Raw genomic sequence first — 72,089 nt, 5'->3', positions numbered from 1 at the left:
TATTTTCATATGGTGATGTATGAATGTCTGCATCTTGCTCAGCTTTGAAAACAGATGGGGGATTCAGATGGTATACAGTCACTACAGAACAAAGTTGGAGGATCATGCTGACAAACTGCTGAAGATATTCAAGGCTCAAAAATCTGGTACTCATTTTGGCAAGATAGGTATCAGGAAGAGAAATTTGGGTTTTCCTAAGCAAAATTCTCATTACTTAGGGCTGGATTATGTCCTTGAGGAACCTCTGAACTAAAATTAAGGGCAGAGTTTAATGGAAGTTTTATATGAATGTGAATCATCTAAGTTATATGTGAAAAATAACAAAAATAAAATACTTTCATGTATTCAGCAGGACATAAAAAGAAGCAAGTAGCAGAGATTTGGAGAGCCTTCAATGATTAAAAAAAAATCAAGATCTCTTTCCCTAAAGCCTTTTCATGTTCAAATCATATTGACTAAATCACTATACTTTTTGAATACCTGCTCTGTATTAATGGAGAATTAGTATCTGGAAATAGGAGCAGAGCAATGGCAAATGAATCCTGAGAATGCTCTACTTTCATATTCAATTGTAGCTATTTTAGATACTGGTTCTACTCCCCTGAAAATTGGGACAATATTCTTGAGTTGGAAGTGGCTAGAAAACACTGAGTATTTTCAGAGGTTTAGCTATCACAAAGTTGTCATGTTCTGCACTTTACCTGACAATTTATCACTCAAGGCAATAAAGGATAGTCTAACTTTTTTTTCAGTTTTGCTTATCTGATTTTTAGAAAGAAAAACAATACTCAAGAAAAGCATAAAAAGGTAAACAGAAAAGGAAAAAAAAAACCCAAATAATTCAATAATGTTAAATTTTTTAAGTCTTTCCCAGGAAGGTGATAATTATAACTTCTAAAAACTTTATCACTGTTAGGGCAGTTAGAAGGGGTATAAATAGGGGTGTGGGTACAAGTTGAATGGGATGATATAAAAAAAATCCATGAATGAGAAAGAGGATTGTACTGGGAGAAAAGGGAAGGGAGAGGCAGAGTGGAGTAAATTATTTCACATGAAGAAGCACAAAAGATCTGTTATGATGGAAGGAAGATAAAGGGATAAAGATAGCATGAATCTTATTCTCATTGGATTTGGCTCAAAGAAAGAATAACCTTACTCAGGAAAGTAAGAGAGGAGAGAGAGAGACAAGGAAAAAGGAGGGGGCAGATTAAGGAAGGTGGTGGTCAGAAACAAGATACCAGTGGGGGTGGAGAGACAGGGTGAAAGAAAAGAAAGAGAAATTTAAACAGAATTAAAATAAAATGGAGGGAAATACACAATTGGTAAATACTACAGTGAATGGGAATGAGAGGAATTCACTATGTAAAAGAAGCAAATAGGAGAGTGGGTTAAAAATCAGAATCCCAAATGTGTTATTATAAGAAATACATTTGAAGTACAGTGACACAGAACAAAGGTAAAGGAATAGAACAAAATCTGTTAGGCTTCAGATGAAATTTTTAAAAAAGTAAGGATAGCAATCATGATCTCAAAACAGAAGCAAAAATAGATGTAATTTAAAGAGCTAAAGAGGGAAACAATCTCTTGCAAAATAAAAGGTGGTATAGAGAATCTAAAATTTTAAAGATAAGTTACAGGAAGAAATGGCAAAAGCATACTAATGAGAGATTTCAACTTTCCCCTCTCAGAACTAGATAAATCAAATCATAAAAATAAACAAGAAAGAAATTAAGGGGGTAAATAGGATTTTAGAAAAGTTCTATACGACACACCTCTATAAAAAACAATGAGAATAGAGAGGAATATTCATTTTTCTCATTGGTACATGGCATCTACATAAAAACTGACCATGGGCTAATGCATAAAAACCTCATGATCAAATGCAGAAAGGCAGAAATATCAAATGCATCCTTTTCAGATTGTGTGCAACAAAAATGTTTAATAATGTATCATGGAAAGATAGATGAAAAATTAATTGGGAACAAAATAATCTAATTTTAAAGGAGGAATGGGTCAAAGAACAAATCATAAAAACACTCAAAAATTTCATTAAAGAGAATGGCAACAATGAGACAACACACTAAAATTTATGGGACACAAAGCAATACTTGGGATAAATTTTATATCTCTAAATGCTTACGTAAATAAAAAAGGGAAGGAACAAGTCAATAAATCGGGCATGCAACTAAATAAAATTAGAAAAAAAAACTAATTAAAAATCCCCAAACATTAAATTGCAAATCCTAAAAATCAAAAGAGAAATTAATTAAATCAAAAGAAAACCACTGAACTAACAAAAGTAAAACTTGAAGCTGGTTTTATGAAAAAAAAATACAATAGACAACTTTTGGTTACTTTGATTTAAAAAAGAAAACTAAATTATCAGTATCAAAAATGATTGTGAAAAATTATTTTTACATGGAACTGGGAAAAACATAATTCATTTTAAAATAATTATATAATGCAATATAAAAAAACTTCAAAATCAGATCTAAACAATTGGAAAATATTAACATTGTTCATGGGTAGACTGAGCAAATACAATAAAAATAACAATTTTACTTAAATTAACTTACTAGTGACTACTATTTAAAACCACAAAAAACTATTTTATAGAGCAAGAAAAATATGAAATTCATCTACAAAAACAAAAGGTCAAGAATATCAAGGAATTCCATTAATGAAAACAAATATGAAGGAAGATGACCTCACCATGGCATTCTGAACTTATTATAAAGTGGTAATCATCAAAACTATCTGATACTGGCTAAGAAATAGAATGGCAAGAAACAAAAAAGTCACAAGAAGCAGGTTTTGGGGAAACAGAAAAACAAACAAACAAAAAGTCACAAGAAATAGAATGGCACATTAGTGGAATAGATTAAGTTCACATGGCTCAATATTAAAGCACCTAAAAAGGGTGATACCATAGCAAATTAAGGGAGCAAGGAATACTTTACCTATCAAATCTATGGAGAATGGAAGAATTTATGATCAACTAAGACACAGGGAGCGTTGCAAGATGTAAAATGGACAATGTAAAATATAAAATTGATTCTACTGAATTTAAAAGATTTTGCACAAACAAAACAAAAGCAGCAGATTAGAAGGAAAGCAAAATGCTAGGAAACTATTTTTACAGCAAGATATCTCTGGTAATGATCTCAATTCTCAAATATATAGAGAACTGATTCAAATTTACAAGTATAAAAGCCATTTATCATAAATAATAATATATGAACAGGCAGTTTCAGATGAAGAAATTAAAACTATTTTATAGTCTATGAAAAATGTTCTGAATCACTATTAGAAAAATACAAATTAAAACAACTCTGAGGGACCACCTCATATCTATCAGATTAACTAACATAAGAAAAAGGAAAATAAATATTAGAGGAGATGTAGAAATTTTGGGGTACTGATACACTATAAGTGGAATTATGAAATGATGCAAACCATTAGGGAGAACATATTTCCAAAGACTGTACCTACCCTTTGATGCAGCAATATGACTACTAGGACTGTATACCACTGAGATTTTTAAGGGAGAAAGGAACAAGGAAGAACCTATTTGTACCAAAATATTTATAGAAAGCTCTTTTTGTGGTGGCAAAGGATTGGAAATTAAGGGGTGCCCATCAAATGGAAAATGGCTGAACAAGTTATGGCACATGATTGTAATGGAAGATTACTGTACTGTAAGGAATGATAAGCAGGCTGATTTTAGAAAAAACCTAGAAAATCTTATATGAATTGATGCAAAGTGAAATGAGTAGAATTAATTGAACATTGTGAACACTAATATCGATACTGTGTGACAATCAGCTGTAAATGATTTAGCTATTCTCATCAATTCAATGAACTGACATTTCCAAAAGGCTCATAATGACTCCAGAAAAAGAACTGATGATGTCTGAATGCATTTCACTTTTTGTAATTTTTTTCATGAATTTTTTTCTTTAGGTCTATCTTCTTTCACAACATGACTAATACGGTACTATGTTTTGCTGTGTAACACATATCCAAATTGCTTGCCATTTCTGGGAGGAAAGACACAAAGGAGATAGAAATAAAATTTAGAACTTAAAAAAATTTTAGATGAATGTTAAAAATTATCTTTATGTGTAATTGAAGAAAAATAAAATGTATACATATTCTTAAAATCTATATATCTATATATTCAGATAGCATATTTTTACCATTTCCTGATGAAGGCAGCAACAAGATACTTTCCCCTTGATTCTTAAATTTTGGTATTCAACAATTTTATCTTCCAAACTTTGGGAATTTTTCATACCCTTGATCAAGAAATGCTTGTGCTCATTTTACTGGCTAATCCTTAAGGCAAGAAAAGAAGTGAAAATATTGGCTGTTGGCAGACCACCTCTGAATATAATGTGTGAATTTGGACAAGTCTCCTGAAATGAGGCTTGATCTATGTAAGATATTCTTAGTCTCTTTGTGCTATGAACTAATTTTTTAGCCTGATGAAATGTAGAGCATCCTTCTCAGAATGTCTTTTCAAATACTAAATTTCATAGCTTGCAATTTAGGAGTTAATCCTGGACTCCACACTCTCTCTAAACTCCCAATCTCTTGCCAAGGTCTGTCAATTTTACCTTTGGGACCTCTCTCCATTATGTCTTCTTGTCTCCTCTGACACTATCACCACTATAGGCTCTTCTCACCTCACATATGGACAATTGCAACTGTCTCTCCCTTTCTAATGCATCCTCTATCAATCATTACAGTCATTCTCTAAAGTTCAGGTCAGATCATGTCCTCATTTGATATACTCTAGTGGCTCCCTATTGCCTCCAAGATCAAATTCAAAATCCCATTTAACATTCAAAGGCCCTTCATAGCCTAGCCCTCTCTCAGTCTTTTTACACTTTATTCCATGACATAAACTCAGAAGCCAGTGACCCTATCTCAGCCTGGGACATTTATTTTTTTCTGTCTGTGTCTCCTATGCCTGGAATTCTCCTTGCTCTGCTCTGACAACAAACTTCCCTAGTTTCAGTCCCAAATAAAACCCCATCTTTCCCAAATCCTTTTAATTCTAATATCTTCCTCCTGTTAATTAATTTAAATTTAACTCGGCAAACCAATGTTGATCTTCCTAATATTGCTCTCTGAATTTACCTAGTCTGGACTTTGTCCCTGGAGTCCTCACCTGAAAACTTTCCATTTTAGTAGAACATGTCAAATCTCACCACTCCACTGACAAAACATTAGTGATTTCACAGACACTTCTATGACATTAGGAAGCATCAACAACCATTTTATAAGATTTCGATTACGCCTGACTTCATAATCCCATTAGGGGTTTTCTTAACAAAGTTCTAGAGAAGTTTGCCTTTTCCTTTTCCAGCTCATTTGACATGAGGGAACTGAGGCAAATAGGGTTAAGTCACTTGCCCAGAATCACACAGCTAGTACCTGAGATTAGAGTTGAACTCAGGAAGATGAGTCTTCCTGACTCCAACTCCAGTATTCTATCTACCTAATATGCCCAACTAAACACCGAAGAATTAAATTGTCCTGATTTCCTCTGACCATATGGTTTTAGGTTTGTTTTTCTTCAAAACTTAGGGTGGTTTCATATATATACGTATATATATATATATACATATATATATACATATATATATATATATATGTATATATATATATATATGTATATACACATATCTATATACTGGACAGTTTTGTGGCATAATGGATAGAATGTTAGACTTTGAATCATTAAGTTCCAAATTTAAATCTTGACTCAAAAACTTAATAGCTGTGTCCATGGAGAAGCTTTTTTTTAGCCTTTTTCCTCAGCTGAAAGTTGGGGATAATAGCATTTATCTTACAGGTTGATGAGGATCAAATGAGGTAATATTGTAAAGCACTTTGCAAACCTTAAATTGCTATATAAAATGCTAGCTATTTTTATTATATATAGTATAAGGTTGTTTCCAAGGTCTGTTTTGCATTCCCAAGTTGTTAAAATAATTTTCTTTTTATGCTGAAAATAACCAGAGGTCTATGAACAAATTTCTACTTGGCAGCCATAAATAACAAGAGTTAAGCATTTTCCTTGAATGAATGCAGAGCTCTTGTAAACATTTCCTCATATTCTTTCAGTTGCTTTAGATGTCAACCTTTTTGGGTCAATGAAATTCTAAATTTAGAGTTTAACCCCCTAGACAACATAAAAAAAAAATGTCCTTAGTAAAGTCTCTTTAATGTTGGTTTAGATGTGCAAGGGAAATAACTTGTGTTATCCATCGTTTTTAAAAATTTCTAGTGCTCAGCCTCCATGAAATGGATTGCTTATGGAGATATAATGTCTGCTCTGTTCCTTTTTAAGTCTGTGAAAAATGTCATCCTGGTTAATAGGGTGATTAAAACTCTTTATGCTTCAGGAGATAAATGTGATTATGTTTGTCATATACTACCCAAGATAAAGACAGCAAGGAAGGCAAACTTGAAATTCCATAACATTTCTCCTCTTCCCATATCTAGGACCATTCAGAGCTCAATACACAGATGGTACTCCACATAAAGAATAAGATTATCTGTTAAACATTTTTCCCTTCCATTAACCAATTTAACAATATGCTTTCTGATATAAAACGAACAAATGACAAAATCTTCTTGACATCTAAATTCTGCTTATAGAAAAAACCACTATTTTATTAAGATGGTAGGATTTTCACCTGTAATTTTTTTTTAGCCTTTAAAAAAAGGCTAAAAATTCAGTCACTAAAGGGAAATAATTCTAATTATGCATACATACCTTCCCATTATCTCATCTCATTAGGCCTCTTGATTCATGACCATTCTTAAGGAATGTTCATAATCTCAAACTGTTTTTAACACTTTTTATATATCTGTTCCCTTCTCTTGAAAATTTTGTTAATATCAATTAGATCATATGGGTGATATTTGACAAAAATGAAATTCTGACAAAAATCTCAATAAAAAAATCTCCTAATTAATAAAAATTATTCTGCATGTATCCTCAGCTGTTGTTTCCCTCTAAAAGAGTATGGTAAAATCACATAGTACAAAAAGGTTATTGATAATCATATATATAAATATAAATATATATATATATATATATATATATATATATATATATATATATATATATATATATATATATATATATATATATATATATATAAACTCTAACACAGGTATGGATAAAAGAAGCATGTGATAGTAAGACAAAAAGCTGGCCCCAGAAAGCAGGACCTGATTCCAAGTCTCATCTTTAACGTACGCTGGCAACGTAAATCTAGGAAATCATTATACCTCATTAAACTCTCAGTTCACTATCAATCTGCAGCTCTGCTGGGTTTCAACTCCCTAGAATGAGATGCTGAATACCCTCCCCCACCAGTGTCTCCTTTCCCATTGCCCTTTCCAGATTTCTTTTGAATGTTGCTTTCTCCCATTAGATTGTAAACTCATTGAGGACAGACTCTTTCTTTTTCTTATTTGCTTAACAAATATTCATTCAATTCAAAATGTTTATTTAAATAAAAAAAACATTTACTAAGCACCTACCATTTGTGAGGCACTGTGCCAAGAGCTACTGATACAGAAAAAGGCAAAAGACACTCTTTACTATACTACTATAATGAGGAAACAACATGCAAACAAAAGTAGTCAAAACAAGCTATATACAGAACAAATAGAAAATAATTAAAGATAGGAAGGCATAGGGATGAAGAGAGTTTAGAGAAAAGTTCCTTTGGGAGGTGGATTTTATTTAGGACTTAAAGGAAGCCAGGGAGGTCAGTAATTGGAGCTAAAAAGAGGGAACAAGTATTCAAAGCATGGGGGACTATCCAAAAAGAACACCCCAAACTGAGAGACAAAGTATTCTGTTCATAGAACAGGGAGGAGGAAAGTATCACTGGCTTCAGGTGTAAGAAGATTAGAAAGGTAGGAAGGGGCTAGGCTATGAAGAGCTTTGAATGCCAAATGGGGCATTTTGTATTTGATTCTGGAGGCAATAGAGAGCCACTAGAGTTCACTGATTGGGGGCAAGGGTCATATGACCTCACCTGTGCTTCAGGGAAATCAGCTTTAGTGGCTAATGGAGGATGGACTGGAGTGGGAAGAAACTTGGGGCAGGTAGACCCACCAGAAAGCTATTGCAATAATTCAGGTGTGAGGTAAGGAGGGCCTGAACTACAGTAGTGACAGTGTCAGAGGAGAGAGAAGGTATAATGAAGAGATGTCACAAAGGCCTTGGCAAGAGATTTGGGAGTTGAGAGATAGCATGGAGTCCAGGATGATTCCAAGGTTATAAGCCTGGAAGGATTGCCCTGGAAGGAGTGATGGGGGCAGGACAGGAAATGTTAAGGGGAAAGAACATGAGTTCCACTTTGGACACACTAGGTTTAGGAGGACTACTGGATTCCAGATATCTAAAAGGTAATTAAGGATTCAAGATTGGGAAAAGAAAAGTAGATCAGGGAATTTTCAGTACAAATAAAATAATGTTGCCTCCATACAGCTCACAGCACAACCAAATGTATTCAAAGCATATTAAAATGTAATTAGAAACATTAGAAACAAAATTAAAATATAACAAAACATAAGATAAAGTTGTGTTTTTCTTAGCCAAAATCCTACAAGGATCCTTATATATAGTTCAGTAATCTGTATCTTGAGTTTGACACTACTGTCTTATACCAATGAAATCACATTACCAATTTTTTTTAAACTGGCATTGATTGGTTTAATATTAAGAGCACATTATTTGAAGCATATTTTATTTCCTTTTTTTCTGGATATTTTTGAGTTAACAAGCTCCATACCATCTGTAGATTCCATCATCTTCGATCTACCTTACATTCATTTTTAATGTCTTCAATAAAAGCATTTATGAAGTTCATTATGCAGAAGTATCCACGATATATGCAACATCTACTCTGCCATTTATTTTGCCAATTAACACAAAAAGCATTTTCTGCACTGGTTGTCATCAACATTAAGAGGGAATATATATCACACAACTTGTAGCATACTGAAGGAGATACTACAATGGGGTTTACGAAGGATAAAGGATACAAATTATAAAGGATACTTCCTGTACTCAGAAGCTTACAGTACAGATGTTTATTTCAAACCACAGTCATTTAAATAACTAATCAATTATGAATTACAGCTCTATTTTCTTAGAAAACCTTGACTTCTTTCCCTTCTCCCAAATCCCTTCTGTGGATCTGCATCTGCATGCAAAGAAAAACAAGAAACTTGAATTCTAGCTATAGGTGGTTACAGGTACTTCCAGTATTGCTTACTCCATTTTGTCATATAGACCTAGGTGCACACTAATCCATCTATCAGGATATGTAACCCTGATGCATATTTTTTTTATTATTATAGCTTTTTATTTACAAGATATATGCATGGGTAATTTTACAACACTGACAACTGCCAAGCCATTTGTTCCAATTTTTCCTCTCCTTCCTCCCACCCCCTCCCCCGATGGCATTTTGACCAATACATGTTAAATATGTTAAAGTATAAATATATGTATACATGTCCAAACTGTTGTTTTGCTGTACAAAAAGAATCGGACTTTGAAATAGTGTACAATTAGCCTGTGAAGGAAATAAAAAATGCAGGCGAACAAAAATAGGGGGGTTGGGAATTCTATGTAGTGGTTCACACTCTTTTCCCTGAGTTCTTTCACTGGGTGGAGCTGGTTCGATTCATTACTGCTCTATTGGAACTAATTTGGTTCATCTCATTGTTGGAGAGGGCCACGTCCACCAGAACTGATCATCATATAGTATTGTTGAAGTATATAATAATTTCCTGGTCCTGCTCATTTCACTCAGCATCAGTTGATGTAAGTCTCTCTAGGCCTTTTTGAAATCATCCTGTTGGTCATTTCTTACAGAACAATAATATTTCATAATATTCATATACCACAATTTCTTTAGCCATTCTCCAATTGATGGGCATCCACTCAGTTTCCAGTTTCTGGCCACCACAAACATTCTTGCACATATAGGTCCCTTTCCCTTCTTTAAGATCTCTTTCGGATATAAGCCCAGTTGTAACACTGCTGGATCAAAGGGTATGCACAGTTTGATAACTTTTTAAGCATAGTTCCAAATCATTCTCCAGAATGGCTGGATGTATTCACAATTCCACCAACAATGTATCAGTGTTCCTGTTTTCCTACATCCCCTCCAACATTCTGCATTATCTTTCCCTGTCAGAATTCTAGCTAATTTGACAAGTGTGTAGTGGTATCTCAGTTATCTTAATTTGCATTTTTCTGATTAATAATGACTTGGAGCATCTTTTCATATGGCTAGAAATAGTTTCAATTTTGTCGTCTGAGAATTGTCTGTTTATATTCTTTGACCATTTATCAATTGGAGAATGGCTTGATTTCTTATAGAGTCAATTCTCTATATATTTTGGAAATGAGGCCTTTATCAGAACCTTTGCCTGTAAAAATGTTTTCCCAGTTTATTGTTTCCCTTCTAATCTTATCTGCATTAGTTTTGTTTGTACATAAACTTTTCAATTTGATATAATCAAAATTTTTTATTTTGTGATCAATAATGATCTCTAGTTCTTCTTTGGTCATAAATTCCTTCCTCTTCCACAGGTCTGAGAGGTAAACTATGCTATATTGCTCTAATTTATTTATAATCTCATTCTTTATGCCTAGATCATGAATCCATTTTGACCTTATCTTGGTGTATGGTGTTATAGTGTGGGTTAATGCCTAGTTTATGCCATACTAATTTCCAATTTTCCCAGCAATTTTTGTCAAACATTGAGTTCTTATCCCAAAAGTTGGGGTCTTTGGGTTTGTCAAACACTAGATTATTATAGTTATTGACTGTTTTGTCCTTTGGACCTAACCTATTCCACTAATCAACTAGTCTATTTCTTAGCCAATACCAAATGGTTTTGGTAACCACTGCTTTATAATATAATTTTAGATCTGGTACAGCTAGGCCACCTTCATTTGATTTTTTTTTCATTAATTCCCTTGAAATTTTTGATCTTTTGTTTCTCCATATGAACTTTGTTGTTTTTTCTAGGTGATTAAAATAGTTTTTTGAGAGTCTGATTGGTATAGCACTAAATAAATAGATTAGTTTAAGTAGAATTGTCATTTTAATTATATTTGCTCTCCTTATCCAAGAGCATTTAATATTTTTCCAATTGGTTAGATCAGATTTAATTTGTGTGGCAAGTGTTTTGTAGTTTTGCTCAGTTTCTGATTTTCCCCTGGCAGATAGATTCCTAAATATTTTATGCTATCACTAGTTACTTTAAATGGAATTTCTCTTTGTAACTCTGTTGGATTTTGTAGGTGATATATAAGAATGCTGATGGCTTATGTGGGTTTATTTTGTATCTGATGCATATTTTAAAAAATGATCACTTCAAATAATTTTCTGATCTTTGTATTTGTCTTCTCCAAACTTTTCTCATATATGTTATTTAGTTTAAAATGAAAGATTGAGATGAACCTTGAGACTATATATGTAGTATTATAAATTTTACTCTCAATTTCTTTTTAGTCTTAGATTTTTGTAATAAGTTGCATAAGAAACCCAGACACTGATTACGACCTGTTTAATCACAATTCAGCAATTTAAGTGTGGCATCATGGTTTAGAGAAAAATGCTAAATTATGCACTTGACATTTAATTTTTTATTTTTTATTAGAACTAAAAGGTTTCATATTAACAAATAAATTTCAAATGTACTTTATTAGACCTGATGGCTGACTAATTAAAGCTTAAACAATCATAAAGAAACTTGAAATTTGCATTTTCAACCAGATGTTATTTCTCTGAAAAATTTACATATTAAAAATATTTTTCTTGTTCTTTTAAAAACTTTTAGGTCTGATAAATATAGTGATTGCAATTAGACACTGTTCTCTATTAGTTTCTATAAGACACCACAGAGCAACACAGAATGTTTTCTTAATGATGAATTACTTAGAAATTTACTCACAGAAAATTCATTAGAATTATTAGACTAAATATTGAATGTTAGACTCAATACCATGCAAGTTTGGGTTAAAAATATTTGTTAGATGTGTGGATTTAATATTATGCTATTTTCACTTTGATGATTGAGGTAAAATTATAATTTAACACATAAGTGTTTAGGAATCTAGTATCAAATTATCTCCTAAATGTACACTTCATATTAGTGACAGCATGACAAAGACAACAAATTACTCTCAAATTATATTAATCTGTTGGTTTTTTATTTTCTTCAAAGCATAAATACATGTAGAAATATATTGAGTGGCTTTTAAGTAGGGCACTGAATGAATGAATGAAGGGCACAAAGCAAAGGAAAAATCATTTCAAACAAATGATCTAATATTATGATGTGCACTAGGAGGTGAATATTTGGACAGCTTAATTGGCTCATATTGTTCCAGGTACAGCCAGATAATCACACAACAACGTGGGAGCTTCCTGGAATGAACTAATTTAATTTCAAAGAATAAGTCACTATTATTTCATTACTATCTATGGCCATGCCAGTCAATGAGCAGTTATTAAGCACTTACTACATGTCAGGCATTACATATCGGTTCTGAAGATACAAAGAAAGACAAAAAATAGTCCCTGCTCTCAAGTAACTTATTTATAGTCTTAACATTTTTTTTAAATGAACCACCTTTAAGTTTTAGCTTGGTCTGCCAATCTGGTAGTGAGAAGTAACAAAGGTTTTAAAAGATTTTTGTCAGCATATTTATCACACAATTTGGCTTTTCAAGTGAGAGACTTGTTTTTAAAGTTTACAGAAATATATCTAATTTTCTATACCAGTATATCTTCCACAAAGGAAAGTTATTTACTCATAACTAATGTTCTCTGAAACAACTCTCAAATCTTGGAAAACATGTAATTCTATTTGATTCCAAGATAAAGCAAATGCAGAATGACTTTGAGTTTTTATAGACTACAGTGAAAATGCTGAAAGCCACAGAGTCCATGTTCCATCAATGATTTGTTCACTTTTCTGAGTAGAAATCAATTTGAACTCTTTTTCCTTTAAAGAGGATGGCTATTTTGGCATGTCCAAGCTACTTCGCTGTAACAATCTCTTTGGAGTTCTTTCATGCTCATCTCATTTGGATTTCAGTGCTTCCTCCCACTCAACAGATGACCCAGGGTTCTTGGGAATCACTGGAAATATTGATTGCATTTTACTCTGAAAGTCTTTCATCTAAAAGGAGAAAAAAAAAAAAAAATCAGTCATCAAATGTTAAAAGAAGCGGTAAATATCCAAAGCTATTACAGACTGACACCTTTGCTGACTAGATAAAATTGCAATGCTCACGGATAAAGACCAAAGAGTAACACTTGAATATAAATAAAATCTAGGATCAAATTTGGGTTCTTTTGAAAGAAAAACAAAATACCTACTTTCCACATTCCAAGTAAGTATTAAACTATGAATCTTAAAAAAAAGAATCTACAAATTTCTCATGTTTATAACTGGTAAAATGTCTCCAATTACTATAAACAAACCAAAAAAGCTATTTGAAACGAAGTCTGATGAATAAGGTAAATGAATAACTAATTAATAAATTTTTGTTAACATACCCCCAAATGTTTTTTGGAAAGAAATATTTTGTGTGGTTTAAAAACTTATTTGAAAGGTTTGAAACAAGTTTCAAGAAGTTTCAAACCTCTAAGAGGAGGTTCCAGAAATACTTTAGCAATGGAAGAATCATTAAGAGAAACTTAAATCTTCTAAGGTAATTAGAATAATGAATGAGAAGAATAATGGCAAGTCTCAGAATCTTTGATATTTTTTCCAGCCCCCAATCCTATCCCTCTTTTGAAACTCTTTATTTCTGAGGAAGATACATCACCTTTCTTCTAGACTCCCAGATTTTCAAGGCTGGCATTATCTTTATTGCTCATTCTACAACCCCAAATATCCAGTTAGTTGACAATAATTGTAGTTTTTAATTCCACAATATCTTGATTTGACTCCTCTCTAGTCACAGGGTAACCTTTCTTGGTCAGTCCCGAATCATCTCTCATTTACACTACTGCAATAATTCGGTAAATCTTTTCCTTCTCCAGTCCATCACAGTTACCAAACTACAGATATAAACATATCACTCCCATCTTACTCTCATTATAACTGACTCAAATAGGAAAAAAACATACACATTCAATATAGACAGAGAGATCAATCTTTTACCCTGCAGAAAAGCATGAAGGGAAGGGAAGAAGGGGGAAGTATGACAGAAGGGAGGGTACATTGGGGGACAGGGCTGGTCAGAAGCAAAACACTTTTGAAGATGGATAGGTTGAAAAGAGAGAGAATAGAATAAACGAGGGAGGGGGAATATAGTTAACAATAGTAATTGTGAAAAGAATTTTCAAGTTAAGTTTTTCTGATGAATTCCTTTTTTCTCAAATGTACAAGGAACTGAGTCAAATTTATAAAAAATAAGAGCCATTCCCAAAATTGATAAGTGATCAAAAGATATGAATTATGCCCAAAAGGTGATAAAATTATGCATATCATTTGACTTAACAATACCACTACTAAGGCATAAATCCCAAGAGATTTAATTAAAAAAAAAAAAAAAAAAGGAAAAGGACCGGTATGTATAATAATATTTATAGCAGCTCTTTTCTCAGGGCAAAGAACTAGAAACTGAGGGACTCATCAATTGGGGAATGGTTGAATAAATTGTGATATGTGATTATGATGGAATACTATTGTTGTATGAAAAAATGATGAGCAGGATACTCTCAGAAAAAAGTCAGAAAATCCTCCATGAGCTCATGCAAAATGAAATATACTATGTACAAAGTAATAGCAATGCTGTTGGACAATCAGCTGTGAAAAAGACTTTGCTATTCTCAGCAAAAAATGAAGGACTTACGATGAAAAATGCTATCCATACCCAAAGAAAGAACTCATAGTGTGTGAATACATATTGAAGAATACTTTTTTTAAACTTTATTTTTCTGAAGGCTTTTTTTGGAGGGAGGGAGTGAAAATGTATGTTTTCTTTCACAACAAGACTATCAGGAAATGTTTTGCATAACTTCACATGTGGCTGCTCAGTGTGGGATGCAATGTAGAGGGAGGAAGAGAAATAATCTGGAACTCAAAGTTTTAAAAACAAATGTAAAAAAAAGTTTTACATGTGACTGGAAAAATTACATGCATGTATATAATACACACATATACTTACCTATAAACATATATGTGTGTATAAACAAACAAAAGAATAAATAAGATAAATAAATAAGCAAGTTAAGTAAGCAAGCATGTTTCTCTCTTGCTCAATAAGCTAAAAAAACAATTTTCTGGGGGGGCAGAGCCAAGATGGCGGAGAAGACATATACTTCATTCTGAGCTCCCCTAATATCCTCACTACTGATTACCAAATTCAGCCTCTGAAATAGTGCTTGACTGGTAGAATCCAAAATATTGGAGGAGGCGAGGTATGCTGAGTGGACCCAGGGGCAAGGGGCAGTCTCTGAGGGTGGAGAATTTGCCGGGAGGACTCTACCACAGGTTGGTGGCTCTTCTTTGATTGCAAAGCAATAGATCAACAGAGAAGTTACACAAACACCAAAGGTAAAGTGTACCCCAAAATGCCAGGGTTTCACAGGATCTACCCACAGCCACCCAGCACTGGGAGTGACTCAGCAGGACCACAGAGCAGCCACATTCTGCAGCACTGGGATTTTGCCCAGGGCAGTGACATTTCCACATCAGCATAGCCACTCTTTACAGCCCATTTGCAAGACTGCTACTGTCCATCTATCCCTATTCTATGGAGGAAGCTGGGAACCTCCTTGCCCTGAAGGCTTTTAAAAAATGAGTAAAAAAGCAAAGCGAGCTCTAACTATAGACAGCTTCTATACAGAAAGAGAGCAAATTTCTTTTTTTTTTTTTTTTTAATTTTTATTTTATTTTAAAATTATAACATTTTTTTGACAGTACATATGCATGGGTAATTTTTTACAACATTATCCCTTGCACTTACTTCTATTCAGATTTTTTCCCTTCCTCCCCCAACCCCCTCCCCCAGATGGCAAGCAGTCTTATATATGTTAAATATATTACAGTATATTCTAGATACAATATATGTGTGTAGAACCGAATTTTTTGTTGCACAGGAAGAATTGGATTCAGAAGGTAAAAATAACAGTTTACACTCATTTCCCAGTGTTCCTTTTCTGGATGTAGCTGATTCTGTCCCATCATTAATCAATTGGAATTGGATTAGCTCTTCTCTATGTTGAAGAAATCCACTTCCATCAGCATACATCCTCGTACAGTATCATTGTTGAAGTGTATAATGATCTTCTGGTTCTGCTCGTTTCACTCAGCATCAGTTGATGTAAGTCTCTCCAAGCCTCTCTGTATTTCTCCTGTTGGTCATTTCTTATAGAACAATAATATTCCATAACATTCATATACCATAGTTTACCCAACCATTCTCCAATTGATGGACATCCATTCATCTTCCAGCTTCTAGCCACTATGAAAAGGGCTGCCACAAACATTTTGGCACATACAGGTCCCTTTCCCTTCTTTAGTAGTTCCCTGGGGTATAAGCCCAGTAGTAGTATGGCTGGGTCAAAGGGTATGCACATTTTGATAACTTTTTGGGCATAATTCCAGATTGCTCTCCAGAATGGTTGGATTCTTTCACAACTCCACCAACAATGCATCAGTGTCCCAGTTTTCCCACAGTTTTCCCAACATTCATCATTATTTGTTCCTGTCATCTTAGCCAATCTGACAGGTGTGTAATGATACCTCAGAGTTGTCTTAATTTGCATTTCTCTGATCAATAGTGATTTGGAACACTCTTTCATATGAGTGGAAATAGTTTTAATTTCATCATCTGAGAATTGTCTGTTCATATCCTTTGACCATTTATCAATTGGAGAATGGCTTGATTTCTTATAAATTAAAGTCAATTCAAAAGAGAGCAAATTTCCAACCCTAAGGAGACTAATAGCAGACAATCTCGAGACAAAATCCCAAAGGAGGATATAATCTAGTCCCCATCTGTTGTAAGATTTTAAAGTTCAAATTAGCTATCACAAATGACGTGTTTCAGAAGCCAACTATAAAAGAACTTTAATAATATCTATAATTTAATAATGTCTAAAGGCAGCAAAGAATAGACCTTTTGCAATAACAAAACCAGCATATAAGGATAATAACTAAATACACTACAATTATTTCTTTTTTTTCCCCCTGAGGCTGGGGTTAAGTGACTTGCCCAGGGTCACACAGCTAGGAAACGTTAAGTGTCTGAGACCAGATTTCACTACAATTATTAATACAATAATCAGAATAGATAAAAAAGAGAGAGAAAACATCACGAATTCAGGGGATTGACACCTCTGACTCACTGTGGCTGGGGAGTCCCATGTTCAGCCTATGAGTCCTGAACTGGGAACAATTCCAGGCAGAGTGTCTTCTCCATGACTGAGACTCCAATGAGCCATTTCAGAGCAGTGGCTTTTATGGGGTGACAGACAAAGAAGGCTTTGGGCAAAGAATTTGGGCTATCAATGGGCTAGGAGCTTTGGGTGTCAGCCCATCTTCTTGGCTTTTGGCCATGGGAATACAGATGTGTTAGCTCATCAAGGAGATAAACATGAGGGACTGCAAGGTTGTAATTAATAATTTGACATACATGGGAGATTAACCATTTCTCCCAAGTATTGTCCTTGACTTTCAGGAGGGGCTAGTTCCTTCAACATAAGATAAGCAGCCAACGCAAACATAATACATTCCTTGAGAAGTCAACTAAAGGACAAAGTGAACTTACTCAGGAATAGGGATCACCATCATACAAGGCTCTCCTAGAAGAAATTATAAAAGATCTTAAAAGAGAGCTAGAAGAAAAATGAGGAAAGGAAAGAGAAGCTCTGCAAGAGAATATGGAAAAGGCATATAACTCACTAAAAGAAAAATTTGATAAAGTAGAAAAAGAAAACTTCCTGAAGTGTGAATTGGAAAAGGTAAAGAATTCCCAGGAAAGTAGGATTTGTGAATTGGAAAAAGAAAATAACTCTGTTAAAAAAAAAATTAGTGAAATGGAAAAAAATTTCATAGAGCAAAACAACTCATTTAAAAACTCAACTGGACATATACAAAAAGAAGTAAAAAAAAGTTAATGAAGAAAATAACTCAAAAATCAGAACTGAACAAATGGAAATGAATGATTCATTGAAGCATCAAGAATCAGTCAAGCAAAACAAAAAAAAAAATGAAAAACTAGAAAAAAATTAAATATTTACTTGGAAAAACAACAGACCTAGAAAATAGATCTAGGAGAGATAATCTAAGGATTATTGGGCTTCCTGAAAACTGTGATGAAAAAAAGAGCCTAGACACTATTTTTCAGGAAATCATCAGAGAACTGCCCAGATGTCATAGAATCAGAAGGTAACATGTCATTGAAAGAATTCATTGAACACCTTCTGAAAGAGACCCGAATATAAAAAATCCAAGAAATATTGTGGATAATTTCAGAACTAATCAGACTAAGGAAAAAAATAATACAAGCAGCCAGAAAATAACAATTCAAATACCGAGGAGCCACAATAAGGGTTACTCAAGATCTAGCTGCTTCCACATTAAAAGAGAGAAGGGCCTAGAATCTGATATTCCAAAAGGCAAAAGAACTTGGAATGCAGCCAAGAATAAAGTACCCAGCTAAGCTGAGCATTTTCTTCCAGGGAAGATGATAGACATTTAATGAAACAGGTGAATTCCGTTTATCCCTAATGAAAAAAACCAGAGCTAAACAAAAAATCTGACCTCCAAATATGACTCAAGAAGCATAAAAAGATAAAAAAAACTCTTAAGAATTGTATTTCTGTTACAGGCATATATAAAGAGCATGTGTATAATTTGACCTTACTGTTATAATATTTTTAAAAGGGAATTAGAAGTAGAAAGGGGATTGTATCAGAAAAAGGGAAAAGTAGGGTAAAAAGAGGGAAATTACATCTCATGAAGAAGCAAAGGAAACCTATCATATCTGAGGGAATTAAGGGAAGGGGGGAGGAACACTGTGTGAATCCTACACTCATCAGATTTGGCTCAAAGAGAAAATATTAGACATATCTGGTTTATAGAGAAACTTCTCTCACCTCATTAAAAAGTGGGAGAGGAAAAGAGAAAAGGAAAAGAGTAGGCTAAATAGAAGGAAGTACAGAAATAATAAAGAAAAGGTATAAGAAAGGGGGAGGGACTCAAAGGGGGTGGGAAGGATTCTAAAAAGGGAGAGCTGTGTGAGGCAAGTGGTGCCCCAAAGTTTAATACTGGGGAAGGGGGTAAGAAGGGAAAGAAAAAGAAAAGTATAATCTGGGGATAATAAGATGGAAGGAAATACAGAATTAGTAGTGTTAACCACAAATGTGAATGAGATGGAACTCTCCCATAAAGTGGAGGCCGATAGCAGACTGGATCGGAAGCCAGAAGGAATAGAATTAAAATAATTCCAACAACTTACTTAAACAATTTTTTGACACAGGAAGCTAGTAAATAAGTGGAGAAAAGTACAACACTAACTATAGTAATTTTATACAAAAATTTAACAGATTTAAATCAAATGCATTAACTAGAAAAGACCAAAAGATCATTAAAAAGTTTTTGATTAGAAAAGACTTAACAAATGAGAAAAGTAGCAACCAAGGACAACATGGATTTACTGGATTTTATTAGATCCAAAACACTGGACTTTATTAGAAGAAAAATATATTTGTAAAACTTTATGAGGAAGGATAGAGGAAAAGATTATAGTGTCACCATGTAAGCCTAACAGGAAATCAACATTTCTATATATCATATAAAGTATAATTTCAAACTTTGCTATATTCAGCAATCTTCACCTAAAAACTAACAAAAATAATATACAGTCCTCATTTTATGGAACAGATTTAAAATATCAAAATTGATTACAAAGCAAACCCTATATTTCCATTAACTGCCATTATGAAATATTGAAGATACATTCTCTTGAGAAAAAAGATAATTTAAAAGTCTAAATAAAATGAAATAATTCTTGTAAAAAACTTTGTAAATCTTAATTACATAAATGTTATTGTTATTATTATTAAATTGAAAACTTTTGGTAAGAAAGTGATTAAAATAGTTGTCAATTCTATAGTATGTGAATATTATTGTTTTACCATTATTTTTTATGAATGAGGTATCCTCTCAATTTTTAACTATCTCAAATTTTTTTTCACATCCCTAAGAATATTGCCATCTTATTAAAAAATAAAATTTACCATCTTATTTACCATCTCTACATACATGATCTCCTCTAATTTACTTTTTTTTGTTCAAGTATTTACAATGTTCAGGAATGCTGAGCAGAATTAATAAGAGTGGATTTAATAAATTATATATTTATAAAATTCTCTATGAAAGTTCCTTTAGAAATGTAATTATCAACCTTAAATTTCTGATAAACAATAATAATATCTTTATGTCACAATAAAATCTTATCGAAATGCCATTGCCAATAGAAGGGAATAAATAACTTTTTTTGAAAAGTAACAATGCCATAAATATTAACTATTTATATTTATCATAAATTAATCTTTTTGTGGAGGAGCTGGATCTATACATTCACTGAAGTAAGGAAATATCAGTGATGAAATTTTTTTTCTACCAATGCCAAAGTTCTGCAGTTTTTAGTCTTAGAAAGACAGATTATACAAGGTCACATGGCTAGAGAATGGGCAAGGTAGGACTTGAGCTCAGTCTTTTCTTATTCCAAAGTCAGCTCTCTCTCTCTACACTCTGTTATCCTGTCTCTCCAACAGTTTTGTCCATAGGGCATTATTTGACCAAGAGTATATTACTTAAGCTGTTTGAACTGTAGCCTTCATTTAATATAATCACATTTCAAAGCACCAATTTTCAATGAAATCTTTTAAATTACAGAAAAACATTTGTTGTTCAGTCATTTAACTCATGTCTGCCTCTCTATGAGTCCTTTAGGATTTTCTTGGCAAGGATATTAGAGTAGTTTGCCATTTCCTTTTCCAGTTCTGAGGAAACTGAGATAAACCATTTTAAATGAAAACCAGTCACACACCGGTTAGGGTTTGAGGCCAGATTTGTACTCAGGAAAATGAGTCTTCTTGATTTCAGGTCTAGTACCCTATTCACTGTGCCAACTAAAGGCCACAGAAAATATATTCATTTGAAAACTCTGAATGGATGCCATTTTGTTTCAAAATGCTGAGTAACAAAACCAAAATATACATGTAAATTGAATCTTAACTTCACTATTTTCAACAACATCATCCTGATTACACAGGTTTGTACTTAAGTGTTATTTTCAATTCCTCATTTGAACTTGTTCCACATTTTCAATCAGTTTTCAAATCTTGATCTGGCTCCAGAATACTCTCTCACCTTCCCTCTACCTTCAAAACACTTCAAATGCCACCTTCTACATGAGACCTTTCCTAAGGATGTCCCATCCCACCCCACCAGTATCCTTCTAATACCTTCCATTTATTTTGTATACATATATTATATATACTTATATATGTGCGGATTGTCTCCCCCAGTAAAAGGGATAATCAATTTCATATTTTCCTTTGCATTTCTGAATGGCTAGTATTTAGCAGAATCTTTAAAAATGCTTATTGATTTTGAAACCTAAAAATACCAAATTTGGCCAAAGTAAACTCATTTTGATAATTTCATGAAAAAATGTTAGGCAGATAAAAGACTTCATTTTCATTCAGTCAACAATAAACTGCAAAAAAATAGTGCTATAATATAACACTAGAGTACTTGGTGTTCTGTTCCTAAACAATGTCACAATTTGACATGTCATTGTATCATAAGGAAGTTACTTCAATTAGCCTATCTTCTCCTTACAATATTTCCTTAATCATGGTACAACAGAATATTTTTCTATCTTCACAATGAAATATTGTGATAAGCTCCTCCATTCAGCATGGCAAGGTAAATGCTAATTTCCAGGGATTGACTACTGACAAATGTCAGCTTGATATAGTTTAACTGAGAACTGCTGTTTAGTTCACAATGCAGATGCCAGAGCCTTTCATTTCTGAATAGGAGTTAACATCTACAGTACTCCTGAGGCGAGAGCTACTTGAACATATTAATTTATTTACATTATTATATTAGCATATATAGTAATATAGGACATATAATCCCAGCTTTCCATTTTTCCAAGTACCTTAAGCAGCCTCCTTTTTATCTAATGTTATCCTATTGAGAATCTTTATTCCCTTCCAAATCCCTACCATCTCATATGCAGAAAGCTTAGAATCTATATTCAAGTCAATTGATTTAGAAATAAAAGTTAATGTGTAATGTTCTGAGAAATACAATCTTTGAAAGTAATCATTCAAACAGCCAATTTTTATTATAGTGAATAACATTACAGCACAATTCAAAAGCAATCTTCTATTAACAATGAAGTAAAGTGAGCAACAGGAGTTGATTCTACAGTTCTTACTTAAGTGTCAAGGCAAGGGAATTTTGCTTGTCCCAGGGTGTTGCTAAGACCCTACCCAATAAGATCAATTTGTAATATGTTTTGATTTAACAACCCAATATGCTCAGTATCCAGAGGCAAGAAGTTTCTAAAGTGATTTCACTAAGTTGAGTTTTATTTTTAGCAACTGTAAAATTTAGTGACACTGTCTTTTGCTGCCAAATAAATTATAGTAACTGTTCCACCTCTGTCAAGAGTCTTTCTAAAAGCCAATCATATACTTTATTGCATTAAATAATATCTAATAGCTAAAGATCACTGTTATTTTCCTATCCTAACCTGATGATTCCACCTCATCTGGCAAAATCAAGAGCACCTAAAAGCAGCTTCCATTTCATAATGTCTTTTTAATGTGCACTGCTGACAGTATGTCACGGGGAGAAAAAAAAAAAGCTTTAGATTGCTCCATTAGGGAAAGTAGTTGTTAAGTCTTGTTTGGAATAAAATGACAAAAAATAGATTTCTTGATCAAGTGAATCCTAGAGTTAACGTTTTCAAACACACGTACCTTCCAATATTCTTGCATTACTAAGTCAACCTAGATTTCTAGAAGACTTAGTTTCCTATATTTAGTTCATGTGTCAATAAAAAAGCTTATATTAATTTCCATATAATAATTAAAGTCTCTAAAAAGAAATATTAACTGGTAGCAAAATATGGTACACTTATCTTGTCCTTCAACATTTTTATACCCCACATAATTTTTGCTCAGTTCTGGAGTATTTATTTTTGTGTAAGTGAACAGGTACACTGTTACTCTTATTCCAGTCTTCTTTCTCATTATTAATGTCACTGAGAATTCTGGAGATATGATAAAAAGCAAGCAAAGCTGAGAATAGACATACTCTAAAAAATTCATTAAATGTTCATTTTGGACAGGTATAAATTTTTATATACAGTAGGGGCAGTGTTACCTTTACTCATAATTAAAGACTATGCTTTTCAAATGCTCTTCAAATGAAAAGAGGCCAGTGGTGCCTTCTGTTAAAATAGAGAATGATTTTAAATAAGCATAAAAATAAATCCTTTGAAAATTTTCAGAATTTCAAATTTGGATTAAGATCACTTATTACAAAAAAAAAAAAAAAAAAAAAAAAATGAGCCAAACCCCACCAACAGCAACCACATAAATCCTGAAGGTTAAGTAAATAATAGTATAATTAGCATCTAACATTATTATATCATATATGAAAATGCTCCTCTTAAAATCTTACTTTAATGGTTCACTTTGACATGGAACATCTCAAAAGTTGGCTCATTAGAACACATGCCATTTAATAAGGGAGTCTATTAAAGTACTATGCATGTTATCTAAAGACAGACTAAATTCTGAAAGTCTCATTAGAAGGTGGGATGCTAGGAGATGAATTTTTTTTAGTTATAAACATAAAGTTACAAATACAAGCATATTCAAATTAGTTTTAAAAAGGTGGTTTGGGAGAGAGAACATTAGCGGATGAGAGGGATGGGTCAAAAAAGGCTTCATGTAGAAGAGGCTATTTGAGATTCATCTTAAAGGAAGAGAAGGACTCTGAGGTAGAGAGGAGGAGGAGGAGGAGGAAGTGAAAAGGGGATGGATATTGTGTAAAGGACAAAAAGAAGGCACATTTGTCTGGACTACAGATTGAAGGTTATGGAATAATGTTCAAAGAGGAAAAAGAGATTGAGGGATAAAGATGATTATACCAGGCTGTATAGGGCTTTAAAAGATAAGACATTATTGTAAAAGCATGAGAAGTCACTCAAGTTGGTGGATGAAATTTTTCCAGACCTTCTACTCAATGTTTAAAACTGACATCTTTTGAACAAAATCTGCCCCTCTTCTCAAAATCACAGTAATCCAAACTTCTAATTTCTCCTCCTCAATCTCTAACATTCAATCAATTGTCAAATCCCAAAGACTCAACCTCCACCATATCCCTTTCATACAATGTTATTCTCTTTAGTCACATTATTGCCACTTAATTTAGAACTTTGCCTGGACTATTTTGGAAGTTTCAGAATCATTGAACTTTAGAGTTAGAAGGGATCTCAGATGCTACCTACTTTAACCCATATCCCAAAAGGAATCTCCACCATTCAAATCCTAAAAAAAAAAAAAAAAAAATTTTAAAATCTTACATCCTGGTAGAAACAAATTAGATCTGTAAATTGAAGTATCCAGAGAATAGTAGGCCCCCAGATTATCTGCCTGTTTACAGCCATCATTGAAGGGAGCAATCTTTGTAGAGGAAGGACCTCCTCATCCCAACAATACCTATCAACAATTTGAGGATTACTGAACAACAACTAAATCAGTGAGCCTGGAGACCAATAGTACCCACTGGACTACAAGCCTTGCTTCCAGCTTGGCCTCTGCAATCATGGTCTAGGGAAGACACTCCTGATTAGATGTGACCTCCCTAACTTGTTCTGCAGGTACTGCAGCCTCAACCTCCTTAGGAGTTGCAACTAACAAATTCTTGAAAAAGAATTTCTTGCAAATACAAGTCTTTGGTAATGTGAAACATCAGAAACCAATGTGATTTTATTAATGAAAATTATTTGCCATGGGACCCAAAGGACTATGGAGCTTTTCTATATTACATGAAGCTAAAAATATCCAATATAGATAGTCTTCTCCATTTGTAAGCTCCTTGAGAGCAGGGGTTGTCTTTTTTTATTTGCATACTCAGCACTTTGCAAATAGTAAGTGCTTTTCCATTCATTTATATCCAACAACTACTTATCCAGTCTCTAATTAAAGATCTCCAAAGAGATGTGTTTAAAATGATTGTACACGTATAACCTAAATCAGATTGCTTGCTGTTTTGGAGGAGAGGAGAAAATTTGGAAATTAAAATCTTGCAGAAGTAAATGTTGAAAGTTCTCTTTACATGTAATTGGAATAATAAAATACTACTGAAAAGTAAATAATAAAGATCTCCAAAGACCAGTAGCTCCAGAGGCAGCCCATTCCATTTTGGTCAGCTTTAGTTCCCTTGACATTCTCCTTCCTTCCTCAATAAATTCAATTCCTAACTCAGTCTTTCTCTATACTCCAACCCCTGCTCTTATACTTGGAGGCTTCATCATACCTACTGATAATCTCTTAAATCCCCTAACTTCCCAAGCTCTTCTCACCAGCCATGATCTTCACTTTAGATGTAGAGTCAGATATATTTAATTCAGATATAAAGATGATTATCCCTTAATCTAACCATCATCCCCAAGTGTTCTACTTCCATATTCATGAATTCTAAAATTCTTCTATCTTCCATCTTTCTCAATGATTAAACCTGTTCTCCACCCTCCCTATAAATCCTTTGGTCACTTGTTCAAGCCTAGACTGCTGTCACTATCTACAACCTCTGTTCCTATTCACATGGCACTAAATAGAACTGGGGGAGAGGGAGAAATCACAAAACTATGCTAAGTCCACTACAAATTTATGTTATCTAATCTCACTAACCTTAATTTCAGCAAAATAATTCTTCTACTGCTCCATAATTGATGATAATAATAGTATTTATATAGTATCATATGGTTTATAAAGTACTTTATGAATAGTTATTACATTCTCCATACCAGCATGTCCAAACTTTTTCATTTCTCTTTAAAATTCCCACAGTACTTTACCTGACTCTTCAGGTGAATGCTTCATCAGACCTAATTTCACACTTTAGCCAAAAAACTGAAGTCATTCACCAAGCTCCTTCTTCTCCCTTCCTGCTCATTTGGACTTTGCTCCCACCCCCCTCCATCTCCTCCTTCCCTAAGGTCTCTTACCTTTGATTCCCACTCCATTTTCTGCAAAAGAAGACCTCCACTATTGTCATTGTCTAACTTTCAATATGTAATAGCTTCTTCCTCTGGACCTAACATGTTTCTACCATCATTAAAATACTTTAATTTGTCCCACCTATTCCACTTTTTATCCCCTCTCTCTCTTTTCCTTCATGGCTAAACTCCTTGAAAAACCCTCCACATTCCTTTCAATTTTTTTTTAAAACTTCAATTTGATTTCCAACTTCATCATGTAACTGAAAATAACTTTCCAAAGTTACAAATGAACTCTTAATTGCCAATTCTAATGGGCTTTTCTTAATTGAAATCATTTTTGACTCCCTTTTAAGCATCTGACATCATGGATCACTTTTTCCTGGATACTCTCTGCTCTCTAGCTTTGCACGACATTTTTTTTTTTTTTTTTTTTTTTTGGTCTGACCACTTCTTGGTCTCCTTTGATGGATCTTCATCCATATCATGCCCACTAATCACAGCCTCAGACATTTAAAATGGGCAAGTCACTTAACTCCAACTGCTTTGGGGAGCAAAAGGAAGGGGAATGGTATCCTATAAGGATCTTATATACAAACCACATTTTATTATTTTTCCCTCCAATCCTTCCATCTGCCCAACTTCTCTATTATAGGGGAGCATACTACCATCACTCTAATAATCCAGGTTCACAATCCAGGCTTACTTCTCTTATTCTCTCTTCCTTTCCTCCCCATCCCCTATCACCACCCCTAGCCAAATGAAAGAGCTCTCTCTCCTCAAATTTCTTCTAGTACTTTCTCTGGACCTTTTTATCCTTCTTACAAAATAACTTGTATACAATTCTTACTAAATTGTGTAAGATATGGATTACAAGAAAATTCTAAAAGTCTCACAATGGAAAATGAATGCTATGCACATCCAGAGAAAGAACATGGCGTCTAAATGCATATTGAAGTGTACTATTTCCATAGTTTTTTCTTTCTTGTGATTTTTTTTCCTTTTGTTCCGATTTTTCTTTCACAACATGAGTAGGGTGGAAATATGTTTAACATGACTGTATATGTATAACCTTTATCAAATTGCTTGCTATCTTGGGGAGGGGAGGAATGATGTAAGGAATGGAAGAAGAAAAAATCTGGAATTCAAAATCTTACAAAAATAAATCTTGAAAACCATCTTCACATGTAATTGGAAAAATAAAATATTATTAGGCGCAAAAATTTTTTTAAAGGTGTGAATTGTGTTGTTTTTCATCTTTGTATCTGCAATGCTATAGACACAACAAACAATAAATGTTGAACTGAATTTCCTCAATTCCATTTCAACTCAATGTCATTTAAAAAAGTATTTTTCCCCATAGGAAAACCCCAAAATTAAAGAGTTCAATTATGGAATCATTATCAAGCACATTAATTTAATTCTAGCACAATGTTTTAGCACAAAGTAGACACTTGATACATATTAACTGACTCGGGTGGTTGAGTCAAATGGGCTGGCAAACTATACCCTCTAGTACAGCACTCTTCTCAAAAGAGATAAGATTCATTTAATAGTAATCATTACTTAAAATCATCCTGAAAATTTACTTCATTTGGTTGTCTTCACTTTTTATTTCTTCATCTTATTCTTGAGTCCTTGAATTTTTTTTCTCCTAATGTTCAATCTTAACTCTAGACTACTGTGGCTTTTTTCATTGAATAGTCATATTCTTTCAAGATAAATGTGGTATATAAGATTCAAGGGCATGAAGACTCTTAGCTGGATCATTTCTTCCTACAGTGGCTTTCTGAAACACCTGAAGTAGGTGCCTTTTCTGTTTGTTTTTTTTTTTCCTCATAGTAAACACTGAGTCAAATTTTTTAAAAGCCTAAATAAGAAAGAATCTCCCTAGATAAATTAGATATATATTTACACATTAAGTTTCTATACAAAAAGAAGTTGTAAAAAACAAAAAAGCCAATATTATCTGAAGTGGACTTGGATCTACTGAAAAAGGCAAAGAAATTCTAAATGTTATAAATTAGATGATTCATATTCCCTCCCTTATAGCAATTAACAATTCAAAATTCAGTACAAGATTAGAGTTAATGGTATGAATGTCACTCCATATTTGTGGTTATAATGAAACCCATTTTAGGGAAGAAGAAGCAGGAGCTGGTATACTAAGGTGAGATTTTCTGATCTTGGGACAAGAGAGCTATGGCATCAAAATCAATTCTGTCCAAAGAAATATGCTGGTTTGACTAGCAAATTATGAAATGAGATTAGTTTGGATGAGGGAAAAAAATAGGAAGGTAAGACCCAACGCCTTATATGACTTAAGAGATCTGGGTTAAAGGGTGAATCTTTAAGTGGAGCAAAATACAAATTCGTCAACTAACATTTTCATTCAAGAGTATTTTATTTTTCCAAATTTTCTTTTCTCCCTCCTTTCCCTTTCTCCTTCTTCCCCAAATTAGCAAACAATCCAATATAAGTTATAAATAATATTTTATTCTTAATAACTTGCAAATTATTTTTTATTTTATTTTATTTTGCTGAGGCAATTGGGGTTAAGTGACTTGCTCAAGGTCACACAGCTAGGAAGTGTTAAGTGTCTGAGACCAGAGAGAGCTCAGGTCCTCTTGAATTCAGAGCTGGCACTCTATCCACTATGCAACCTAGTTGCCCCAAGAACTTGCAAATTACTTTTTATTACTTTGTTTAAAAAACAAACAAACAAACAAAAACACCTCCTTTTTAATAAAGAAAAAAATAAAGTAAAAGTTTTGGTAAAGATTTTTGCCCCCATTCCAAAATGTTAAAAAGTATTTTATCCTTTAAAAAGTTTCTTAACGAAATCAGAATGTGAAGTCTTTGATTAGCAAAAAAAAAATTTAAAGCAGTCAATTAATATTTAAGCTAAACTTGAAGGAAAAAAAAAACTTTCATGAAACCCCCCAAAATTTCTACTGGAAAAATTTTTTTTCTAGTCTTCATTACAGGTTGAAAATCATAAAATATGGCACAGTGGATAGAGGACTGGATGTGGAGTCCGGAGGACCTAAGTTCAAATCCAGCATTAGACAGACACAACACTTCCCTAGCTGTGTGATTCTGGGTAAGTCACTGAACCCCAATTGCATCAAAAAAGAAAGAAAAGAACAGAAGGAAGAAAGGAAGACAGGAAGAGAGAAAGAGAGAAAGAAAGAAAAGAGAAAATCATAAAATATAAATTGTAGCTTTCAGTTATGTTTGTAGGTTTTATTTCTTTCACTCACAGTTACAAAAAGAGCTGATAATGCATAATATCACATATTATCACATCATAAGTTCTATCACAAACCCCAAGGTCCTGAAATTATTCCCCTTGCCTACAAATTAATTTGAACTACAAGTTTATAGTTAAAGCTTTAAAAAAAGGATCTCATCATACATAGCAATAAGAAGACTATATGATGATCAATTCTGATGGACGTGGCTCTCTTCAACAATGAGATGATTCAAACCAGTTCCAATTATTCAGTGATGAAGAGAGCCATCTACATGCATAAAGAGGACTGTGGGAACTAAGTATGGACCACAGCATAGTATTTTCACTTTCTGTTGATGTTTGCTTGCATGTTGTATTTTCTCAGGTTTTTTTCCCCCTTTGTGATCCAATTTCTCTTGTGCAGCAAGATAACTCTAAAAATATGTATACATATACTGGATTTAACATATATTTTAACATATATAACATATATTGGACTACCTGCCATCTGGGGGGGGAAGTAGAGGGAAGGGGGGAAAAATTTGGAACAGAAAGTTTTGCAAGGGTCAATGTTGAAAAATTACCCATGCAAAATTATGGTATATAAATGTTATGGAATATTATTGTTCTGTAAGAAATGACCAGCAGGATGGAGACTTACATGAACTGATGCTGAGTGAAATGAGCAGAATCAGGAGATCATTATACACTTCAACAATGATACTGTATGAGGATGTATTCTGATGGAAGTGGATATCTTCAATATAGAGAAGATCTAATTCAGTTCCAGTTGATCAATGATGGACAGAATCAGCTACACCCAGAGAAGGAACACTGGGAAATGAGTGTAAACTGTTTGCATTTTTGTTTTTCTTCCCAGGTTATTTTTACCTTCTGAATCCAATTCTTCCTGTGCAATAAGAAATTCCGTTCTGCACCTATATATTGTATCTAGGATATACTATAACACATTTAACATGTATGGGACTGCCTGCCATCTAGGGGAGGGGGTGGAGGGAAGGAGGGGAAAATTTGGAACAGAAGTGAGTGCAAGGGATAATGTTGTAAAAATTTGCCTATGCATATATACTGTCAAAAAATATTATAATTATAAAATTAATTTAAAAAAAGAAAAATCACCCATACATATGCTTTATAAATAAAAAGCTTTAATAAAATAAAATTTTAAAAAAAGATTTAAATTTCTTCTTGAAAAAGAGAGAGCTGGATGCTGAATATCTTCTAAGGACACAGCTCCAAGGAGTCCCACATACCTACTTCAGCAAAAACATGAAATTCACATCAAATCAAAATATCTGATAAGAAACTAGAGTGACTTCAATCACCTCAGATTGTTATCAGCCAGAATGTTGCAAGCACAGAAAAGGGTCTCTAGCAAAGCCAGCACTGGTGCAGGCAAACAAGTTCAGCCTCTCAACATGAACAGTATAGAAAAGACCATAAAGACACACGCAACTTACAAGGCCCTGTATGCCCAGAAGCATCAAAAATTAAGGGCCCTCCAAGAAAGTGCTAGGGAGCTTAGGAAGCCCCAAGTATTAGAAGCTGCCAGAACTGTCTGACTTTGACGAGGACAGACAAAGCATCTTGGGCTCTGAGATGCCAGAAAGCATTCTGAACCTCAAAGATTTGGCTGGGGTGGGGGGGAGGGGAGGAAGAAGGGAAAAGGAAGGAAATAAGCATTTATAAGTGCTTGCCTACTTTGTACCTGGCACTGGGCTAAGTACTTTACAATTATTATTTTATTTTCCCCTTTACAATTATTATTTCATTTGATCCTCACAATAATTCTCCAAATAGGTACTATTATTAACCCCATTTTACAGATGAGGAAACTAAGGCAAACAAGGTTAACTGATTTATCCAGGATCTAACAGCTAGAAAGTGTCTAAGGCTAAATTTAAACTCACGTCTTCCTGACTCTACAGCCTGCACTCTATCCTTTGTACCACCTACCCTTGAAAAGCAGAAGTCAGTTCAAGAACTCTGAGGAATCCAGGGCAAGAACAAGCAGGGCTGACTACTGCCATCCAAAAACCCAATGTAATACGGCATCTGGCTAGCCCATTTAAGAACTAACACTAGAGAGATGGGTAAATCAAAGACTACAGACTAGTATAAAATATTATTGGAAATCTAGAGATTCCCCCAAAGAAGGAATAATTAATTACAAATTAAAGCACAGACATAAAGGGGGCAACTAGGTGGCACAGTGGGACTTGAAGTCAGAAGGACTTGAATTAAAACCTGCCTGACTTACTATGTGACCTTAGGTAAGTCATAAGTCATAATTTCCTTGTGTCTCAGTTTCCTCAAATGTGAAAAAAAAAGGAATAGCACTTATTTCATAGGATTATTATGAGAATAAAATGAGTCAACTTATGTAAAGTACCTTACAAACTTAAAGTGCTTTAAAGTGAAACAGGAAGTTAAAAAAGGAAAGAATTAGAAGACTAACAAGATTACAAAAAAGCAGTAAACCATACCCAAGTTATAGTCAGGCTGAAAATTGAAACAGACCAAATAGAAATCAATGATGCTATGAAATATCAAGAAATACTGGAATTGAAAAATCAAAAGGTTGAAAAAATAGAAGAAAATATGAGATATTTGTGATATATATCTCATATTTTTTTCTGTTTTTTATATCACAAACAACATGGAAAATGGGCAGAGACAATTTAAGAATCACTGGGCTCTCTAAAAAAAGTATTAAAAAAAAATTCTAGACACATTTCAAGAAATCATAAATGAATACTAACTACCTAGATCGGTTAGAACCAGACATAGGAAGAATTCACTATTCACCTTCTGAAAGAAAAGCTGAAAGGAAAAGTCCCTAGAATATCACAACCAAAATCCAGAGTTCCTAAATTAAAGGAAAAAATATTTCCAAACATCCAAAAAGAAGCAGTTCATATATCAAGGAACTACAGTTAAGAGCCAAAAGATCTGGAAGATTCTACTACAAGTGGGAGGAATACAATATTTCAAGAGGTAAATTAAAAGAAAAGAGGCAAAAAAGAAAAGAAAAGAATCTTAAGGGTATTCTCATAAATTGGGAAATGGCTGAATCAATATGGCATCAGAACATAATGGAATATTATTAAACTATAAGAGACACCTGCAAGAATCCTGGGTAGTATGAACAGATACAAAGGAAAGTTAGTAAAACCAAGAGAACAATTTATACAAGACCAACAATAGTGTAAAAAATATCTCTGAAAAAAAAAAAAAAAACAATTCTGATCAATGAAATGATCAACAATATCTTTAGAGAATCCAATTTTCAGGGAATCTAAGCTATCTATTGTCCTTCTAATTCTTTCTTTAAGAGTTTTTAATTCATTTAAAAATATCTTTACTCATTTCTCCTGAGAATTTATGAAGTTCTTTAGAAAATCTATATTTGGAATATTATGTTCAGTTTAGGGTATCATAGATTATGATAAGCTAGAAAATGTCCAAAGAAAGACAATCAGGATGATAAAAGTCCCTGGAGTTCATGTCATATGAAGATTAATTAAAGAAACTGGGGACATTTAGCCTAATCAGGTAGGACATGATAGTTTTTTGTTTTTAAGTATCTGAAGGCCTACCTCATGGAAAAGAGAATGAATTTGTTCTATGTGGCAGAAAGCAGAAACAGAGGTAATGGGCAGAAGTTGGAAAGTGGCATATATTTTTTTTAATAATTAGAATTGTCTAAAAGTAGATGTTTTCCCCTTACTGGAGATCATCAGAGGATGTTGGTCAGTAGGAATTCCTTTCAGGTATTGGTTAAAATCAACCAGACTGGTTGTCAAAGGCCCTTAAAATTCTGTGATATACAAAATCAAGATTCCCCAGTGTATGCTTAATGAGTAGAAAGTTACTCTTTGAACCCAAAAGCATTCTCTTAAATAAAAAGAACAGTGCTGAAAACAAATTCCTTAGTTATTTAAAAATCACAAAATTAACAAGTAGCCTCTGTTCAAAAACCAAATGGAGTAACTAAGCAATAATGTAAATATAAGTCATAGAATATGACTTTTTTCAGTGAAATAAAAATTTTATATGCTTTGAAAAAGTTACTTATCTTAATTGATTAGCAGATTAAAAAGAAATAAAAAGAATTTGAAAAAGGAATACTATTAACCCCAACAAAAAATTTTTATTTTGGGGCCTTAAGCTTTAACTAGAGACTGTGCATATTGATCAATGTGTCCCTTTCCTTGGTATTTATTTCCTGTCACAATTCTATCTATTAATAATTTAAATCCAAGGAAACATACATGGATAAAGTGATTTGTGCATACAAATGATTTTCTTTTTGAGAAGAGATTTTAGTTATTCCAACACAAAAGAATATGTAAACAGTCATTTTGAAATTTAACTACTTCTGAAATATATTATTCTAGAAATAATTTGTTCAAGATCTAAAATATTATATTTGAAAAAAAAAAAAAAACTTTATTCCATGATACATTTTAGTAAGTTAATCCCCCAGTTACCTAGAGATAAGACTTTCAGCAACCCCAACCATTTAGAAAAGGCTAAAATCTATCTCACAAAAAAATGAAAAAGGTCTCTGAAACAAAGCAATCACAAAGTTCAAGTACTTCATTCCATAAGAGAGGCTAGTTCCACCATAAGGCCTTCATCAGACAATTGAACAGTAAATTGTATTACAATAGATAAAATAAAATAGTCAAGCTAGCAATGACACAAAGGAAAGAGGAGGATAAAAAAGTAACTATAAAAGAATAGTCTATTTATTTTTATATGTACAAGGCAAATGGTGTTAATATACCTCAATAGTTCTTAAGGGCAGCGTGATATTAAAGTCAAGTATAGTAAGCCATGCTTCTAACAATTTTCTTCAATTACCAAGGACCTTTATTCAATAGATACTGTTTATGTCAAGAAAGTATGTAAGACATTTGTAAATAATTTCAACCAAAAAAGTATAAAAGATTTTTTTTTTAACATAAAAAGGTGACATTTCAATATCTGGAAAATTATTTGATATTGAACACCTCATTTCCTGATACCATTACTGTATACACATTTATAGAAAAAGGAATTTTACTGTTATTTGTACACATACAAAAAGTTTTTAAATTATATTTAACAATTTCTAAGTTTTAAAATTATATTTAACAATTTAGAAGTGTAATCAGTAACATTTTAAATAGAACTTGGGGAAAAGTATCTTTTGAAAATATATATCATTAGATATTCAGCTCACACTTCTCTAGATCTCTTTCCCTCCATATGTTCCTTTTCTTTTTTTTGGTGAAAAGTTATATAATAAGAAACAAGGAGGAGAAGTCATTCATGTTAAGTTGTTGCTTTTTTTTTTTTATTTTAGGATAACAAGCATTTTTAGGATGATTAAATTAAATTTATGCCAAACATGATGTTTTTAAGGTTTTTATGACCAAGTTTATCTTTTTTATTAATTTCTATGTTTAGATCCAAAAATGCATAGGGCTCAGTTCCTCTTTGAAAAGAAAACTAGTGGTTTAAAAAAAAAAAAAAGACACTTAGAAATGTTCCCTGAATGGCTTTATTTTTTCATGCAAATGCAAACAATTGCATCAATCATTACTTCTTTTTAAAACTGCTTATAATTCAGCCTCACCTTCACCAAATTGCTTTTTCACATTTATATCAAGTAGCTTTCCTCACCAATATACTATGCTAATATACTATATACTGTAGTTACAACAGAATTTGAAATAATGGCTACAAACATGTTCTTGCCATCACAGTTTTTAATTTAAAATAACTGATCCATAACACTAACTTTAAATAGTTAAAAAAGTTATTTCAAAAACACATTCCATAAGCCTTAAATTTACAAAATATCCAAGAGCACTTATAATGGGTAGAGTTGTCCTCTGATGGAATGTCATTCAAAGATCATTGTGATTCTATGTTCACTGATTTCTAATAAGTGCTATCAAGAGTCAGAACAAGAGGGAACTAGACAGGGCACTTTGATATGTAATCAGAATATGAGATTCAAGTATGCACCCTGGGAAGAGAAACTGGTTGGGAATGCCTTGAGAGTACAGTGTTTAGGAAGCAAAGAAGAAATGCAACAATCATTATTGAGATTCCCTCTCCAGAAAGCAATGAAAATCAAGGCTGCTCAGCACCCTCTCAGTATTAATCTTAAAGTTTCAACTTTCTAGTAAGTGGAAAATGATCTTTTATAAGCCCCAAGGCAACCAACTGACGAAAATGAGAATTTTGGTACAGTGTCAAGAAAGAATTATCTGAATAAAATTTGAAGAATGGAAAAGAGAAAGAGGAAAAGAAAGAGGGCCAGGGAACATAGGTAGGGAATTCGAGGGTGGGGGAAGAAGAGAACAAACATTTAATAAGTGCCAACCATGTGTCAGACACATGTGTTTTACAAACATTATCTTATCTGATCCTCACAACAACTCTGTGAATATCCCCATTTTGTAGTAGAAGAAAATGAGGTAGACAGAAGTTAAATCACTTGTTTAAAGTCATACAGCTACTGGATTTGAACTTGTCTTCCTAATACCAGGCTCTGTCACTATACCCTATCTCCTTAAACTGTGGTTCTCAATCCCATATATGGTCTTTTAACTAAATGTGGAGGTTACAAAATTATGATTTATTATCAGCAAATGTTTGATTTGTATATCTACTTTATACATCTCTGTATCTGGGGTCACATGCAAATTTATTGGGTGAAAAGGGGTAACAAGTGGAAAAAAATTTAAGAAGTTCTGCCCTATATCACCTAGCTGCCAAACACTCCATCAAGGATTAAACATAAGGAAAGGAGACTAGAAGGGGAAAGAAACCTTTCTGGGGTATATCTAATGACCTCTAGAGAAGATACTCAGAGTTCTAACTAAGAATCCTTGCACTTGAAAAAAATTCAGTGGAAATGGTCAAATGCCTACAGTAGAAGGCTTAAGTAGACAAGAAAGATAGGTCATGGAATTTAAGGAGAAATTGAGAGGGATGAATGTTTAAATATTATGAAAGATTATATTTAAACATATATTAATATTGTTACTTTATGTTCAAACATTCTGAAGATCAAATGAGATATCTGTAAAGCACTTAGCATAGTTCTTGGCATGTGGCAGGTGCTATATATTTATTTCCTTTCCCTATCAAATTTGGAAATGATTAGAGTACAGAAGAAAACTGTAAGTTAGATTTTAAATTTATTAAACAGGAAGAAGAGTGATTCTTAAGTCCATAAGTGACAACAACAAAGATTTATAAAGGATATAGTGGGGAAAAAAAACAAAAAACAAAACAAACCACAAATAAATAAATAAAATTTTTAAAAAAAATTTTTAAAAAAGGATATAGTGAAATTTAAAGTTTCTAATACTTCAGGACCTCTTTCAAAAGATCTATAAGTACTCAAGAGTTTGGCCTAATTAGTCAATCAACAAACATTTATTGTCTATGTTGTTAAGTCCTGGAGGAAAGGTAGTAGGGGTGTGTGTGTGTGTGTGTGTGTGAAAAGAGACAGAGAGAGACAGAGAGAGACAGAGAGAGAGAGAGAGAGAGAGAGAGAGAGAGAGAGAGAGAGAGAGAGAGAGAGAGAGAGAGAGAGAGAAACAGCCAGAGAGACAGAGACAGAGACAAAGAGACACAGAGAAAGACACAGAGACAGAGAGAGATTGGGGAGGGGGGGGATAGGAAAAGAGAAGAGAAGGAAAAGGGGAGAAGGGAAGAAAGGGAGAAGGAGAAAGGGGAAGAAGAGAGAGAATGAATATATGAATTGTTGCAGGGGGTCCATAGAGGACCATCTCAGGTTCAGGAACCCTCCTTCTTCACACCTTAAGACCAAACTGCTCCTGAGCATTCTCTGATGAGCTGACCTTCAATGTCAGCTAGACACAATCAGCTTAGCAAAAAGCTGAACTAAAATTACACTGTAAGAATAGTAACAACAAAATCTCTAGATTCTCCCATAAACACTGTTAGGGGAAAGAGTGGCTCACCAGTGGACATATGCACAGTGGGAACACACACAGCCAAGGCAATGTAGATCCCTGCAGGACTCCTACCACCCTTGCTCTCAATCTCTAATGATTCTTCTTTACATTTGGCTCCCTGCACTATTTTCTCTAAACTATGGACTAAGCTTACATAGGACTGCTAATAAAGCCCACATGCTAGCACCAAGAGGATCTTAGGGTGGCTGAGCAGGATCCTAGCTCCAAGTACCAGATTCTTAACTTCTATCAACAACTAGTACCTTCTGCCCTGCAGACAGATTCCCTTCTTGAGTACCACAGACAATTCTCCTAAGAGAGGAGAGCTTATTATTTAACATAAGCCCAAAGAGCATGGCTAATTCTTTATGCTAATTGCCAGGTATCTCCACTGTGTTTTCAGCTGTCTTCATCCAATGGTCAAGGCTGAATAATCCATTTTAAGTTGGTTGAAGAACTTTTCATACTTCCTAAATTAGTAAAAGAATAATCACTTGTAGTAGCCAAGTTTCAATAATTTTCTCAGGTTGATTTATTAATTTCTTGACATCTTGTGTGGTTTTTGGAAAATTCCTTAACGTTTTCATTTTACAAAGTAATTTGGGGAAGGGGAGGGAAGTACTAGGAGCTGGGGGGATACACAAAGATTCTCAAGATGGTCCCTGAGTTGAGTTCTGAGGGAAACTAGGGATTCTGAAAGGCAGAGATGAGGAGGGAATGTATTTAAGGCATGAAGGACAGTCAGTGTAAAAGCAAGTGTCATATATGAATAACAGCAAGGATAGTTTTGCTGGACACAGAGTGTGGGCAGAAAATTAATTGTAACTTAGAAAAATCTGGCGTTATATTATGACAAGCTAAATGTGAAACTGAGAACTTTATAATTTGAAACTACAGGTAATAAGAAGTAACTGAAGTTTACTGAGTAAGGAAAGGTGGGGATATGGATAGAGACACTTTAAAGGAATTACTTTGGAAGCTCTAAAAATGGATTGGAGAGGGGATAGACTTAAGATGGGAGACCAATGAGGAGACTATGAATAGTTCAAGTAAGAGATCATAAGTAAATTGATCATAATAGACCAACTGGTTTGGCCATTTCCTAGCTCATTCAGTAGGAGTGGAGGAGATGGATTATGAAAGTAAGCCAGGGTTGGGTCTCACAAAGCCTGAGCAGTGACAGAAAAAGGGGGGATAGGATCCAAGAGAAGAGGAGAATGTAGAATTGAACTAATTATCTGCTAGATCCAAACAGGAAAAACAAATTCTTTGAAGAATATTTTATTTTCCTGAAAGATGGACAACTTATAGTTAGTCCCCAAAACTAAAAAGGAAGAGAATAGCTTCAATATTCTTTGGGGAAATTAGGTAACATTTTTAATGATACCAAGCTCTTCTCTGAAACAAAGGTCATCTTTTTTACTGAGTGCATGCACACAAAGAAGTGTATAGAAAATGTACCAGGGGGCAGCTAGGTAGCACAGTGGATAAAGCACCAGCCCTGAGGTCAAGTCGACCTGAGTCCTGAGAAAGGAAGGGAGGGAAGGAGGGAAACAAACAGGGAGGAAGGGAGGGAAGGAAAGAAAAGAAGAAAAAGAAAGAAAGAAAATGTCCCATAAAGGATTTTATCAAAGAAATATATGCACAGAAAAATAAAAAAATACGTGCTGGCCTGGTATTATGAACAAAGTATTACTTACAAACAGCTCATATGCTCCATAGGGATCCAGGGAATAAGCTGAATTAAAGGAAGGCTCCATCACTTTTGTTATAGGTTTATGGGAGAACATGAGCAAAAATCACCCATGAGAGGCTAGCACTGATATGCTATCTGCTTCACAAGATGGAATATTTACATTCACAGATCCACTGACATCCCTTTCTCATACATTTGTCACATATTTTGCAGTTTGTGTAATCTTTTTACTAGATTGCAGTTCATGTATTCTTTTTACTATTTTATGAACTCATGATGAAAAGGACCAGATCTTTTTAAATAATTGTATAACTCCCAGTTCTTAGAACAGTGATCACAGAATGTTATAAACATTTAATAAATGCCTGATTGTTGAAAATCTGCCCTATTATTATCTAAGTTTTAAGGACAGGTCCTCAGTGAAGAAATCAAAAATGTAAAATCAACTCCATTTGAATTATAAAAGCACTGTATATAACAAGGGATTCACACAAGATATGTGTATGTACAGGTAGTCAAAACTTACTCTCTTTGGGTTTTGGCAATCTGAAGCAGAAAATCAATTTTCCCCTCACACAAAAAAGTAGAAAGGGAATGGAGAAGTTAGAGAATGCTAATTGTAGAAAAACTTTTGAACATTTTAAGGTTTCAAATTCTAATGCTCTCAAGTCAAAATCAGAACTAGAAACTCTATATGCTTTCTGACTTTAAGACAGAATTCAGTATAAGTTAAACAATGTTTTTCTGTATGTTTAATTTTACTAAACTCCTGAACTCCTACTGAATTTTACTGAAGGAAAAATCAGGAAAGTTTAAAATACTGGATCATGAAGAAGAAACTATTTGATTGTTCCTAGGTATCTGTTCTTCATTAAATTCTATTTTAAACCTTATCAATTAAGTTAATTACCAAAAATCTTTTTTAAACTAAATTTTTAACAGAAGAGAATTCTGATTTGTAAAAGCATTAGCTATATCTAGTTTTAGTTATTATCCATGCTTGTGTTTTACATTAGCCATTTAGATCATATGACCATGTAAGCTTCACTGCTCACCTGGGTGACAAATTACCTTCTATGAACAGAACTTAGAAAAAAAATAAATAATCTTTTGAGAGTTAGTCTTGCCAACATAAACTAAAAAGATGAGGAAAAGGTCACACCATTTAAGCAGCCTTTTAGGTTTAAATTGGCTTTCTCTGTATGATTTCCTACTGGAAAACAAATTTACTACAGGCTAACACAAATATTGCAATTCCTATTGTTAAATTGTCTCATCATAAAATAATAAACTGGCACTCAGGTTTGTTGATTAACCTCCTATGAGTCTGGTTAGCTGAGTAATTTGAGAAAATGGAGTTTCTATGTTATATGGCTAAGTGATCAGATCCTAGAAATCCCCAGACTTTTTAAAAATTATAGATCATCATAAGATATTTACTTACATATATGGAAAATCTTTTTTTAAAAAAATGTCAGTGTTGTTTTCCTCTGTGACATCTCAGAGTTTAATAAGGCAACACTGCCATGGTAAATGATTAGTTATCCACAGTAAAGGGGAATGGGGATTGGTTCTGTGATTTCACTGATATAACAAACTCTCGTATGAAGAAACCACCCCCCATACACACTCCTTACCAATGCAGGTCAGCATTTTTGCTATAATTTGTAGTTCTAGAGTGTTGCCTACAGTACTGAGAAGTTAAGAGACTTGCCCAGGGTGCCACAGACAGTCTTCCAGACTCAAAGGTCAGCTTTTTTTCCTCAATGCCATGCTGCTTCTTTTACAAGGTAAAGTTTTAATATAATGAGATTGAAAATCAGTATCACTATTTTCTAACTATGTCACATTTTGCAAAGTCATTAAAACTATGTGAAACTATTTTTACGTTTTAAAACAAGTAATGAATTCAAAATAGCCCAGAAAACAAGCAGGTTAAGTATGGATCACAGAATGAGAAGAAAACATTACTTCTAAAGTATTTTGGGGAGGCAGACCCAAGATGGTGGAGAAGACACACTTGAGACTCTAAATTCCTCTCATACTCTCACTACTAATTAATTACCAAATTCAACCTCAAAAATAGTCCTTGACTGGTAAAATTCACAAAGATTGGAAGTACAACTTACCAGCCGAAGATAATCTGGAAGATCACCAGAAAAGGTTTGTCCTCATTGGCAGGAGCAGGCCAGCACAGGCAGGGAGGAAGAACAAGGAGGCTAGCACACTGAGCAGACCAGAGCGGGGGTGGTCTCCGTGGCAGAAAAATTTACAGGGAGGACTCTACCACAGGTTGGCTGCTTTGATTTGGTTGCAAAGTAGTAGACTAGCAGAGATATTAAAGCCAAAGGTAGAGTGTATCCAAAAAAAATGCCAGTATCTAACAGGATCTAGCTATACCCATAGAGCACCAGAAGTGAGTGACTCAGCATAGACTACAGCACAGCTGTGCAGCCACATTCTGTAGCACAGGGCTTTTGCCCGGGCAGTCACAAATCTATACAGCAGCGGGGCTCAGCCCAGGGCAGCCTCTAATCTGCACAGTTTGGGGTTCAGCCTGAGGCAATAGGATTTACACAGTAGAACTGCGCTCCCCAGAGCAAAGACATTTCCAATTCTGAGCTTATCCCAGGGCACTTTCATAGCTCGGAAGCTCTTTACAGCCCGTTTGCAGGACAGCTACTGTCCATATACCTATCCCTGCTCTGCTCTGCAGAAGAAGCTGGTAACCTCCTTGCCCTGAAGGCAGACCATAAGGGCTTAAAAAAAAAAAAAAAAAAAAAAAAGAGTAAAAAAGCCAAATGGACCATCTATAGCTTCTATACAGAAAGAGAACAGGTTTTCAACCCCAAGAAGACTAATAGACAATCTCCAGACAAAACCTTAAAGGGGTATGTAACCTGGTCCCCATCAAACAAGGCTCTCCTAGAAGAAATTATAAAAAATCTTTAAAAAGAGCTAGAAGAAAACTGGGGAAAGGAAAGAGAAGCTATGTAAGAGAGAAGGCATATAAATCACTTAAACAAAAAATTGATAAAGTGGGAAAAGAAAACAACTTCCTGAAATGTGAACTGCAAAAAGTAAAGAACTACCAGGAATTGCAGGCAAACAGAATTTGTGAATTGGATAAGGTAAAGAACTCCCAAGAAAGTAGGATTTGTGCATTGGAAAAGGAAAATAACTTAGTAAAAAAAAAAAAAAAAAAAAAATTAGTGAAATGGAAAAAAATTCCATAGAGCAAAACAACTCATTTAAAAACTCAATTGGACATATACAAAAAGAAGTATAAAAAGCTAATTTAGAAAATAACTCACTAAAAATCAGAACTGAACAATTAAAAATGAATGATTCATTGAGACATCAAGAATCAGTCAAGCAAAACCAAAAAAAAAAAAAAAAAGAAAGAAAAAAAAGAAAAAAAAGAAAAAATAGAAAAAAAAATTAAATATCTACTTGGAAAAACAACAGACCTAGAAAATAGATCTAGGAGAGATAATCTAAGGATTAATGAACTCCCTGAAAATTTCGATGAAAAAAAAGAGCCTAGATACTATTTTACAGGAAATCATCAAAGAGAACTGCCCAGATGTAATAGAATCAGAAGGTAAAATAGGCATTGGAAGAATTCGTCAAACACCTTCTGAAAAAGACCTAAAAATAAAAACTCCAAGGAATATTGTGGCTAAATTTCAGAACTATCAGACTAAGGAAAAAATATTACAAGCAGTGGGAAAATAACAATTCATATACCAAGGAGCCACAATGAGGATCATTCAAGATCTAGCTGCTTCCACATTAAAAAAATAGAAGGGCCTGGAATCTGATATTCCGAAAGGCAAAAAAAACTTGGAATGCAGCCAAGAATAAACTATCCAGCTAAGCTGAGCATTTTTTTCCCCCCAGGGAAGAAGATGGACATTTAATGAAACAGATGAATCCCATTTGTTTTTAAGGAAAAAAACCAGAATTAAACAAAAAATTTTGACCTCCAACTATAGGACTCAAGAGAAGCAGAAAAAGGTAAAAAAAAAAAAAAAACCTCTTAAGAACTGTATTTCTGTTATGTATATACATAAAGAGTACATGTATAATTTGATTTTACTGATATAACATTGCAAAAAAGGAAGTAGAAATGAAAAGGGATAGTATGAGAAAAGGGAAAAGGGGAGATAAAAAGAGGGAAGCTACATCCCATGAAGAGGCAAAGGAAACCTATCATAACTGAGGGAATTTAGAGAGGGGGAGGAACATTGTGTGAACTTTATTCTCATTAGATTTGGCCCAAAGAAAAAATAATTGACATATTTGGTTTTCAGAGAAACTTCTATCATCTCATTAAAAAGTAGGAGAGGAAAAGGAAAAAGGAAAAGAGGAATAAGGGAAGGGTACAAGAAAAGGGAAAGGATTCAAAGGGGGGAGGGAAAGATTCTAAAGAGGAAAAGTTGTGTGAGGCAAGTGGAGCCCATAAGTTTAGGGAAGGGGGGAAAGAAGGGTAACAAAAAGAAAAGCACAATCTGGGGAATAATAAGATGGCAGGAAATACAGAATTAGTAATTTTGACCGTAAATGTGAATGGGATGAACTCTCCCATAAAGCGGAGGTGGATAGCAGATTGGATCAAAAGTCAGAACCCTATGTTGTTTACAAAAAACACGTTTGTGTTGGGAAAACTGGAAATTAGTATGGCAGAAATTAGATATGGATCCACACTTAACACCATATACCAAGATAAGATCAAAATGGGTCCATGATTTAGGCATAAAGAGGGAGATAATAAATAGATTAGAGGAACAGAGGATAATCTACCTCTCAGACTTGTGGAGGAGGAAGGAATTTATGACCAGAGGAGAACTAGAGATCATTATTGATCACAAAATAGAAGATTTTGATTACATCAAACTAAAAAGTTTCTGTACAAATAATACTAATGCAAACAAGATTAGAAGGGAAGTAACAAATTGGGAAAATATTTTTAAAAACAAAGGTTCTGACAAAGGTCTCATTTCCAAAATATATAGAGAACTGACCCTAATTTATAAGAAACCGAACCATTCTCCAATTGATAAATGGTCAAAGGATATGAACAGACAATTCTCAGAGGAAGAAATTGAAACTATATCCACTCACATGAAAGAGTGTTCCAAATCACTACTGATCAGAGAAATGCAAATTAAGACCACTCTGAGATACCACTACACACCTGTCAGATTGGCTAAGATGACAGGAACAAATAATGATGAATGTTGGAGGGGATGTGGGGAAACTGGGACACTGATACATTGTTGGTGGAGTGGTGAAAGAATCCAGCCATTCTGGAGAGCAATCTGGAATTATGCCCAAAAAGTTATCAAACTGTGCATACCCTTTGACCCAGCAGCGCTACTACCGGGATTATATCCCAAAGAAATACTAAAGAGCGGAAAGAGACATATATGTGCCAAAATGTTTGTGGCAGCTCTTTTTGTTGTAGCTAGAAACTGGAAGATGAATGGATGTCCATCAGTTGGAGAATGGTTGGGTAAATTGTGGTATATGAAGGTTATGGAATATTATTGCTCTGTAAGAAATGACCAGCAGGAGGAATACAGAGAGGCCTAGAGAGACTTAAACCAACTGATGCTGAGTGAAATGAGCAGAACCAGAAGATCACTGTACACTTCAACAACAATACTGTATGAGGATGTATTCTGATGGAAGTGGAAATCTTCAACATAAAGAAGATCCAACTCACTTCCAGTTGATCAATGATGGACAGAGGTAGCTACACCCAGAGAAGAAACACTGGGAAGTGAATGTAAATTGTTAGCACTAATATTTGTCTGCCCAGGTTGCATGTACCTTCGGATTCTAATGTTTATTGTGCAACAAGAAAATGATATTCACACACATGTATTGTACCTAGACTATATTGTAACACATGTAAAATGTATGGGATTGCCTGTCATCGGGGGGAGGGAATAGAGGGAGGGGGGGTAATTTGGAAAAATGAATACAAGGGATAATATTATAAAATATATATATATATAATAAAAAATTAAAAAAAAAACACGTTTGAAATAGGGAGATACATACAGAGTAAAGGTAAAAGGCTGGAGCAGAATCTATTATGCTTCAGGTGAAGTAAAAAAAAGCAGGAGTAGCCATCTTTATCTCAGATCAAACAAAAGCAAAAATTGATCTAATTAAAAGTGATAAGGAAGGAAACTATCTTGCTAAAGGGTAGCATAGACAATGAAGCAATATCAATACTAAATATATATGCACCAAGTGGTATAGCATCTAACTCCTAAAAGAGTTGCAAGAAATAGACAGAAAAATTATAGTAGTGGGAGATCTCAACCTTGCACTCTCAAAATTAGATAAATCAAACCACAAAATAAATAAGAAAGAAATTAAAGAAGTAAACATAATATTAGAAAAATTAGGTATGATAGATCTTTGGAGAAAACTGAATAGTGACAGAAAGAACTATACTTTCTTCTCAGCAGTTTATGGAACCTATACAAAAATTCACCATATATTAGGACATAAAGACCTCAAAATAATGCAGGAAGGCAGAAACAGTAAATGCCTTCTTTTCAGATCAATAAAATATTCAACAAAAAGCTAGGGGTAAATAGACCAAAAAGTAATTGGAAACTAAATAATCACATCTTAAAGAATGATTGGGTGAAATAGCAAATTGTAGCCACAATTAATAATTTCACCCAAGAAACAATGAGACATCATATCAAAATTTGTGGGATGTAGCCAAAGTGGTAATAAGGGGAAATTTTATATCTTTAGAGGCTTACTTGAATAAAATAGAGAAAGAGAAGATCAATGAATTGGGCTTGCAACTTAAAAAGCTAGAAAAAGACCAAATTAAAACCCCCCAATCAAATACTAAATTTAAAATTCTAAAATTAAAAGGAGAAATTAATAATATCAAAAATAAAAAAAAAACAAACTATTGAATTAATAAATAAAACTAAGAGTTGGTTTTATGAAAAAATCAATAAAATAGACAAACCTTTGGTAAATCTGATTAGAAAAAGGAAAGGGGGGGGTGGCTAGGTGGCACAGTGGATAGAGCACCAGCCTTGAAGTCAGGAGGACCTGAGTTTAAATCTGGCCTCAGACACTTAACATTTCCTAGCTGTGTGACCCTGGGCAAGTCACTTAACTCCAACTGCCTCAGCAAAAAAAAAAAAAAAAAAAAAAAAAAAAAAAAAAAAGGAAAGAGGAAAATCAAATTGTTAGTATTAAAAATGAAAAGGGAGAACTACCCACCAATGAAAAAGAAACCAGAGCAATAATAAGGAGTTACTTTGCCCAACTTTATGCCAACAAATTTCATAACCTAAGTGAAATGGATGACTACCTCCAAAAATATAGGCTGCCCAGATTAGCAGAGGAGGAAGTAAATTGCTTAAAAAGTCCCATTTCAGAAAAAGAAATAAAACAAACTAAAAGGTCAGGTTCAAAAGACAAAACAGTCAATAACTATAATAATCTAGTGCTTGGCAAACCCAAAGACCCCAGCTTTTAGGATAAGAATTCACTGTTTGACTAAAACTGCTGGGAAAACTGTTAATTAGTATGACAGAAACTAGGCACTGACCCACACTTAACACCATACACCAAGATAAGGTCAAAATGGTTTCATGATCTAGGCATAAAGAACGAAATTTTAGATAAATTAGAAGAACATAGGATAGTTTACCTCTCAGACCTATGGAAGAGGAAGGAATTTATGACCAAAGAAGAACTAGAGATCATTATTGATCATACAATAGAAAATTTTGATTATATCAAATTGAAAAGTTTTTGTACAAACAAAACTAATGCAGATAAGATTAGAAGGGGAAGCAATAAACTGGGAAAACATTTTACAGGCAAAGGTTCTGATAAAGGCCTCATTTCCAAAATATATAGAGAATTGACTCTATAAGAAATCAAGCCATTCTCCAATTGATAAATGGTCAAGGAATATGAACAGACAATTCTCAGATGACAATATTGAAACTATTCTAGCCATATGGAAAGATGCTCCAAGTCATTATTAATCAGAAAAATGCAAATTAAGACAACTCTGAGATACTACTACACACCTGTCAGATTGGCTAGAATGACAGGGAAAGATAATGCAGAATGTTGGAGGGGATGTGGAAAACAGGAACACTGATACATTGTTGGTGGAACTGTGAATATATCCAGCCATTCTGGAGAATGATTTGGAATTATGCTCAAAAAGTTATCAAACTGTGCACACCCTTTAATCCAGCAGTGCTACTACTGGGCTTATATCCCAAAGAGATTTTAAAGAAGGAAAAGGGACCTGTATGTGCAAGAATGTTTGTGGCAGCCCTCTTTGTAGTGGCCACAAACTAGAAACTGAGTGGAGTCTCCTCAATTGGAGAATGGCTGAATAAATTATGGTATATGAATGTTATAGAATATTACTTTTCTGTAAGAAATGACCAGGAGGATGATTTCAGAAAGGCCAGGAGAGACTTACATGAACTGATGTTGAGTGAAATGAGCAGGACCAGGAGATCATTAAATACTTCAACAACTATATGATGATCAATTCTGATGGACATGGCCCTCTTTAATAATGAGATGAACCAAATTAGTTCCAATAGAGCAGTAATGAATTGAACCAGCTACACCCAGTAAAAGAACTCAGGGAAAAGAGTGTGAACCACTACATAGAATTCCCAATCCTTCTATTTTTGTCCACTTGCATTTTTTATTTCCTTCACAGGTTAAATTTCTAGTATTTCATAATAATTTTAAAGTTTTAAAATAGATTGAAATATATTATGAAATTATCTCAATTCTTTATTTATTCCACATTCTCTCTTATCCTTGAGATTTTATTAATTACAGTTCTTTCAGAGGGCATGAATTTTGTCTTTATAATTTCCATCATATTCTCAATAAATGTTGACTGTGAAAATGACATGAACTTTCATTTTTATAGGGAACATTAATCTGAGAAACAGAATGTAATGTCAGACCAGGTGCAAAATTATATATTGTTTTAATATCATAATTGAACTGGAAATTTGCTTCCCTAAAATTGACAAAAAAAATCCACCCTGTTTATTCAGTTATATTTAGCTATTATGGATAGCTGAATAAACAAATACAAACTACTCCAGAAATATTTTCAAGTGTCACTAACTATGGGTTATTTTATTTATAAGTTCATAAAAGGAAAATAGTCCTAGGTACAGCTGAAAATTATGAAACTACAACCACAGTCCATACTTTCAGCTGTATCTACTCTAACACTTGATGGCAAAAGAGTCAATTGAAATTACAATTATATAACATTATTAATTAATAGCATGGGTTTTACCTTAGCCCATTTAAAAGATTTTAAAATAAAAGATGCTGATTATTTTAAAAATGGTTACTATAAGAAGATATTTTGCATTTAGAATGTAGTAAAAACAGAAAGGGCTTAGAGTTAGTTTGTCTTGATGAGAGTTTAAGTTCTCCCCCTAACTAGCTGTGTGAATATGAACATGTTGCCTCAGTTTCTTCATGTATAAAGAGGAGGCAATTATTTGTACTAATTTATTTACTGGATGTCTGGCAGACATCTTAAACTTAATATGTCCAAAACATAACTTAATGTCTTTCCCCCTAAATATTCCCACTACCTTATTATTGTCCAGGATACCATTCTATCCTCCCCCCTCTCAGGCTCACAACCAAGGCTTAATATTCAACATCTCACTATGTCTCCCATACCAAATTTGTTGCCTTCAAATCTGATCAATTTTACTTCTGAAAAATCTCTCAAATACTCCCCTGCCTTCTGACACCACCCTGGAGCAGGCCCTTACTACCTCCTGTCCAGTCAGCTGAACAAGATCCTCTCTACTCCACCCCATCCTCTATTCACCTGCCAAAGTGCTTTTCCTAAGGCTCTGATATTCCTACTCAAACTTCACCAGCTCCCCATCACCTCCAGAATCAAAATCAAAATCCTATTTGGTGCCAAAAGCCCTAAAGGTTTTCATCCTAAGCTTGCTCCAACTCCTCTACTCTTTCAGCTTTCTTACACCTTACTTGCCAACACATACTTTTCAGTTCAGTGACACTGGCCTCCAGGCTGTTCCATGAACAAGACATTCCATCTCTTGGCTGCAGGCATTTTCTCTAACTGTTCTCCATGCCTGGAACTCTCCTTCTTCATCACTGCCTCCTGACTTTGTTAGATTTTTTTTTCCAAGTTGGAAGTCAAATCCCATTTTCTAAAGGAAGCATTTCCCAACCCTTTTTTCCCCCCTAGTGCTGCTCTGTTAATTATTTCCTCTTTATCCTATCCACAACTTGTCTGTACAAATTTCTTGGCTATGCATCCTTTTTTTGTATACAAGTGTTTAGGAGAGTACCTGGCAACATAGTAGATATTTACTAAATGTTTACTGATTATAGACATTGTTTATTCCTTTTAAAGGAGTTTTTATAAAGTAGAAATGAGAACACAGGATTGGATTTCTAATTTCCATTAGCTCAGTAAGCTTATTTAAAAAAAAAAAATTTTTTTAATGATTAAAAAATAGAAATGGAAATATCTTTATTCTTTTCAAAGAAATAACCATAAGGATTTTAAAAAATTAGAAAACAAAGCCAAAGAGAGAAAAAAATTAGTCTGAAAGAACTTGAAGAAATGTATTTACTTCCTTTCCTGGCCAGCAGATGTAGCTGTGGTTTAAGATAGTGAAAGTAAGCTTTTTTTTAAATTATTTTTATTTTTTTATTAAGTGCTCTCCAGGTTAGTCATCAGATGGCACTTTTCCTTGAGCTAGATCTATATTACAACCTGAAGTCAGCAATTTCACACTGAAAACATAATTAGATACACACAGACCTGTCTTATTTCTTAACTATATGCTAATGTTTATATATTAAACATGTTTTCTTTCATAGGGATTGATTTTAACCTAAGAAATGGTGATAAGTGTTGATAAAATTTGATCACAGACAACTATATATTTTCCTTTTTCTAATATCATAATTACCACATATACATATATACTCTCTTGACCAAAAGGTACAAACTTGAGTCCCTCTGATTTCTATGCATTTGTGTGGAGAGAGAACTGAAGATTAAATTCTCTCATTGTGTGACTGACTACCGCTAAAGAACTACACAAGAAAAGTGACATAAAAGATGTGTCATCAGAGAAATGTTAGTCATCAGAGAAAATAGTGGGCTGGTCATACAGGTCAAGAACAGGACTGTCTGTACAATCCACTATACCCATACAATGCCAGTAGATCCAGAGAGCTCCTCTAGAACTCTGAATGGCTCCCCTGTGGAGGATTTAGTGGATATGAACAACAGTTGCATAGGAGGAAAGAGCATGGATGGGTTCTGACCTACTGTACTAGATATAGAGTGTCCATGTAAATAAGATCACAAAACTAGTGACCAAGTATTATATACAAGTCATGTGATCAAATGATGGAAGATGAGGCCTTTTCTACAATGCTCACTGATGCCCAAATACTCTTTCTAAAGAGAAAGTAGGAGTCTGAAGAAAAACAATAACAGCTGTCTCCACAGGCCAAAAAACATTAAAATATATAACAAGGTAATATCTTATAAAAGCAGAGAAAGTTAATCCAATACTTGTTCATTCAGCAAATCCCACTATAAGCCCCCATGCTCTGACAGCTAAAAAAACTAGCCTTCTGACTTGTGTGTTGAGATCTACTTAGAAAGTTTCCAGTTGCAGCCTTGGTTTCGGCCAGCATAACCAGCCCTTGTCCTTACCCTATCATCTTGACAACATAAAAAGCAGATCTCAATTCTGATTGATATAGAAAAGCAAAAGCAAACTCTGCCAAGGAATACAAAATTCTCTCAGAGAACAAAAGACAGAAGGTAGTAAGACAAGGTATTAGCTTGTATGAGGACGGGATAGGAAGGAACTGAGGCTGGATCAGCTCTGAGGTTCAGGTCCAGGAGGAATACCTTCAAAAAGGAAGGAGTCAGAAAGTGAACAAAAGGGGAATATAAGAAAAAATTAGTAAAATTAAAAAGGTTTTAGAAAGCTGGCAAACTAAGCATCCCCTGTGCCTTAGCTATACTACTACTAGGCAAAACTAACAGGATATCCTTTTAAGGAATGATGACTAAACAAATACTAATAGCCAAACAATGGTTAAACAAATTGTGGTTTATGAATGTATGAAACATTATTAATAAGAATATGTTAATAAGAAATGATGAAATGGACAGTTTCAGAAGAAACTGAACTGATGCACAGAGAAGTAAGCTGTACTAAAAGAGTCATTTATATAGTAACATTCCAAAGAAAAACTACTTTGAAAGATTTAAAAATTTTATCAACATGATAAATCACAAATCCAAAGAATGAAAAACACCTTTCACCTCCTAACAGAGAGGTGATAAGCAAAATGGAGAGAGGGGGATTAGGGGGAGGGGGGAAAAGAAGAGAGAGAAGGAAGGGAGAGGGGGAAAGAGAGGGGGAAGAGAAGGAGAGGGAAAGGGAGGTATTTTTAGACATGATCAACTTGAGAATACACTTATGTATCCAGGGCTTTATTTTTCAAGGTTTTTTGTTGTTGTTGTTGTTGTTTTTGTTTTTTGCTCAGTGAGAGAGTGAAGGGATATATTGGGATGTTCAGATTAATTTTTTAAAAAGAAAATAAAATCCAAAGAATGTTTATGTTGTGATACCCAATTCTTATTTCATGATAATTTACTGCTTTACAGTGGTGTTGCTCTGAATTAAATTTTAGGTACTGAACCACACTGCCAAAAAGCAAATAATGAAAATATACTCCTTCCATCATCTTGTTACTAAAAAAAAAAAAAAAAATTCTCAATTCACTGCCTAAATGGGGTTGGGACTGCTATTGACATTACAGTTATTGGGAATAAATGAGTAAATACTTACAGCCAAAAATAATGTGTTCAGTGTACAAAATTTAAAGTGGACATCATAAGGCAGAGCCAAGATAGCAGAGAGTGGACAGATCTTTGAACTCTTTCTGGCCTCACTCAGAATCAACACCAGATCAAGCCTCTAAACAGGAGTGACAAAAGTCAGAAATATTTGGAGGGTAACAAATTTCCAGTAGCTCTTGTAAATAAAAAGCTATTTTAAAAAATTTTCCAGTAGCAGATGATGATATAAAAAAGAAATTAGGGGGCATCTAGGTGGTACAGAGGATAGAGCACCAGCCCTGAAGTTAGGAGAACTTGATTGATAAATTACATTACATGTAGAAGCAAAAAAAGACCTATTACAGATGAAAGAGAGAAAGGAAAGAGAGATGAGCATTGTGTGAATCTTAATCTCATTTAATTTGGCTAAAAGAAAGAATATCAGACATATTTAGTTTGATATAGAAACTTGTCTCATCCTATAGAGAAACAGGAAAGGAAAGGATTAAGTAAAGGAAGGGGCTAATGGAAGAAAAGAAGTAGAAGGGGAAAGGGATAAGAAAGGGGCAAAGGGCTATAAAAGGGAAGGGAAAATTGAGAGAGATAGTGTTCAGAAGCAAAATACTGATGAGAGAAAGAAGGAAAGGAAAGAGAAGAATCTAACTTGAAGAAAATAAGATGATGGGAAATACAGAGTTAGTAATTTTAACTGTGAATGTGAATGGGGTGAACTCTCCCATAAAACAAAAACAGACTGGATTAAAAGCCAGAAATACCATATGTTGTTTACAAGAAACACATTTAAAGCAGAGTGATACATACAGAGCAAAGAATCTATTATGCTTCAGCTGAAGTAAAGTAAACACCAATTGTGTTTTTAAATCATTGCAATGCACTGCATGACTTCTTGAGAAGAGAAGAACAGGAATAGAGAAAAGATGGGATGGCCAAATGGAAAAATAATAATTAGTGAGTTAACTTTTTTTTAATAGTAACATATTTTACAGATGGTGCTTGCCCACGCACAGGTTGACTCAATTAATTGACAGGCATGTGCTCAGTCCCTACAATGTTCCAAGCATTCTTGCAAGGCAGTAGAGAGAGAGAGAGAGACAAAGACAATAAACCCAATAGTACCTGCTCTCAAGGATCTCACAGCCTGTAAGAGAAGAGAACTTGTGCACATCTAAATATGCACTAAAAAGAAAACAAGGAAGAGAGAATATATCATTTTCTATGTAGTTTCAAGGAAAAGACCTATGACCAGTGAGTAGGTATTATAGGAAGACAGGTAAAATTTTATTAAATAAAGATCTTATTAATAATCAGAGTCATTCAAAAGTGTATTAAGCTGCCTTATGAGCAAATGTTTTTCATTACTGGAAGTATTCAGACAAAGGCTGGGTGACTACATGTCAAGGATTCCTACGTATCAGGGTTCTTAACCTTTTAATTTCTGTCATGGATCCCTTGTAGGGGTCTAGTGAGGAACCTTTCTCAGAATTGGTTTTAAATGCAAAACAAATAAACATAATATTATAAAAGAAATATATTGAAATAGTTATTAATGGGGCAGCTAGGTGGCACAATGGATAGAGCACCAGCCCTGAAGTCAGGAGCACCTGAGTTAAAATCTGAGCTCAAACACTTAACACATCCTAGCTGTGTAACCCTGGGCAAGTCACTTAACCCCAAATGCCTCAAGGAAAAAAATCCTAGAAATAGTTATTAAAATATTTTAAAACAGGTTGATAGACTTCAAGATAAGAACGCTTTACCAAATGAGGTGACAGATTTGCTCAGTCCCTTCCACCTCTAAAAGTTTATGCAGATGAAAGATTTGATGACTTTAAAAGAGATGTTCTTAGTACTGCCAATGTAACACCAAGGAACATTAATTTTTTTTAGTCATTCTAGTTTGACATGAATTAGCCTTTAAATTATTTTTCAGTAATTTTTTTTTTTAACTGCTCTTTCTAGGTATTTCTTACTTTCTAATGCAAGTGCTCTGACTATTCACATAGATTCATTTTATATACAAGTGTGAAACTGAGGGAATGGCAGTGCAAAATTAGGAGCTATTATGTGATGATCTCCCAAATGATTTACAGTTTGTGTGTGTGTGTGTGTGTTTGTGTGTCTGTATAAACTGCTAAGTAAGGAGAATCTCAAATGAATAATTGACAAATAATAATTTTGGCAACCCTCTACCATTATAATTTTGTTTACATAAAACAAGTACTAAAAGAATGATAATTTTAGATTAATGCTTCAACTTTTTTATAATGAAATGATTCTACTGACCAAAGAGATCACTAGAACTTACTACTCTGGACATTCTCTGCTGAAAACACAACAAAACCAAGTCAGGTCCTTATTAATTCCTTTATTAACTCTGGGCCTAATCCCAGCTACTTTATGTGCCTGGAAGTACTTTTGTTCAAAGAACTCTGAGTCCCAGGGTCTGTGCTGATATTTTTGGGTTTTCAATAAGCCATTTATATTCATCACAAAGGGTAAAAGTAGAGCTGCAGGTGCATTTCCATTGCTCCACATATAAAACAAGGGTAGTTTGATAGATTCTTCCTGATAGCTTGTGTTCACAAGGCATTAAGACAGCATGTTAGCTACTACATTTTCATGAATACTGTCATTTTTTGTGATCAAAGAAACAGTCTGATCAAATGAGACTAACTAGCATATAGAGTTGTTAAGGTAGTATCACAGTAACTGTTATACATTTCTGTTTTTGACTATATAATACCTTAGTTTAATATATCTAGGAAAATACAGTGCCTAGATGAGGATTTTGGTCAAAAAGTTCTGAGCAAGAAAGGACCTGGGTTCAAGAGTTGGAAATCATGGGATAGAAAAAAAGCAACAGCCAGTGAGGAGAGTTCAGTATAAAGTAGAAAGAGAATAAGCACATGGAAGGGAAGAGGTGAAAAAGCACTCAGAGAAGAACTTAAAAAGAGGGGAAAGAAAAAGCTGTAAAGGTCAAAGAGACAGGAGGATAAGGTTTGCTTGGAAAGGATGACAGTTAAGAGGATGAAATGTTGGCATGAGGACCCTTCAGAAGGGACTGAACAAACAACTGCTGATAAATATTGCTTTCAGTGACACAAAGAACTCTCTAAGAAAGCACATCAGCACCAATCCTATATCTTCCATTCTTAGAAAGCTGCCAGGAACCACAGCAGCTTAGGGATGTGCCCAGAGTAAAACATCAGGACCCAAGATGGGCAGGATTTAGACCCAAGGCTTCCTGATTCCAGGTCCAGCTTCCTATCCATCATATCACTCCACCACTGGGGGTATTTATAACCCCTATTCTGCAAGTCTCAGATTCTAAATTACCACAGAAATCTTACTGTTTTAACAATTCATAGATAACAACTCTCTCTCTCTCTCTCTCTCTCTCTCTCTCTCTCTCTCTCTCTCTCTCTCTCAATGTGTATGGTCTCATTTGATTCCCACAACTCAATATAATTGTCCTTATTTGGGGGATGAGAAAAATAAGGAGGGGGAAGTTAAGGAACCAGCCCATGTCCTATAGCTACTAGGTGTCAGAGATGACATGTGAATCCAGGTCTCCTTCCCAGTATAATCCTGTACATTGCATCAGACAGTTTCTCAGCAGTTCTGTAACAGGAACCAATCTTATATATCCTATAGAGGGCCACAGATGGTGGGGGAACTCTGGGTGAGGTATGAGACCCTTCAGCCCAGAGGGAACCTGCTAACAATGTCTGGTTTGGCTCCCCATCTCCCCTAAGGCCTCTCAGCCTTCCTGAGAAGTCAGGGGGCTTTAACAACCTGTATTGTGATTGAAGTAGAGTGATACCAGGAGATAAACTACATACAATAGCAAGTTGTTTATGCGGTCCCACATGCACAGTTTATACTTAGCACATGCCCAGTGTTGCTTTGGTTATATAAGGGTATTAGGGGACATAAGGGTGAAAGAACTGGGAATAAATGGACTCCATATTTTCATCATCCTCAGGAGTCTCGCCTCATCACTCCTCCACTAAAATGGGATGTTTTTTCATCCTGGTGTGAGAGCTATAGAAAGCACAGTATGTTTTGTCATCCCAATCTGGGGGCTCTAGAAAGCAGGACACAACAATATCCTACTTTGATCAATGGATTATTTGAGCAATTTCTATTAATTTAGGAAGGGAAGAAAGGAATAAGCAAACTGATGTCTACAGAACAGCTAACATTAACAGCTGATAGCACTTATATTATCATGTGATAAATGCATTAAAGAGTTGTAATCCCAGTGTTACATAAGATTCAAGGGAAAGTTGTCACCAGCACAGAAGGTCAGGGAAGGCTTTAAGAAGGAGGCAGCATCTGAATGACTTTACAGGATGAGGAGAAATCCAACAGACAAAGAGAAGAATGATATTCTAGCCTGGAGGAACAACACAAAAAGTTGGAATCTGAGGTACCGAGGGCAAAATAACAAGAGAGATAAAGAAAAGTCGATACCAAATTGTCATGGGTAGTAGACAGGTTGAGACTGTGAACTTTACTCAGGAGGCAAGTGAGAAACTAAATATTTTTGAGCCAAGGAGTAAAATGACCATATCTGTGTCTAACAAAGATTATTCCAGCTATGCTATAAAGGACAGAATCATGAGTAAGAACAGTGATTTAGGAATCTCACATTGAATTTGGGGACTATAGGAAGCCTCAAGAATATTTTAGCCTGACTTACTTATTTTATAGATGAAAAAATGAAGATTTTCAGAGGCTAATTGACTTACCTAGAATCACACAATCTCTAAAAATAAAAATACTGATTTCAATGACTATAATGCTAATGGGAGGTTAGGAGAGCAGACCATCAACTTGAAAATGTTTACTTCATTTTAAACTAAATTAAAAGCATCTGTAATAAGGAGCATGTAGTCATGGAAGGACTTAAATAATTTTATAACAATATGACTTTTGGGGAGAGATTTTTCTTTTCTTTTCAGCAATGTTTAAAGAAAGGAGGAATTATAAAAACCATTATAATTCCATTACTTTTATTCACATAAAAATATATACAATATGAAAAAAATAAAACTATATTGTCTTTTAGAGAAAACTATTGAGAAACTATTGTAACTGCATCTAGAATTCTTTTACTTTTTTTTTTTTATACAGAATTCAAACTTCAGAGAGTTAAGAACTGAGTACTTTTTGTGATGCAGTTACTACAAAACTCTACTTACTTAAAAAAACACCACAACAAATTTTTATATCTCCTTAGGTTGATTTATCAAATAATTTGTGTCTTAAAGATCACTAAATAATGTGGAATTTTTTTAATGCTTTCAAAATGCATTAACATACTTTTAAAGTGTGCTTGTGAAATCTGAAATCAAGTGGCATGCTTCACAGAATTTTATAACTGATAGATGTAAAAAGTCTTCTAGTTTGGGAGTGTGTGGGGGAAGATATTGTATATGAATTTGAAAGGGAAAAAAATTACAAATTTATGTATAGCATTTTCTTCAATTATTAAAAATCATTATTCTGAGAAAGGGTCCAGATTCTTTATCAAATTGCCAAAGGGATCCATGATACAAAAAAAGATTAAGAATTCCTGATCTATAGTACATTCTTTTACAAACTGAGGCTTAGCTAGGTTGGTTAAGCAGCTTGCCCAAAGTCACAGGATTACAGAGAGGCAGAAATAGGACTAGAACCCACGTCATTTATCTCCCTTGCTATAAGAAAAATTAAAAATTTAAAAGGGTCATTTTATCACGTTATATATTATATCCAATTACTTAAATCATTGTCTTATGTCAGTTTAATGTGCAATGAGCACTAGTGAGAATTTGGCCAACTTCTTCACCACTTAATTCAATGGGCTCTGTGTACATATGTGTATTAGCTACAGTTTTAAAAATCACCGGATAGGTGATGGCTATGCATGCTAAGGTTTAATTCAGAGAAAACAGTGATGGTACTTACACTATGAACTCCTAAAGCTTTCCAGACGGCAAAACTGATTACACCAACACCGCACCATGCGTAAAGTGAGCCCCAACCCAATGCTCGCAAGGCAAGAGAAGAACCACTCTCTGGTAAAGCAGCTGTGGCCGTAATTCCCTGGAAACAAAAACAGAATAGTAGGAGAATGAGGAGAGTCAGAAAGAATCATAGATAGGAAAATTAATCCAAGAGTAAGAATTTATAAGTAAAAAACATAGACAGCATTTACTAAAGACCTTACAGGCCCCTGAATGCATTTTACAGATGAGGAAATGAAGTCTTGGGGAGATCAAGTGGTTTGTCCAGACTCATACAGCTAACAAGTATCTGACCTAGGATTCAAATTGAGGCCTTTCTGACTCCAAGTCTGGGGTTCTTTCTACTAAGCCACTAGGAAAATGGCCAAGGGAGAGGTTATTCCAGGGACAGCTTTCCACCCATTAAATAAATAATACAGTAATAGCACTTTAAGGTAGGTGAGGTGTTTTACATATGTTATCTCATTCAATCCTCACAAGAACTGTGAGGTAGGTGCTATTATTATCCCCTTTACATATGAAGAAACTGGAACCTAACATGTGAAGTGAGCTCTCTGGGATCACACTGCTAATGTCTGAGTGGGAGCAAACTCATGGGTTCCTCACTGCATGATCAACCTTCTATCTACTAAGTCAGCTAGCTGAAAGAGCTCAAGTCAGAGAATCCACCACAACGTAACTGCTAGTGGCAGCTGTTTTTAACTAGGCCTTTCTATCTTGGTCAGGCTAGAAGTACAGTGCCCACTTGAGCAGGAGCCAATCCCAATGATCTGCAAAGAAGTATTCAATCTTCCCTGGGTAGTTGGGTTCCTCCCCCATCCCTTTACCACACTGCTGTCATACTTAGTACAGATAGCTAATGGAGTTTTATCCCTACTGCAGCTCAAATTTCCTGAGTTCAAGAGATGTGTCAGTCTCAGCTTCTCTGGTAGCAAAGACTACAGGCACATGCAATCATGTCTAGCCCACCAAGTTAATTCTTAAAGAAACAATCACTGAAGACCAATTTACCATCCTCAAATTCTTGCCCTCCTACCCCATCCTCCTCTTCTCACACATCCCAACAATCAGCTTCACATAGTGGAGGTGGGGGAAAAGTGTCTCAATTTTTCAAGTATTTGGCATCTTGTATTAATAACTTTCTTATTTGAAACTTTTTGTAGTTCTGTGTATTATCATAATGTTTGCGTGAAAACTAACCTAATTGGTTACTGTAATTTAAGGCAAGAACTCTGGATTTAAACCCTCTCACAAAGACCAAAAGCTAGCCCTAGCAACCCTAAATTCAGCAAAGAGAAAACTTGAAGTCAGTAGAAGAGATGAGGCTGGAAAAGAATGTGCAGGCCTTTGGAACATTCCTCTCAACAATGTCCTGAGGCACCAGACTTCTCTTCACCCCTTCATGACCAGTTCCCAGAGGAACAGCCAAGTGGCTGATGAAAGGCAACCAGTTTAAAGAAAAGAAAGTAGACAAACAGGTAACTCAGAGACTCCTAAAATAAGATCCCGATTGCTCACCCTTACCTGCTAAGAGACAGAGACTACATCTAGTGGTCTCAGACACTTAACACTTCCTAGCTGTGTGACCCTGGGCAAGTCACTTAACCCCAGCCTCAGGGAAAAAAAAAAAAAAAAAAAGATCTGCAAACACAAAATCATCCACCAATACTTCCTCCACTTTAATCTTGGCCTGTAGCCTTTTCAAGTTGAAGAATTTATCATTAGTGTGGTACTTGAATTTGATACCATACTCATCCTCATTGAAGGTATTTGACAACATGGCTGGAAAATTAAGTGAAAGTATAAAGAAGAAAAGAAAATTAGAGCCCTGGCCAGAAACTAAAGAATTTAGAAAAGACTGAGAGGCGTGCGGCACAGCATTCAATAATATTTCTCCTCCCCCCCAAAAAGACCACAGAATTGGAATACAAAAATGCAAAGGAAAAAGGAAAAATGAAACAAAAGATTAAAAGTACACATGAAAACTCTAAAAATGAAAGACACAGAATTTAAAAGAATTCAAAAAGTTTCTACTGAGAAGAAACATTCCAAAAAAAGGAAAAACTATAATGTAATGACTTCAAAAGACTAATAATGAAATTAAACTTTCATCTTTTAGAAGAGAGGTGATAAAGAAAAAAAGAAAAAGGGGTCAGTAGATAATGGCATGTATTTAAAAATCATTAAGGAGACCAGAGCAATTTTGTTTTTGTATTGATAAAATGAATACATACATATATATATATATATATATACACACACACACACACACACAAATTAAGCATTCCTTATACAACTAAACAATAATTGACCATGTACCAAGAACTAATTTTGTCAGGCAGTGTGCAAAAGTGCTAGAAATGCAAAGAAAAAAAAATCCTCCATCTAATTTTCCACATATTTGAAAAGTCTGTTGAAAAAAAAAAATATTTTTTAAAATAGCACCTTGAAGATGAAAACTTGAATACCACACTCCAAGAAATCATTCAGAAAAATTGCTCAAAAATAGGGAAAGCAAGAAGCAAAGTGCTGATTTAGAGCAGTGTCTTAAAACTGTAGATTTATCGGGTTTTATCGGGTTGAATAAATGAATGTGGATATCTCAAAAACTTTGGCAACAATAAAAAGATTTCTTTATATAAAAATAAACAAGCACATTTATTAGTATGCAAATTTGCTTTCATCTTTAATAAGTGGCAAAACTGTATGTGTACCAAAGAATTATTATAAAATAAATTTCTTTATGATTTATTATCAGTCAATGCAAGACATATAGCTATTTCATATTTGTAAATTTTTATTTGCATACTATATACCCAGGGTCATAAAAAATTTCTTGGGTAAAAAGGAGTCATGAGTGGAAAAAGTTTTAAAAGCCCAGATAGAATTTCATACATCTATTGGTGACCTACAGAACACCAACAGAAAATTGAAATAAAATTCTGTCTAACAGGCTACAGAGATTTATGCAAGAAAACATTCATTAGAACCAAACTGGATTTATACTATGCACAGATAGTTCAAAATTAGAAAAACAATTTAATTATATTAGAAATAAAATTATTCAAAACTACAATTATTTCAATAGATATAAAAAGTACTTAAAAAAAACACCATTTACTTGTGCTAGGAACCTAAAAAACAAAGGAGGAACTTTGTTTAATATCACTAAAAGTATCTAAAACCAAAATCAAGCATAACATGCAATGGAAATACATTAGAACCTTAATATTTTGTACATCAAATAAGGATAGATTTTAAAACGAAGAAAACATTAATTTAAAATTTTTGATAAGAAAAAATAAGCCTAACAAGGAAGAAATGGGAGAGATAGTATTTGAATGCCAAATAGAGCATTATGTATTTGCTCCTGGAGGCAATATAAAGCCATTCCTGAAATGAAATGTCATTTGAAACACTAGCTAGAAAAAAGTAAATAGATATATATTACCTACATATCCATGGTTCTGTCTGATTATAATCTTTTTTGTTTAGGCTTTATTTTAGCAATTCAATTGTCCTTTCAACTATTTTCCTTTATTATTTCCCAGAACTTATTTTAAAATTTAAATGTCAAAAATCCTTAATAAGATAATATTTGCATACAATGAATCCCCAAACATGTTGTAAATATTGTACTACATTTTACAAGACTCTCCTGCATATAATCTATATTTAGTTTATACTGCTATCTCAATATTAGTGTGAGTTTCATTTTCTGAATATTTATCTATACTTTTCTGAGGAAGTAGCTGGCAAAAATTAATAATCCTTTATACAAGTATTGAAATTAAAGAACAGGACCATTAAGCAACTTACTCAGAGTTAACTGAAAGTCAATAAGCCGGGAGCTGCTAGGTGGCGCAGTGGATAGAGCACCAGCCCTGAATTCAGTAGGACCCGAGTTCAGATCTGGTCTCAGACACTTAACACTTCCTAGCTGTGTGACCCTGGGCAAGTCACTTAACCCCAGCCTCAGAAAAAAGAAATGGAAAAATAAATAAATAAATAAAGTCAATAAGACAGTGAAGAATAAAAGTTCAATAACTCATCTATCTCATTTTTAGAAAACATTTAGATTATTAAATCAAACTGATTTTAATCATTAGTTCAAAAGATACATTTTAATCATGTAATCATATTTCCCTTACATTTTAAAAATATGCTATAACCTTAGAAATATAATTTTCATTTTTATAAAATTAACACAAAGTATTGATATACTTTTTTTTCAGATTGACCTTGCAGTTATATCAGAAAACTGAATAATTTGGTTCTTTTATTTACCTAAAAGTGAAGCAGATACTTCAGGAGTTATTGGGAAGTCAATCACTTCCAATTGAACAGATTAATAATGCCTATTGGGAGAATTTGGGCAATTTAAGGGATGTTTTTCCTCCCTTTGGTCATTCTACAATATGAGGCGAAATGTTAGTATACTGGAAAGAACACTGGATCTTGATTCAAAGACTCTGAGTTCAAATCCCACCTTTTCTACTTACTACGCCGGTGACAACCCTCTTAGACCCATATAAAATTAAGGAGTTGGATCAGATGGCTTAGGAGATCCCTTCCAGTTTTATGTTTGAACAACCACCATTGTGGAGAATTTGCTTTTTTTTATTCAAACCTAAAATTCAATGTGGTAAGCTCCTACTATAAAAATTCCTCCCACTAATGCAAACTAACAGTTAAAGGGACCATGCCCTGGCCATATATCTAGTTTATGTCAGAAATAGGCTTTGAATCTAGGTCTTCCTAATTAAATAATTGCCAAAACTTATAAATTATTTATATAACTAAAGCAAAAAACAGATATTTTTAAATTTCCTTTCAACAAATATGCCATTTAACTATAATTTTCTATAATTACTCTAATTTTCAAATATTAAACTAGTCACTAATTTAAAATACATGGGGCCCTTTTTAAAAAAAAATCAGATTTACACTCTCAATCAGATCACTGAAAGAAATTTAAAATATATTAATCAGTGCTTTGTCTTTTTTTAATTATTATTATTCATAGATAGGAAAAGAGAGATAAGCCTTCCATCAACAAACATTTACTAAACTAATAACCTATTACTCTTTTAACCTTCCTAATTACTCAATTAAAAGTCACTTTGAATGAAAATATTCCTTCTGCATTTGTGAAAGAAACAATTAGTGTTAAAAATTGATTGTCACTCCAGTAGTCTCTAATCATATCTTTGCTTAAGTTCATTCTTTCTAAAACCTTATTAAGTATTAATTTCTTGAATGAGTCACCCTTATCTGAGAAAATGATTAGAACGGTATCCATGAAAAGATAATGCTGTATAACCTTTTTGTTGTTCAGTGACTTTTTACTTGTGCCAGATACAAATAAATGGTTTAACATTTATTTCTCCAGATCTTTTAGAGATGAGGAACTGAGGTAAACAAGGTTAAGTGATTTGCCCAGAGTTACACAGCTAGTAAGTTTCTGAGGCAGGATTTGAACTCAGAAAAATGAGTCTATCCACTCTTTTCACTATGCCACCTAGCTGCCTTACATAACCACATAGGAAATCATTCATTAGCAATTAAATCTACTAACTAGTACCAAGTTAAAAATAGTCTCCAAATGACAGATTGGTAAATGCAAACACAGGGGGTTATTTCCTCAAGTCAAGTTAATTGGTTGCAAAGTTAAGAATAGAAAATCCAGTCTCTTCAGTTCTGATCTGGTTCTGTTCCCTTAATAGCTACATCAATTTCTCTCAAAGTTCCTATGAAAAATTTAAAAATGAGTTAAGCATTATCCTAAAAAATACAATAACCCCAGTTTATGAATGGGTTGTGCTTCAAAAGTTTACTTAGAAGTCAACTGCTCGGAATTCATGACATTTTCCTACAGAATTACCATAAATGATAATTAAGTTCTCAATCTAAGCCACAAAATCCACCATGTACTATAATGACTACCTTAGTACCCTGGCTACCTTAGAATCAGCCCGAGTGAGGATAAGCAAAAGTCTTTATTCTAGGTCTTTTGGGGTCACTGTCAGGGGATTAGATATAGGACTCTCCACACCTCCTTTCTCCCTCTCCACCTCCAAAGAGGGATCCCGCTGGTTCTACTCCACCCTCTGATCTCTCTCTCACTCTTTTCTGTCCACAATCACAGATTAAGCCAGCACAGGATGGTGGGCTGGGTCATTCCCCAAGCATATGCTAATAGAATATTGTCCAATTGGTAATTAGCCTCAAGTGCTTGGACTCAGTACAACTCAGATTTTCAGCCCTTTACAATGTACCTGAAAGTCATTAAAAATAAGGTTAGACCTGGATCCCAGACTCATATGAATACTGAATCCTTGAAGACAGACCAGATTAAGGAACCAATCCCTTGAAAGTCCAGTAGCATTAATGAAAAAGTTATAGGATATGAACTGAGTCTTTACAGGAAGCCAGAAAAGCCTGGCAGCAGAGGTGCTCAAAGACAGCATTCAACCTTAGGGGACAGCTCTAGAAAAGGGGTAGACTCAGGAGCTGGAATTCTGTGTACAAGGAACATAAATAAAATATTTGCTCTCTGACTGAAAAGTACAAGGATGAGAGCCAAGGGTAAGGAGACTGGAAAGATAGAAAAGCCAAGGTTATAAAGAGTTTTAAATGCCAAACCAAAGTTTTACATTAATAAGAACCTGCAGGGCTTTTAGCAGCGTCAAGGGTAGACCTGAAATCCAGGAGACCTAAAGTGAATCACTTCCTATCTGTGCGACTCTAAACAAATCACCTGACCTCCCAGTCTCAGTCCCTGCAGTGTAAAATGGGAATAACACCACCTCACAGGATTGTCATATACATGAAATGAGGTAACACGTAGTGCTAAACAAGCCTCCTCAAGTACATGTTTGACCATGTCAACTTTCTACTCAACTAATTCCACTGACTACTACCTATTATCTCTAGAAACAATTATGTTGTGAGCTAATCAATCATTCTGGAGAATAATTTGGAACTATGCCCAAAAGGCTATCAAACTTTGCATACCCTCTGACCCAGTAGTGTTTCTACTAGGCTCCCATGTATTCCTTCCCCCCCCCCCCCCAGGCTGGGGTTAAGTGACTTGCCCAGGGTCACACGGCTAGGAAGTATTAAGTGTCTGAGGCCAAATTTGAACTCAGGTCCTCCTGACTTCAAGGCTGGTGCTTTATCCACTTCGCCAAATAGCTGCCCCCCTTCCCCCCCTATATTCCAACATAAAAGGAAGAACTTTTTTTTTCCTTAAAAATCAAATGATGTAGGGGCAGCTAGGTGGCACAGTGGATAAAGCACCAACCTTGAATTCAGGAGGACCTGAGTTCAAATCTGGTCTCAACTCTTAACACTTCCTAGCCGTGTGACCCTGGGCAAGTCACTTAACCCCAGCCTCAGGAAAAAAAAATCAAATGATGTAATAATTATAAAGCACTTAGCATAATGTCTTAGTAGATGCTTAATACTTCCCTTTAATAATTAATACTTACCCTAATAATTAATACTTACCCATATACATAGGTACTGTCAAAAAAGTTATAATTATAAAATTAATTTAAAAAAAAATTTTTAATTAATACTAAAAATAGCCTTTGAAACTAACAACAACAAAAAAAAAACTTTAGATTCTATGACAAAGATCTCTTAGAAAAGATCAAAGATTCAAAAATCTCTTAGAAACACCATCAAAACAAAAGTCACACTCCATCCTCATTCCATATAGCAACAATAATAAACGCTAATTAGCTTATGAGATCACAAACCTTATTGAACCACTGAGGGCTTTTCTTTTTAGCTAGTGACAAAGTGGTAAGAAAACCAGCCAGCATTCCTGCAGCAGCAACTGTACCGAGAAAAATCCCACCTGCCAAAGAGTAAATAAAAAACTTTAATAACCTCAGAAAAGTTTAAACAAAGATGAAAGGAAGATTTCAAAAGAAAATGTAAGACATGCTCTACACTTATTTAAAAAAAAAAACTCAGAAAAACGTTTATCATCCATCCTGCAAGGGAGAAAACAGAGCTAACACAACTGTTTAGGAGCTATGATGTTTGCGGAAAACCATAGGTTAGAAAAGTGATTTTTTGTTTTGTTTTGTTTTTTCCCATTACACTAAACTCATTCTGGAAAGAGCAATAAAGATCGGTTTCCAGGGAAAAGTGCGGCTCGGAGGTCCGGATTTCGGATGGCGAGGCCGCCACATACAGCGCTTGGGCAGGTTTTTCTGGGACTGCTCTCTTCCGCGGCAGAAGGACACGCCCACTCCCGCGGAGCCCCGTCCCGCCCTCACAAGGTGACTGAGAACGCTTAACGCCCGAGAGATAGCATTACAGCTAAAGCGCCTTCAGCTCCCCACAGCGCACTGCTAGCTCTCGGTGCTGTCTGGGGTGCTGCTCCTCAGACTGTCTGATTTTCTACAGACGGCAAAGCGGAGGCTCGGGGCAGCGAGGTCCCGCAAGCCCCACAGGCCGTCCCTTAGAGGCACCGCCGGACTAAGTCAAGTCTACGGCGCCTCCCACAATCACAAACAACCTCTAAGGACGGCGCGGCGGCCCCGGGGGCAGAACCGCCCGCCTCCTCAGAACACTGCAGTGCGCACCTTTCACCAGAAACAGCCGGTTATCCGAGGCTGCGGGCTGTTCCAAAGACTGAGGAAGGCCCCTGGACCCGGAGCTCACAGGCTCCATAGTTGGAAGGCGGTGGAGCCGTCCACCAAGTGAGCCCGGGTGGAAACAACGAAACCAGAGAAAGAAGTGCCGGAACGCTGCAACCGGAACACAGTAGCGGGCAGGTCCGGCTGCTACCGGGTTCCGCCCTTCTACTTCCGGAATCTGAGCCCCGCGTGCGCTGGCCCCGCCCTCCCGGCTTCTGCGCAAACTCACCATCGCGCCTCTGCTGGGGCACGTGGGGCTATGCTCCCTAGAGAGGGCCCTACTGGGTTGGGAGTGAGAAAGAGGGGACGTGTAATTATAAAGTATATATTTTTAGTAAGACCTTAGACCTCAAATATGTGGTATTATCTAGCCACTGCATTAATTCTAATCCACTTGTTGCCACAAAGAGCCCAAGATAGCTTGAACTCCTAGCAGGGTGTACTAAATGTTTGGATGGATGGACGGATGGATAGATGGATGGATAGATGGATGGATGAATAAACGAATAGTTGGATGAATAGCTAGAATGATGAATAGATGGGATAAATGATTGAGCAACTGGTGGGAAATGAAGGGGATGCTGCCTGGGGAGATGGAGAAACAAGATGGGGAAGATGAACAGATTATTGAGATGGTCCAGATGAGAAGTAAATAAATAATGAGGGCCTGAACTAAGACGGCTTCATAAGTGGATCGTTGAGTGATTTAGCAAAAGTTCTTCACAGATTTGAAATAACAGCCACTAAATCCAAGAAGAGTCCTTAATCCTCAAAAGTTCATAGTTTAAAACCTAGAGAGGGATTTTTCTAATACTTGGAAAAAGAACCTCTATACAGTGCTATTTCTTCAGAACCTCAAGGCTTCCTTTCCTTTAGCTGGAGGTTCTTAGTTCTAGGCAGCAAGACCTTTAGAATAAAGAGCATGGTAGTTCTAGCATGCTTATGCTTTCTGATTTAGCCTTTTCTTTGAAATATTCTTCCTAGTTCTGGCCTTGAGTTCCTCATTTGAGACCTCTCCTTAGTGTCCCATGATTATCAACTTATCTAATTTTCATTTCTGAATATTAAGCATCAGTGGTCCTCAAACTTTTTAAATAGGGGCCCAGTTCACTGTCCCTCAGACTGTGTGAGGGCCGGACTATAGTAAAAACAAAAGCTCACACTCTGGCTCCGCCCCTCAGCCCATTTGCCCCAACCCTACAGACCCGAATAAAGGTCCTCAGTGGGCCTCATGTGGCTGCAGGCCATAGTTTGAGAACCCCTGAAGGAGGTTATGATTATTTGCCCAATAGTGACCAAACGGTTCAAAATTTCAAGGATTTTTTACTTTTAATAGTATCTCTCTTCTGTCCTCCAGTTAGATGAATGGGTACAAAAAAAGGTATAAACAAAAGCTAAAGGAAGTGAGCAAAGTCTTTGATATTGACTGAGTTCCTGACCCTTTATATACTGATGGCAGGATCAGATGATCTTTAGATTTGCTTCCAGTACTAAATCTTATGATCCTATCATCATCATCATCAACATCATCATCATCATTTCCTCCTCTTCCTTTTTCCTCCTCCTAGTTCTCCTTTTCCTTCTTCTCTATTATTACCCACCTATTCATCCCCTTCTCAGTGAATAGAAACCATCTTATAACAAATATCAGACTAACCTTATTTCCATTTTTGATAGGTTTAATAAGTCAGTATATCTGAGGAATGTTGTAAATAGAGTTTTACCTCAATTTTTAGCAAAGCTTGAATGTTATTCTAATGAAAGAGATGGATCAAGTCAGACTTAGTTGAATGACCTGACTTAAGAAATAGTCATTAGAGGTTCAATGTCAACTAGAAAGAAGGGTGCCATAGGGATGTGTTTCACATTTTATCAGTGACATTGATAAAGGCAGAGATTTTTATCAAATTTGCATATGACAAAATTGGAGGGTAAAGCTAACCCTGAGTGACAGTGTCAGGATCCAAAAAGATCTTGACAGAGTATATCATGGAGCCGAACTAAATAAGACAAAATTTATTTGGAATAAATATAGAATCTTACAGTCAGATTAAAAAAGAATCTCAAAGGTTCATGATGAGTATGGTGGGACAGTAATCAATCTGAAAAATAATTGGGTTTATTTGTTTGTTTAATGTCTGCAATTCAACAAATCAATTGAATCTACAGTATTGTGTGTCAGCCAAAAAGCTAATATATTCCTGGATTACACTATGAAAAAAATTCAAGAATAAGGAGGTCATAGTTCTCTTAAACTATGCCATCATGATTCAGCCACCTTCTTACCCTGGAACTTCCTTCCACCACTCCAACCTTTCTTTCATTGGGGAACTCCTTCCGAGACCTCCATTTTGGATTCAGCCCAGGCCAAGCCTATTTCATTCTCCTCGTATCTGTGTTTCTGATTTTCTAAATTTTGTTCCAACTCCCCCCCCCCCAATTCTATTCAGCTCTCTTTGATAGATTATCTTCCCTCATTAGAATATAAACTTCTTGAGAGCATAGGCTTGTCTTTTTGCTTTTTTGGGACACAATGCATGGCATAGAATAAATACTAACTCAGTGTTTCTTGCCTTCATTGCTTACTTTCTTGTCCTGGTCAGATTACATTTGGGGTAACATGTTCAGTTCTGGATGCTATCGTTTAGGGAAATTATGGATACACTGGAGAAGTTCCAGCAAGAATATTGGAGGCAATTAGGTGACTCAATAGATGAAGTGCTAGACTTAGAATCAAGAAAACCTGAATTCGAATCCACTAATTAGTCTTTTGTCTCTGAGCAAATACTTAACCTTACTTTTCTCAGATATAAAACCCCAATAAACAGCTGAGATAATATTTATAAAGCACTTAGCAAATCTTAAAGCTCTATATAATGGCTAGCTATTATTATTTTTATTAGTAGTATTATCATCACTATTGTTAGGATTGTTTAACTTAGAAAGAAGTTTGGGGGAGGATTGATGGCTAGTGTGTATGTGTGTGTGTATAATTTGAAAGTAATCTCAGAATGAAGACACTAACAATGAAGAGGATAAAAAAAAAAAAAGGCTTTTTTGCAGAAAGTGGACAATTTTAGCCAAGACTTGAAAAAAAAAAGTCAGGGGAGCCAGAAGACAGAAGTGAAGAGAAAGGGCATTCTAAGACATAGGAGGAAATGTACTGATGCAGAGCCTTGTTCAAGGAAAAGCCAGAAGGCCAATGACACTGGATTATAGAGTAAGTGAAAATAGGGAGTAAAGAGTGAAAAACCTGGAAAGTTAGAAAGGAGCCAATCAAGTTATGAAGGACTTTAAAGCCAAATAGAAAATAGAGATTAAGGTATTTGATCCAGAAGCAATGAGTCAAAGTTCCAGAGGCAAATTTAGACTTGGTATTGATGAGGGTTGGGGTCCCTTTAAGATTCCTTTCTAATTGCCCAACCCATGACTGACCTTGATTCACAAATCCTGGTCAAAGGCATCCTTTGAATATCTGGGCCCAGCCCCCACTCTCAGCTCATCTTCCCCCAGCCCTCACCTGATCTGGGCTAACTGAAAAACCCGACAGAACTGGGTACCGCCCATCATCTTTTGGGTATAAAAGAGGTGAGCTGGACCGCCCTCATTGCAGGAGCCCTCCCAGCCAACACATGGTATCCTTCCAGCCATGTAAGGGTCCCTGCCCGCCAGCGGCCACCTTTGGCCCTGGCGTCTTTCTAACTGAACTTTACTTCCAAATTTCTACAATAAAACTTTTATTTATCAATCTAGGTTTTCCGGCCTGTAAATTCATTTTACAGGGGACACTGCGCCTCATGGGATTATCTATGTGCCAAGAAATGGAGTTCCCCCTTTCCTTTCCCTCATTAGTATAAGGGAAAATTGCCTTACAGTTAGAGCTATTAAAAATGGAATGAGCTGTCTCAAGAAGTAATGGATTCTCCATCATTAGAGGTTTTCTAGCAGAGGTCTTTTAGATATATTGTAATGGGGATTTGTAATGGGGATTCTTTTTTCATGCGTAGATTGGACAAACAGGTAGAATTTCAAACTTTGTAATTCTATTCTATAAATAAGCATAACCATAATGTATATTTTTATGATCAAATAAAACTTTTGTCCTTTGCAATATTTCATTCTTTTGCCTCTTTTTCTGCATTTTTTTAAATTAAAGTTTTTTATTTTCAAAATATATACATAGACAATTTTCAACATTCACCCTTACAAAATCTTGTGATCTAATTTTTTTCCCTCCTTTACTCCTACTCCTTCCTCTAAATGGCAAGTAATTCAATATATGTTAAACATATTCTGCATTGTTTTTTACATAATTGAAAGAATTGTAAATTGCTTTTATAATTATGCTTTTTCATTTCATAGTATTTTGTTTATGTAATTATATTGTTCTTTATAGTCATCTTTCTTAATTGTTTTACACCATTACATTGATATGCCCCATTTTGTTTACCTGCTGTCCTTCTATTGGATAACTCACAACCGTCTTATTTTGAACAAAAATTAGTTGGCCCATGGAGGCCAATAATTTGGCCAAGATCATGTGGACAAGTATTCCCAGAGTGGCTGCAAACACCCAAACCTTCTAATCCCCAGTCCAAGGTTCTTTTCATGGCACAGCACTTTTTACCTAAGGGACTGTTAACACTTTAAAAATAGCCAAACAATTGATATTTTATTTATAAAGTCTGAAACATCTCTATAAATTTCAGAGAAATAGCAGCTCAATACCCAGCATTTTTATGTAGCTATAATGAACAATGCTACACAAAGCAGTGAGGTAATTTGTTTCCAATTAAAATAAGTTAAAGACTTACCTGTCAGAACTAGAGGATATGGTCTTTTCAACAACAAGATGATTTCAGCACACTTGTGATGTAGAGAGCATCTGCATCCAGAAAAAGGACTATGGGGACTGAATATGGATCACAACATAGTATTTTTATCTTTTTTGTTGTTGTTTGCTTGCTTGCTTGCTTTTTTCTTTCTCATTTTTTCCTTTTTGAGTTGACTTTTCTTGTGCAACATGATAAATGTGGAAATATGTTTGGAAGAATTGCACATGTTTAACCTATTGAATTACTTGCTATCTAGGGAAGGGGGATGGCAGGAAAAGAGGGAGAGAAAAAAAATTGAAACCCAAGGTTTTGCAAGGTGAATGTTGAAAAGTATCTTTACATGTATTTTGGAAATAAAA

The 72,089-nt window shown here is 34.6% G+C and overlaps 1 protein-coding gene across 1 annotated transcript; it reads right to left on the bottom strand.

Moving 5' to 3' along the window:
* Positions 1 to 12,249: 12,249 nt before the first annotated feature.
* TMEM242 (transmembrane protein 242) lies at positions 12,250 to 67,063 on the bottom strand. The gene is made up of 4 exons (XM_074309441.1): positions 66,842 to 67,063; positions 66,005 to 66,105; positions 58,180 to 58,317; positions 12,250 to 13,245 (listed from the first exon to the last, which is right to left on the bottom strand). Exons 1-4 carry the CDS (start codon positions 66,927 to 66,929, stop codon positions 13,147 to 13,149), a joined length of 426 nt encoding a protein of 141 aa, XP_074165542.1. The 5' UTR covers positions 66,930 to 67,063; the 3' UTR covers positions 12,250 to 13,146.
* Positions 67,064 to 72,089: the final 5,026 nt, after the last annotated feature.

This window comes from Sminthopsis crassicaudata, chromosome 4, assembly GCF_048593235.1.
Source record: "Sminthopsis crassicaudata isolate SCR6 chromosome 4, ASM4859323v1, whole genome shotgun sequence".
In the NCBI taxonomy this organism is placed as follows: Eukaryota; Metazoa; Chordata; class Mammalia; order Dasyuromorphia; family Dasyuridae; genus Sminthopsis; species Sminthopsis crassicaudata.
This window is presented reverse-complemented; position numbering and strand designations above follow the sequence as displayed.

What these genes read in the sequence shown, in the direction of transcription:
- TMEM242 (XM_074309441.1), bottom strand. Translation starts at nt 66,929, where the DNA reads ATGGAGCCTGTGAGCTCCGGGTCCAGGGGCCTTCCTCAGTCTTTGGAA. An exon ending in GCCCTCAGTGGTTCAATAAG is followed by an intron (nt 58,318 to 66,004) that starts GTTTGTGATCTC and finishes TTTTGTTTCCAG; the next exon opens with GGAATTACGGCCACAGCTGC. An exon ending in AAGCTTTAGGAGTTCATAGT is followed by an intron (nt 13,246 to 58,179) that starts GTAAGTACCATC and finishes TTCTCCTTTTAG; the next exon opens with ATGAAAGACTTTCAGAGTAA.